Here is a 72,089-nt window from a genome sequence, read left to right on the forward strand (position 1 = left end):
AAAATGAGCAGGTGAGTTCCAGTCTGACCTGGTGGACAAAGGTTCCGGGGATGTTCCAGGGACACTCGGACTGGGCCTCTGCAGTTCCAAAGTTCTTTCTACACCCACTGGTCGTCTGGATGGGGATGACAACTTTAGGCATCATTATCCAGGTGAGGTTGCGTGTTAAAATTACGTAAAACAAATTAACCTGGTCCAGAGATTGGTGCCTCATAAACAATCTCATGAACCGATATTTTCAAATTAAGGGATATACAGGGTTACGGGTATAGGTTTAATAGTACCGGTGATGGAGTTGATTGTATAAAGGCGCTCTTTTAGAAGGCACCTGGCACTGCTCCATTGAGTAACAAACAAATGAGTTTCACTTTTCTGTGGTCATGCAAGTTTGTGAGTGATACGTAAGTGACGCAAATGCTGAGCATGTGGTATAGAGGGACTTAGAAGTAGGGCCTCCCCAGAGAGCCTGGTTACAGGAAGACCAAGAGGTCTTGCTCTCTCTCTTCCAGGGGTAACCGCCTAGAGCAGAGAAGTTGTGTGAGCACGAACATCGAAAAGTGAAACATATAGGAAAGAAACCCGGTACGGTTAGGTTCAGAAGTTGGGATCTGCGGATCAAGCCTTTTTAGGGGGGATTGTTATAATTTAAGTAGTCCTCAGTTATGTGGACTGAGTTAGTCAAAAAGGCTTGGAGTGCAGATCGGCCCTTTAAGGGGATTTTCTCTGAGAGAGAAAATCTGCAGTTCTGTCAGCAGAACTAGAACATACCAAGAAGCTGTTCTAGTACAAGGCTGCAGGTCTCCCTGACCTGGGCATGTACCGCCACTAGAACAATAAACATCAGCCATGTTTTGTAAATATCCACATTCCTGCATATAGATCAAATGCCTCATTGATTATTAATCAAGTAGGTGTGTATGATGACACCACGAGTGGGTCCACCAATAGTCTGATCTAGGGGGTGGCGAAGATGATGTCATATTTAACTCTTTCCTAGTCGGTATTAAATCCTGAGTGAGCTATGGGAGCGCATTCTGCTTCTTACTTTCGCACTAGCTAGCAAGGCTGACTGGGACCTCTAAGTATGTTCTTCCTTTCTGTAATCTATATATATAAAATCGGATGTATGTATGTGTGTATGTGCCGCGATCACGCGAAAACGGCTTGACCGATTTGAACGAAACTTGGTACACAGATCCCTTACTACCTGGGATGATATGTTCTGGGGGTCTCGCGGCCCCCCTGCACACCTGGGCGGAGCTACAAACAGCCAATCAGATTTCACCCATTCAAGTCAATGGAAAAATGTAAAAGGCTGTTATTCTCACAGTAAACAAGCCAGAGTCCCCACACTTGGCACAGTTGGTCACTTGGTGACCGAGGTTACAAATCCAGGAAAAGTGGGCGGAGCAAAAAACAGCCAATCAAATTTCAGCCATTCATTTTAAATGGGAAAATGTAAACTGCAACCATTCTTAGACTGTTAATCGCAGGGTTCTCAAACTTGCCACAGTTGGTCACTGGGTGAATGCGATTAAGATTCAAGAAAGTGGGTGGAGCCTACAACAGCCAATCAAAAGTCACCTATTGATTTTCAAGGGGAATATTTAAACTGCTGCCATTCTTACACTGTTAATGGCAGAGGCTTCAAACTTGCTACAGTCAGTCTTTGGGTGACTGGGGTCAAAATTCACAAAAGGGGCGGGGCCACATACAGCCAATCAGATTTCTTCGGTGGATAAACTGCTTCCATTTGCACATTTTTGATGCCAGGAACCTGAAAGCTCACAAACTTGGTCACTGGGTGACTGTGTGTCAAGGTTACAAAAAGTGAGCGGAGCTAAAAACACATTTTACTAGGAAAATATAAACTGTAGCCATTCTTACACCGTTAATGGCAGTGTTCTCAAACTTTGCACAGTTGGTCACTGGGTGAATAATATTAAGAATTTGGAAGGTAGGTGGAGCCTACAACAGCCAATAAAAATTCACCTTTCGGTTTTCAAAGGGAATATTTAAACTGCTACCATTCTTATACTGTTAATAGCAGATGCCTCAAACCTGGTACAGTTGGTCACTGGGTGATTATGGTTCAAATGGTGGAGAGGGGCAGAGCCACAAACAGCCAATCTGATTTGTTTAATTTCTATGGGAATATACAAATTATTGATGCCAAAGCTCACAAACTTGGTCATTGAGTGTTTGTGCGTTAGGGTTAGAAGAAGTGGGCAACACAAGTCAAATACATAATCGGGCAATGCCGGGCAATCAGTGGGTGGAGACAAATACGAATTACACTGGGAAAATGTAAACTGCAGCCATTCTTACACTGTTAATGGGAGGGTTCATAAACTTTGCACAGTTGGTCACTCAGTGAATGGGATTAATATTCAGAAAAGTGGGTGGAGCCTACAAAAGTGTATTAAGCTTCACCTATTGCTTTTCAAGGGAATATTTAATTGATAACAACAACAACAAATAACATTTGTAAAGTGCTTTTCTCCCATGGGACTCAGAGCGCATAAGCATGGCTCTGACCATCGTGGTACAGAGGAAGTCTGGAAATGCCAGGCTAAACAGGTGGCTTTTCAGTCTGGATTTGAATAGCTCCAGGGATGGTGCTGTCTTTACTGCGTGTGGCAGGGAGTTCCAAAGAGTAGGGGCAGCATGACAGAAGGCTCTATCTCCAGATTTTTTGAGGTGCACTCTGGGAGTGACCAAGTTTATAGAACTTGCTGATCTGAGGTTGTGAGAGGTGTGGTGCAGCTTCAGCAGGTCCTTCATGTATCCAGGGCCCAGATTGTGCAGGGATTTGAATGTCAGCAGTCCAATCTTGAAGAGTATTCTCCATTCTACGGGTAGCCAGTGCAGTGAGCGAAGCATCGGTGTAATGTGACAGTGGCGAGGCTGGTTTGTTAGCAATCTGGCAGCAGCATTCTGCACTAATTGCAGGCGACGCAGGTCCTTTTTAGGGAGGCCAGCATAAAGGGCATTGCAGTAGTCCAGCCGTGATGTGATGAAGGCGTGGACTAGGGTTGGAAGATCCTCTGGGGGAATCAGATGCTTAATCTTTGCAATGTTCTTCAGATGAAAAAAGGAAGATTTAACTACAGATAAAATTTGGTTTCTGAAACTCAATTCCCCATCGATTAGTACTCCAAGGCTGCGCACAAGGTTGGAGCTGTTTATGTCTGAATTCCCAATCCTGATTGGTGTTGCTTTAGGATAGAGCTGTTTTGATGGCGAGTGCTGGCTTTGGACAAACAGGACCTCAGTTTTGTCAGCATTCAGTTTCAACCAGTTATCATTCATCCATGCCTGTAGCTCAGCTAAGCAAGAGTTTATTTTTGGGGTAGGGTCTGTTCCACCAGGTTTGAAGGACAGGTATAGCTGTGTGTCATCGGCGTAGCAGTGGTACGTCAGGCCATGACATTGGATAAGTGTACTGAGTGGCAACATATAGATTGCAAACAGCAGAGGGGATAGGATTGATTGTGGCACTCCAAATTGGAGAGGTGCAGGTTTGGACATTATAGGACCTAGGGATACTCTCTGTGTTCTGTCAGTCAGGAATGATCTGAACCACTGGAGGACTGATCCACTGATGCCACAGTACTCCTGCAGTCTGTTAAGCAGGATTTCGTGGTCAATTGTATCAAAAGCCGCTGAGAGATCTAACAGGATTAGGATGGAGCATTCCCCTCTGTCCCTTGCCATGAGCAGGTCGTTGCAGACTTGGATGAGAGCTGTTTCACAGCTGTGGTGTTTCTTAAAGCCAGATTGTAGAGGGTCCAGGATGTTGTTTACTGACAGCCTGGTTTCAAGTAGCAGATAGACAGCCTTTTCAATAACTTTACCTAAGAAGGGGAGGTTGAAGACAGGTCTGTAGCTGCTCATAGCATCTGGATCCATGGAAGGTTTTTTAAGAAGGGGCTTGATGATTCCTTCTTTTAGAGAGGTAGGAAACCTCCCTGCTTGCAGAGAGCAATTTACTATTTTGTGAAATGCTGGACCAAGCATGTCAGGACATTTCAGCATATGTTTAGTTGGTCCAGGTCGCAGGTTATTTGGCGGAGGCGACAGAGGATGTCTGAGATCTCTTCCTCACTAATACTTTTGAAGTCAGTCCAGGGTGTTAGGTTGTTTTTGCCACTATTTCCAGGAGTTGAATAAGTCTTAGGTGCTGTGGACTGAATGAGACACCGAATAGAGGATACTTTGTCAGCAAAGTAGCAAGCAAATTTTTCGCATAGCTCCTTTGAGGGAGTTATAGTAGGTTTTAGACAGGATGGGTTACATCCATTCTTGCACTGTTAATGGCACAGGCCTCAAACCTGGTACAGTTGGTCATTGGGTGACTGGGGTTCAAATTCAGAAAAGGGGGTGGAGCCACAAACAACCCATCAGATTTTTTCATTTCAATGCAAATTATTGATGCCAAAGACTACAAAGCTCACAAACTTGGTCAGTGAGTAATTGTGTGTTAGGGTTAGAAAAAGTGGGTGGAGCCGACACCAGCCAAATACATACCCGGGCAACACCGGGCAATCAGCTAGTCTGATATAATGTATGCTGTACATAGGTAGTCTAGATGTAACATAGAGTAGACCTGGGTATCTTCAGCAGGAAGGTACTCACGCAGCTGTAACGCAACATGGAAGTCTGCTTTGCCAGGAGATGATAAACTGTATCTATCTGTATTTCTGTTACTTGAATAAATAACGTAAACATTGAAGAAGCCTGAGGAAGTCTATCTCCTACTTGCTGTGTTGAGAGTCAAGTGATCTCACAGTCTGTGAGACGTAACTGTAAGAAGTTACTGGTGTCGAAGCAAGGTGATATAGAACAGGTTCCAACAATATTTAACTCTTTCAGGCAGAGAAAGAAAAAAAGGAACACAGCATAGTTATTTGTGTGCTAGGCACTATACATACACATGTCTATGTCATGTCACTTCGGGTATTCTTTAAGGTGGCCATACATCAGGTGACTTGGCGGCCGATTGACCACCCAATTCGATTATTATAATCGAATTAGATGAAAATCGGTGCCGGCAAATGCATGCCTGACCGACAATATGAGCAATTTCGAGGCGAAAATCGGTTGCATTCTCGATCGCGCATGCTACAAGATGTTTGGCCGACTTGCTCAATCGAATGCCTGGCGAGAACGGCGTGCGATTTCACGACAAGCAAACAAATGTGGCGAAACCCCGGCGCTGTCCCATCTAATGAGAAAAATGTCCGCCCACCCCGTAAAGTATACATTACCTGTCTGTGGCCTGCGCTTGTCCCTCCGCATTCCGCTCTGCATATATACGCTCTACTAACAGGGGTCTCAAACTCGCGGCCCACGGGCCATTTGCGGTCCTCGATACAATATTTTGTGGCCCTCGCCAGCAAAAGCTTCCTTATAGTTCGCTTCAGTGCTCCCAAGTAATCCGCCGCATCCCCGCCGCTAAACAAGGGCTGCAGAGCCCCCAAATCGCCCGGGGGGCAATCTACCGGCATTACCTGGGAGGGGCAGAGCTTTCAGCTTCAGCTCTGCCCCTCCTGACGTCAATCGCCGCCTCTCCCCGCCCCTCTCTGTGATGGAAGAGTGAGAGGGGTGGGCAGAGGCGGCGATGCACCGCCATTGTGAAATTCCTTATGCGGCCCAGCCTCATCCTGACTTTTCCTCCTGCAGCCCCCAGGTAAATTGAGTTTGAGACCCCTTGGTTTCCTAGTAAGGGCAGGAATATGACGTCACACGCGTACGCCCTTACTAGGAGACCATGTGGGCGCACATGTATGCAGAGAAGGAATCCCGGAAGCAGCATGCGGACAGGTAATGTATACTTTACACTGGGCACCGGGGGGACATTTTTCATTAGAGGACACTGTCGGGGCAGCGAGGCGGACAGATGCGACGTTACAAGGCCGATTTCAGATCGATTTCAGCATGAAATTGATTGGGAATCAGCCTGTGGTGTATGGGTAGCTGAAAGATCTCTCTTATCCGATTCGATTAGAGAGAGATTTGTCCCTTGGTCGAATCTGCCCATCGTCGCTAGATGTATGACCAACTTTACGCTGTCATCGGGTAAACAAGGCATGTGGTGGCAATTATCTGGGTCAGTGTACACCAGGGTTTTCAGTCAGAGAACACTAATTTGGGCACCAGCAATTACCTGAGCTGAAAATAGAAAAAAAAACACAAGGTATTTGGCTGCTGGCAATTGCCGAAGCGCAAATTACATGTCCCCCCAAACTGTATTTAAAAAAAGCCCTGAGTTTCAGCAGGAGCTGGGTGAGCCATGTTTCAGCTTAGGGCCAGTTCACACTTGGCACTCGGTTTGCGTTTGGCTTGCGATCGCGATTTTAACAAAAAGTCCCGCGATTCTTGCACGCTTTGCGCTTGTGATTTCCATTCAATAGAACGAGAATCACAGGAAAATCGCTCCCAAAACGCTGCATGCAGTGCATTTGCGATTAATCGAAATCGCAACCGCTGCAGTGTGAATGTATCCATAAGGATCCATTGTAGCAGCACTTTGTTGATCGCCGACAATCAGCAAAGCGCTGAACAATCGCCCCAATGTGAACCAGCCCATAGACCTGTACCCAAATTTGCCTGAGGCCTTTTTAAAGGATACCCGAGGTGACATGTGACATGATGAGACATGTGTATATACAGTGCCAAGCACACAGATAACTATGCTGTGTTCCTTTATTTCTTTCTCTGCCTGACAGAGTTAAATATCAGGTATGTAACTGGCTGACTCAGTCCTGACTCCGACAGGAAGTGACCCTCACTGATACGAAATTCCAACTATAAAACACTTTCCTAGCAGAAAATGGCTTCTAAGAGCAAGAAAGAGGTAAAAAGGGGAATTTCTTATCAGTGAGGGTCACACTGTAGTCACTTCCTGTCTGAGTCAGGACTGAGTCAGCCACTTACATACCTGATATTTAACTCTTTCAGGCAGAGAAAGAAAAAAAGGAACACAGCATAGTTATTTGTGTGCTAGGCACTGTACATACCCATGTCTATCTCATCATGTCACATGTCACTTCGGGTATCCTTTAAATGTACGAGGCGTACATTTAAAGAGGCACTCTTAGCTTGCTGGTACATACATTGTGGTCCTGAAGGCTTGAATTGGACCTGGACTCTTGCATAGGACACCGGGAAAACTGAGAGAAATGCACCCTGTGTGTTTTTAGAGAGAAGAGCCTGTCTAATTCCCCCTCTTCTGCAAGTAATCATAAGTGTAATTTCATTTCTCAGCTGTGTCAGCACAGACAATTCGGCAGTCTGTGGCAGATACAACTAATATGTAAACACAGGATGTTAACCATATGTTTTCTTCCATGAAGAAGACACACTGCAGATTTATGCAGGATATGTATCAGCTGTAACAAAGAAATGTTTTCCTTTAAAGGTTATTATGCTGTTGCTTATCTTTTAGAGCACAGAGGAAGTTCTGAATTCAGGTTTGCTCTGAAAACTCTGTGTGCAGAGTGGGGTAGAGAGGGACGTTTGGGCACACAGGTGGGTTAAAGGGAACCAGAGACGATGCACCCTTGTGTATTTTACCACATATATCAGTAAGAACATTAGAGAAAACACTTACCATGCTCTCTGTTTCATCCTCACTGCTAAGTGTCTGTTATCAGCTGTGATAAAAATCCCGGACTGAGCATTCAGTCTGGCTTTGCAGGGAATAATTATAGCTGAGTCATTATAGCAGAGCCACAAGGGGGCAGGCTTGGGCTTGAAAAGACACCAGAGAAGACAGACTCAGCTATAATCATTCCGTAGCAAAGCTAGACTGAGTGCTCAGTCGGGGATTCTTATCAGAGGTGATAACAGTCAGATTAAACAGGGAACAATGAAACAAAGAGCAGATTAGGTGTTTACTGTCATGTTCCCACTGATTTATAAGGTAAAATACAAGAGGGTGCTTCATCTCTGGTTCTCTTTAAGGTGGAACTGGATGCATGAAGTGGGTTTATCTTTTGCCCATACACGCCCAAACTTATCGGCAACTTATGGTCACCAGCTTCACGATAAACCAATTGTATTTACAAGATACAAAGTTGTGTTTTGTTTTCCCACAAAGACACTATTTATCACATGAAAAAATTTATTTTTTATATTCACACATGAAAAGCATTTTGTATTTGTGCACACAGAGACAGGAAATGCATTTACCCAGTCAGTGGACAAGATACAATCATAAGATCGCTTACACAAAAATCCCTGCTTTCACTGGCGGCCGTGTTCAGTGCAAGTGTGCTGAAATAAAGGATTGCATTGATCAACTTGTTGCATTGTAGTTACATAGACCACTGGAGAATTCGCTATCTAGCAGATCTGGCCTGATGTTATTAAAATGGCCACGGAAGCCTCTAGGCATAGGCAGTACAGGCCATTGCCTGGTGTGCCATTGGTCCTGGGGGGCGCCATGTTGCAGGATTAAGCCCCGCCCCAAATTAAGCCTTACCCCCAGACTAAGCCCCACCCCATGGGTGTTCTATTACTTGCTTCTGCTGCATCTACTTAGCGTAAGTTGCAGGCAGCTGCCACCTCTGTGCCCTGTGCATCCTTCTTTCCCCCTTTGTGCCTCCTTCTGACCTTCTTGCAGAGGCGCCTGGCACCAGGCCAACCAGGAGGTCACGAATGCTGTGCGGGGGGGAGGCATGGGGGACAGCGGCCTCCCCCCAGCCAGATGTTGTGTCCCCAGGTAGTGAACAGGCCTAGATGCCGCACTAGTTCACTGGCCACAGCCCATAAGCTCACTTCTGCAGCCTGCGGAGTCTGTGGGTTCTGGGAGGCAGAGCTGGGCTACGGTAAAATGGCGTCCGAAGCCCTGCACTGGAGACTATTTGTGTTTCCATTTCAGATCTTGGGGTGCAATTTTCCTGTAGCCCTGCTCTGCCTGTCAGCGTGGGAGTTTTGCAGCCAGAGTTGGAGCAGGAAGATCATCTGGGGAGCTGCTGTGCGCTGGAGGGAGGTCGGGAGAGGAGTCATCTGCAGGTGAGTAAATGTTTTTTTTTTCTTATAGGTGCAGGCAGGTATCAGGGCTATTAGGGGAAATAATGGGAAAGAGGGGGGGGAGGAGCCCTGCCTATGTGTATTTTCTGGTGAAACGCTGCCCACATTGCATATTTTCTAGTGAAACGCTGACGCATTTGCATGTATTTTCTGGTGAAACGCTGCTGCAATAAGTGTAATTTTTGGTCGGGAATCGCGGGAGTGTACAGAGATTTTACAGCGCTAATCGCAGTAAAATCACTTGCGCAAAACTTTGTAGTGAGAACGGGCCCTCAAGCGGAGGCTGGCGACACAAAATTGTCAAGTGATAGATTCATGAATTGTTTCAGATAACAAAAATGTAGGATGCGTGTGCAGTTCAGCGATAAGTAAGGAGCCCGGGAATATTTCATTTTGTTGAGTTCTGTGGTCTCCACCTATGTTGGTGTGTTCAAAGTGTCTAACAAGCAGTTAGCGCCCCAACTGGCATAGTTATGCAGAATACCACAGAGATTTGAAGTCTGTAAGCAGGAGGCTGCCATAGCTTCTTGTGGACTTGTTGGCTATAGAAGAGAAGCAGCAGTCTTCACCAGCAGGGGGCGAGCAGCCTCCATAATGTCAATCTCTGGATCCAGTGACCGTCCAAGTCCTTCCAAGACTAAAATGGCAAACACTATAGAGGCAAAATTACTCTCCAGCTTCACCTGAAAATACAGAATCCTAGTCAGTGATATACATGGTAAATACTGATAAATCTGTTATCACAATGATGTCACAGTAACAATAATGGCATGCGTTATGCAACAATCATTTAAAGAGGAACTCCAGTGAAAATAATGTAATAAAAAAAGAGCTTCATTTTTACAATAATTATGTATAAATAATTTAGTCAGTGTTTTCCCATTGTAAAATCTTTCCTCTCCCTGATTTACATGGTGACATTTTTACTGCTGGCAGGTGATGTTAGTGGAAGGAGATGCTGTTTGCTTTTTTAGCAGTTGGACCTAGCTGTAAACAGCTGTTATTTCCCACAATGCAACAAGGCTCCCACAGTGTGATGTCAGCACTGTGTTCCTGACATCATACTGTGGGAGGGGTTCACCACAATATCAGCCATACAGAGCCCACTGATGATCAGTTTGTGAAAAGGAAAAGATTTCTCATGGGAAAGGGGGTATCAGCTACTGATTGGAATGAAGTTCTTGGTCACGGTTTCTCTTTAAAGGACAACCTGACCTGAATGCTACTTGTGGAAATAAACTCATATCTTTCTTCTCCTTTCTTTCGTCAGTGGTCCTGTTCCACCCCGGCATCCATTCGAAAACCGGTATGTCCTCTCCAAAATGGTGAAGACCCCGGAGGAACTTTCTGATCAGCAATCCCTCTTAGACATGTCTGCGCGTCTCAACTAATGCTTGTGATCTGACTAGAGGTGCTCAGGCTCATTTTTCATTACTTGTAAGGCACTTTTATTGGCCTGAGGAAGCGGGCCAGCCAATGCGAAACGTGTTGTGTGCTTGAACAACTAAACATTTATCCAATAAATGTGGTTGGTTCTTCCGAAGAGGTAAGGCACATTACCTCTTAGCTACAAGGTATAGCAATTGCATAGTATATGTCTGGGGCGCCTCCATTGGTGTTTTTGAGATGCTTGTGATCTGAGCTGAGAGGCACAGGGAGACTCTTGCAAGCTCAGCAGCGCACATGGTAGGCGTGGAAGAGGCCGGCAATGGGAGAGAGGTTAACCACTGAAGACTGCCTCTTCCTGTTCCTAAGTATGACTTTCAGGGAATGTCAAAGTTTTAAACAGGGTATTATGGAAACCAGGCGGAGCGGAGTGGAGATATGCAAGCACACTGAGGTATGTACCTTTCTTACCAACATTCCTCTGTGCTAATTTTATAACATTATATCCGGGTCAGGTATCCTTTAACTTCTTCAGCACCATAGGCTTACACCCCCTTAGTGACCAGGATATTTTTTTACAATTTAGGCCACTGCAGCTTTAAGGCCTCGCTGCAGGGCCGTACATCTCAGCACACCAGTGATTACCCCCCCTTTTCTGCCCACCAACAGAGCTTTCTGTTGGTGGGCTCTGATCCCTGCCACCCAGTTTGTTTATTTTTTTATTTGTCCTTTTCTTTAAAATAAACTTGACCATTTTTTTTTAATTCTTTTTATTTCAGCTCCTCCCTCCCCCCGTCAGCCAATCACAGCGATCGGCTGTCATAGGCATCAGCCTAGGACAGGCGATCGCTTCTGTGCCTCCCAGGGGGACAGCCATGTCACACAGCTGTCCCCCATACAGCGCTACCGTAGATCGCAGCGCTGTACCATGTAAATAGATGGCGCTTTCGCCATCTAACAGTCTCCTAGTAGCAATCGCCGCTGGGAGACTGATGACGGAGCGGAGTTCCGTCATTCAAGCGGAGATGCGTGCGCATCGGCCCATGTGATCTCCTGCAAAACCCCGCCCCAGGACTTGACGCCAATTGGCGGCCGCCGCGTTCACAGCAATTGGCGTGACGCGGTCGTTAGGAAGTTAAGAAGGTTGGCACAGGTCACATGATCACTATTCAGGAGGGAAGAAATATTTAGAAACTGTTTATTCACTGAAAAGGGAAAATTGAGTCTAGGTTTATGTGACAAGGATCAGGAAAGACACAGAAGACAATGAAATGGATGGGAGCACCTTACCCTGTACGTCATCAACAACCGGAACACCTGAGATAACAGAATGGCGACCTGCAACTGAGAAACATCACAAGAAGATGTGAGTTTCATAATACAATAATTCACATACTAATATATAATGAGACATGGACATAGCAGTACTCATCATTGTTGCCACTACCTTAACCTCCTGAGCGTTACGCCGCTCAGGAGGTTTCCCAGCCTCAGAGTCCCCCAGTATAAATGTAACAGATCACACGCTTGTAAAAGCTTTAGCTAGCAGCATGCAAGCAGCTGTGCAATGACCGGGGATTCTTCCTGTGTGGCAATCGCTGTGTCTCATATCTATGACGCCATCTAGTGGTATCCTGAGACACAGCTCTATCATCCTTGAGGCACATCTGGCTATGGGGAGGAGGGCTGACTTGTACTGGGGGCACATCATGCTACTGGGGAGAGGGCTTATATGCGAGTCAATCACTTTTTCCTGGTTTCTGAGGGAAAAGTGGGTAACTCGGCTTTCATGCGGGTTGGCTTATATGCGACTATAATCCATATGCACATGCCATAATAAGCAGTATGAAATGAACAAATGGACCTAAAAACCCAGAGCCTAGGACCTGCATGTAAGTTGACACGCCTATGATAGTGGAGCAATCCCTAAAGTGGCATCCAGGCTACTGAACAAAGTGCAGAGTACAGATGATTACTAAAGACCAGAACACTGCTGCGTCGTCCCCACGTGCTCCTTCACGCGTTACGCCGCCACCCCGCTTCTCCAGAAGTTAAAGAAAACATTCACAAAGAATTTTGTGAGACATTATATGCATGCGTGAGTATGGTCTGCACCTCTGCAGTCAGGGCCGGTTCTCTGATGAAGCAAGGTGAAACATTTGCATCAGGCGCAGAGATCGCAGGGGCAGAATGTGCTGTATTTACACTAACAGCATGCAGTCAGAGTAGGAGGAGAAGTGAGAGGAGAGCGAGGTGAAGAGGTCATCATTGGGGAAAAGCAGCTTGTTGTGCTGTGTGAGGAGGGCAGGCACCCTAACTCTGGAATATGTCCCAGGTACACTGGGATGTCTGGTCCTTGTAAATATAGGTACCTGTGGCTGCAGTAGCGGAACAACAATGACCTAGACCTGTCAGCTAGAATGTGATTGGTTGCTACAGGTAACGCCTCCTCCCTCGTGCCAGCTATGTAGAATCTTGCGAGTTCTCACCTTCCCCAGAGACACTGTATTCCTCCGGGCTTCATTCACTAGCATCGCCATCTGAGACTTAAAGGCTTCCACGTCTGAACACTGATTGGCTCTGGCGTGATGAAGGATCAGCTCAGCCACTGTCTCCCCCTATAAAAAACACAGACCAAAAAAGGACATTTAAAAAAAAACCAAGTAGATCTATAAACACCTTTAACCACTTGCATACCTGCTGTCTCTGGCCTCTTAAGGACCAGAGACTGCTGGTACCAAAAGATGGCTCCTATCGACAAATCGCCACACGGACCCGCCGCCCTGGCCGTTCACTCCTAACCCTGTGATCAATGTGAGCCAATGAGATTACTGTGAGCCTGTCTCATTTGCTCACATTGATCACATGGTTAGGAGCCAATGAAATAGTCTCCTGACCGGTTCACAGTAGAGATGCGAAGTTCGGATCTTTTCAATGATCCGGATGATTCGAATCGGATCATTGAAAAGATCCGGATCTTTGATCCGAATCTCTGATCATTTTACAAGGGAAGCATTCGGGGGGTGAAATGACTAGCAGGACAGGAGAAGTGGAGGGGGTGGACACACAGAGAGGGGAAGAAGATGGACAGAGGGCAGGGAGTGGACAGAGAAGGGAGGAGCAGAGAGCAGAAATGTTTGCACACAATACCCACATGCTGCAATCATATACTTTACATATATTTCACCTGTATGCTCATCTGTACACCTTGAATGGAAACGTCGCAGTGAAAGAAAGCATTCCCCAAAGTATTCCCAGAAGTGAAGTGCAGCTGTTTAGAGCCGAGTGCAGGAGGATCATATTGCCTTTCAAGCACAGTGCCTGCAAAGTTACTGAGCTGTGCTGAGCTGAGCCAAAAGCTTCCAATGTGTTCACTGTGCACAACTACGGAACAGACAGCCTGTAATGGGCAGCACATTGCAGCCAGTACGTGTGCTCTACACATATCTGGCAGTGGCACCCATGTCCCCTCTCTCTCATCTACCTGTCCCTGTGCAAGCCTGGCTCCCATCCAACAGAGCGATCCATCTCTGCTCTGCTTCCAGGACCCCGCTGCCCGCTGAGAGGGGGCGTGTTGCTCCTGACCACGCCCCTTTTGCGATCCGAATCACTCATTTTGATGATTCGGATGATTCGACTCACAAAAGAGATTCGGATCACAGATCCGAATCGTTCATGATCCGGACAACACTAGTTCACAGAGCTCTGCCATCATAGCACGGCAGAGAAAGAGGCCTGTGGCAATATGTGAGCAGCGGTACTAGTGGGTCTGTGCGTGGTAATTAAAATCTACGTCCTGCCAGGAATAAGCAGCCACAAACAGGGAGTAGATTTCAATAACCGCGGTCCGTAAGCGGTTAATCTAAGTACTTATTTCTTAAAAATGAATATGTATATTTACTGTACAATAAATAAGAGCAGGTGCACATTACAAATATAGATAGAAAATGTGTGATTGTACTATGACAGAAGAAATAAACTCTGCCTAATCCAGCACAATTTAAAGTGTAGCAGAGATCAAAAGAACTAAAGAATCGATACTTACCCGGGGCTTCCTCCAACCCCATTAGCTCGTCTGAGTCCCTCATCATTATCCCGCCGTCTGCTGTTCAGCTGCGATTAACCCCGGCAACAGGCTCAGTCGGTCCAGTCTGGGTCTTCTGCGCAGGCGTGGACCTCCCACACCTGCACAGTAGACCCAGACTGACGCGACTGAGCCAGTTACCGGGGCTGATCGCGGCTGAATGGCAGATCGTGGGAGGACAAAGTGGGACTCAGACAAGCTTATGGGGCCGGAGGAAGCCCCAAGTAAGTATTGATTCTTTAGCTCTTTTGATCTCTGGTTTACTTTAAGTTTCCCTTAATTCCCTGTACACCAATCAGATTTAGTCTTATTGCAGAGTACTGTCCGTCTAACATGTCTGCAGGCACTGGAAACTCACTTACAAGAAAGGAGAGCAGAATGATGATCTCAGCATTGTTAATGCTAGTTTAATATTCAGCAGGCTGCAGGTGATGCAGTAACCAAGCTGTTTCCCTTAAAGTGAACCAGAGACGAAGCACCCTCATGTATTTTACCATATAGATCAGTGGGAACATTAGAGAAAACACCTACCATGCTTTCTGTTTCATTCTGCACTGCACAGCTTGTTTCTTATCAGACCTGATAAAATCCCCGACTGAGCATTCAGTCTGGCTTTGCTATAATGACTCAGCTATAATGATTCCTGAGCAGAGCCAGCAGGGGGTAGGCTTGGACTTGAAAAGACATGAGAGAACACAGACTGAGCTATAAATATTCCTGAGCAAAGCCAGACTGAATGCTCAGTCTGGGATTTTATCAGGGCTGATTAGAAGCAAGCTGTGCAGTGCAGAATGAAACAGAAAGCAAGGTAGGCGTTTTCTCTAATGTTCCCACTGATATATATGGTAAAATACATGAGGATGCTTCGTCTCTGGTTCCCTTTAAAGAACCCCAAAGTTACTAAAACAAACATACATAATTGTCCACATGATGTGATGAAACTTATGTGGTTTGGCTTCACCTGCATGCCCCCCCCCCCCCCCCAGGTACTTGCTCCTAATCCAATTGAAAGCCAGTCGTCCAAAAGTTGAAGGTGTCCTCCTCCTTCAGCATATGCTCTGTCCTCCATGCTTCTCCACACTCTGACATTTGATGTTTGTTTTAGTATCTGTGGGGTCTTTCATAAACAGACAAAATTTATAGCACTGGCTGTGAAGCTGCATATAGCTCACCTTTGGTTGCAACCAAATTTTAGATATATACAAATTCTAGACAGAATTAACTACATTGCAATGCGAACAGATAAACGCTAAAGTATCCAAAAAGTACGATCATTTCGTGAGAGTATGGCAACCTTGGATGGTCAAGGCATGCTCTAGGGGGGTAGCAAAATCATAAGAGAGGATAACTAAGGGTACAACTTTCTCTGTAGCCCACACGTAACTCTATATTACCACCTTTATCACCTTTTTAATGTCTTTAAAGGCAATGACCACAGGCACCCGACAAACAGCCGTCTAATATAGACGGAATCCACCCTTGTACCGTTAATGAACCCTAAGGCACTCACATTCCCCTTATTGGGGAAGAGTGCACCTCACTATAGCTCCTTGGTCTATGACTATGTAGGAGCTATTCCCAATTACGCGACAATATGCATAATGTTTTATAGTCCACTATGTTAATGTTTTTTCTCTCTCCAACAAGTTCTAAATTGTTAAAACGTTTTAATCTTATGACAGCAAACTACACTTTTGTATGTCAACAACGCAATAAGAACTATTTATTGTCAATGCAATTTTTGTGAACCCTGTTGAAGCTACAGTCAATAAAAGTTTATTGAAACTAGTATCTGTGGGGTCACTTCAGGCGACCTTAAAGTAAACCTGTACTAGATACTTACCTAGGTAGAAGGAAGCCTCTAGATAGTCCAGAGGCTTACCATGTCCCCCTTGACCACACCGCCACTGGCCAAAGCCCTATGACAGTTCAGAGAGTGTAAGCATGGGAACAGCGGGGACGAATAAGGGCGATGCAGAGGTTCCCTCTACTTCTATTTTTTTTTTGTCCCCAGGCCACTTCAGGTACACTTTAAAGTGTAGCAGAATACAGCAATTCCCTCACCCTTGGCACTGCAGTGTATCATTTTTGCGACTCTTCAGGTGATTAATGTACACACTCCTATCACTTGACATATTCAGCTGCAAGCATGTGCAGGAGGGGGCGGGCTCTGGGTGCCCAAGCATCACTCCCCTTTTTAAATATACATAAAAAGGCCCCTTTTGCTATGAAAAGGAAGCCCCCTGTCATGATAAGCTCCACCCACTGCACCTGTAGTAAGCTCCTCCCCATCTGGGACACTGGTACCTGCAATAAAACACCCGCATGACACTCGATACCCACCCATAGCCAGAACCCACATGACACCCTGTACCAGCACCAAGAACCCACATGGCACCCAGCATCTGCATTCAGCACCCACATGACAACCAATACCCCCTAGCCTGAAACGAGAAGGAGGGAACGTGTGGCCACTGGGGAAAGTGCAACTGACTCCACACCATTAAATGCAGCCAGTGTTTTTGTGGCTGAATGTGTGTGTCAAGCGGAGGGGCTCGGGGGATGGTTTGGGACAGCTGGAGGTGGGGGGGGGGGGGCTTGAAGGTCACATGTCACTGCAGGGCAAGGGGGTTGGGGGGGAGGGGAAGGTTCCCCACCACTTGTAGGTACCACTGAGCATTTAAGGGGGGGGGGGGGGCGAGGCCCCTTTTTTTAAATTTAGGCACCCGCCACTTAAAGTGGATCCGAGATGAAAAACTAACTATAAAGGCTGCCATACACTGGTCGATTGCCACCAGATCGACCAGCAGATAGATCCCTCTGTGATCGAATCTGATCAAAGAGGGATCTATTGGCTGCCTACACTGCTGTTAAGCTTGGAGGTGTATTCCCCTCAGTCAGCATACAACGCATGAGCTGACGTGGAGGAGGTACACACACCAGCACAAGGAATCAGGATATCCCCAGTGTAGTGGAGGGGAGGACTGACTCCAATAGGAGATTGTGGCGCACAGAGCCGGTGCAGATCCGACAGCCACAAACAATACTTTCACGATAACGTCTCAGCGCAAGGTAGCGCTGAGCGCATAAACCAGAACTGAGGAGATCAGGACAGGTAGACAGAATGAACGCTTGCTAGCTAGCCGCTACTTAGTGACAGCAAGCGTCCACAACAAGACAGACTGGAATGAGGCAGCCAATGCGTTGCAGCGATGGCGTGCCTCACAAAGACAGGACAGGATAGTCAGGAAATAGCAGGATCAAGATAGATGAACGTAACAAAGACAAATATACAATAAGTATGTTTTCCTAGCGTATTACAATTACAGCTATCAATGAAACTATTTGTAACGTCTGACTAACATATGTATATATCGGCAATGAACCGATATATGACATAAGCAGGAACACTGACTAGGACTGGAGTAATACAGGGAACAGGACTCAGAAGGATTCGCTATCTCTTCGCAGAGATGAACGCAATCCACAAACGGTAACAGAACAGGATTCAGAAGGATTCGTTATCTCTTCGCAGAGATGAACGCAATCCACAAACAGAACCAGGAGCAGGATACTAACTCAGCACGGGTGATCACGATACGCGCAACCTACCAAAACGTGCTGGAAGGCTGACTAACTGAACACAGGATATAAACAGTTCGTGTACGTATATATCAGCGTACGTATATATCAGCGACACTGATGTATCAACGTAACACGAATACAAGAAAAATAACAAAATGTGCAAGTATGCGTATATATTGGCGATGAACCAATATATGACACAAGACAAGCAGAGTAAACAACTTCTAGAACAAGAGCAGAACTAGGAGGACTCGCTGACCCCTTCGCAGGAGTCAGCGCAGTCCACACGGACTAGGAACGAGGTGGGGCACGAGCAGAGTAACAGACAGAATCTGAGACTATGGTAGCCCATGAAGCATTGCAGGAAGCAGTTCTTTATACTGAGGTCATCCAATGGGAGCAGACCTGCAGATTCCCACACAAGTGAATGGTAATTAATCACAGGCTGACAGCAGGAAAAGGCAGACAATGATATGCAGCCTGCAGGAAAGGGATTGCCACCCCATTGCAGCAGACAATGTTTGTTTACACAAAAGCATATTAAACTGTCATTAACTTCAGAGCGACTGCAGATAGAGTCAGCAACTAGTTTGAGTGCAAACCAAACTATGCAAGCAAATGCATGTAATGACATCAAAAACGGCTTGTCTTCAGTCAAACTGCAGCCAACAATACATGCTGCAGACATGATCATAACAACTGCAAACAGATTTTGAATCGATTTCACTATGAAACCGATTCACAATCTGGGAAGCTGCCGCCGCCATCCCTTGCATACATTACCTGATCTGCTCTGGGCTCCAGCTTCACTTTACTTCCTGTCTGGGAAAGTTTAAACAGTAGAGGGCGCTCTACTGTTTAAACTTCCCCCGATAGGAAGTAAGTGAAGCCAGCCGGAGCCCAGCGCGGAGAAGGGACAGCGGGGACATGCGCCAGCGGAACAGGTAATGTATTGCCGCTAGCGTCGGTCGTCGGACATTCGAACGCCGCTATCGATGCACTCCCAACCCGCCGTCGATTGAAATTTTCCACGCGGACAGATCGACGGGATCGATTGTTTTCGGGCGGAAATTGGACGAACGGTCAGCGTTTGCGCATCGATTTCGCAGCAGATTTGATCACAGTGATTGAATCTGCTGTCTATCTGCGGTAAATCGGGCAAGTGCATGGGCACCTTTAGAAGAAAATTGTCTATATAGGTTATCTAAAGTTTATACAGCATATCTATCTGCAAACAGCTTTAACAGTGTATGAATATTTATTCCTGTGATACAATGAGGGCAGCCATGTTCTGTTTGTCACATTGTTACAGGCTGAGGGCTGGATATGCTATCAGCTTGCCTGTGTGTAAATTCAGTCCCTCTCCTCCTCCCCTCTGCCTCTGAAATCTCTGGCTAGTAACCTCCTCCTCCTCCTGCCCAGACTGAGCTCCCATAAGCCCCTGCTACAGTGCCAAGGCACTGTGAAAAGCTGTGGGTGTGGCTTGTTTAGTTTATAGGGAATTAGAGAATTAAAACAAAACAAGAGTATTTGGCTTGAGGAATGCCCTATAAACAATATGAAAGGAACACAATTATGCAATGAGTAAAAGTTTATCTCGGATCCACTTTAAGGACCCTCTGCACGGCCCTGTTCTGCTGTATACACAGTGGAAAGGTCTCTCTACAGATCTACAGAACACAAGTTGGTTAGAAACTACATTCAAATTTGTCAGTGGAGTTCTACTTTAAAGTAAATTCATCAAAAGTAAAATAAGGAGGCTTCTAATGCTGATGGTCTTCTAGAGATGCTAATACTCTGATTATAATGCTGATCCGCTGGCTACAATACTTTCTAATACACACACCTGGCACAAGCATGTGGATTAGGTTTTACGACACCCTTAATCTGTATAATTGAGCCAGATGAGTGACCCAGAAACTATTACAGCCAGAGGATCAGCATGATAGCAGGTAAAAGGCATCTTCAAAAGAATGTGGCAGAAATGGAGGGCTCCATGTTAGGGCGGGTTTCCACTAGTATAAAACAAGCAATATCAAAATCAATATTTCGGAGCCACGTATGGCTGCAATTGCTGCTGGATGCACATCACGCTTGTGAGTGCAAAGAGGAACTCCGACTCCCTACTGGGCATTTCCTATTAACCCTGAAGCGACAGATTGTTGCCTTGAGCAACATGTGCCTTGATAAAGGGGCCATATGTGGATACGAAATGGTGGCTTTTATATTGCAATAAAGAACGTTTATGGAAGTGCTAGCTTGTTTATACTTTGATGTTCAACGAGGGGTGTCAGCCCCTTTTTTCAGCCACAGCACTCCCTACACCAACTTAAAGAGACACTGAAGCGAAAAAAAATATATGATATAATGAATTGGTTGTGTACTATGAATAATTACTAGAAGATTAGCAGCAAAGAAAATATTCTCATACTTTTATTTTTAGGTATATAGTGTTTTTCCTAACATTGCATCATTCTATAATATGTGCAGATTACACAACACTCAGCATTCAAAATGATTCTTTCAGAGCAGTCTGTGAACTAATGACCTCTCCTCTGGCAGAGAAAAAGTAAACAGTTCAATTACAGTTGAGATAATAAAAGTCAGATAACAGCCCTCTCCACGACTAAGTTAGTCGGAGAGCTTAATAGATTTTTTGCATAGAGATAACAACTGGAGTTTCTCAACTCTTCCTGTACTGGAAACAATTAGACTGATGTATCTGATCTTAATGTTTTTTTTCTTAGCTGTACTACACATACAAATCATAATATCATCATTTTTTTTCGCTTCAGTATCTCTATAAGTTGAATCCTTTAGTGATTGCAAGACAAAAACTTTTCTTATGCTGGGTACACACAGTGTGTTCCCGCACTCGATGCCCCACTTGATTCCCGGCCACTCGATTATTTCCGAGCATTTCCGATCGCGTTTCAATAATTGTTTCGATGATTCTCATGCAAAGTATGCCAAATCGACTTAACGATCCAGCGAAACGCGAATCGGACATGTCGGAAATAATCGAGGGGCCCGGGAATCAATGGGAATTGAGCGGGGAATCAAGTGTGGGAACGCACCATGTGTACCCAGCATTATATTGTTTCCACTAGTGCCGGTAGTCCATTTCCAATACCGACGGCGGCACTTGTGCATGCCGATTACGCATCTGAATCTCTGTAGCCGTGCCACGTACAACTATGGGGATTCAGATGTGTTGTCCAGAATTCTTAAGTAGGGCTTCAGAATTTTTTCATGGGCAAGAATTCGGAAGCAGCCTATTGACTTCAATAGTCAGATTCTGGATCCACATCCGTGAACGTGAAATCAGGCACAAACAGCCTCAGTGGAAATGAGCCCTAACTCCTATGAAGTGCTTGATGCAAAAGATTTTTACAAGCTTTGATCCATACCATGAGAAGAGGAATCACCTCCTGGTCCTTCCCTTACCTGGCCCAATACCACTGCTGTAAACACAGATCGGAAGTTCTCAAGATCCTTCTCCTGCAGTTCAGCCACGATGCCGGCATCCAGCAGTACCAGGCGGAGTGGGCAGCGGCCTGGGCGCACATTCAGAATCAGCATGTCACACATGTCCACTAGTGTGGTCTGGTTTACCTGCCTTGAAGTGAACTGCTCGGCCCCCTGCACCAGGATGTTACCGGGGTGAAGATCGGCATGGACAAAATTATCCACAAACACCTGCAAAGTAATTACTCAGGATTACCAGTCTCTTCAAAGTAAAGTCCACTTCATTAAAAGGAAACCTAGTCACTGATCCAATATTTGTGTGAAGGACACACCAACAAGCATAAATTCCTTAGGGGAGGAGGGAAGAACGTGCTTTTAGGAGAGAAAGCACAGTGGTGCAGAGGTTAGCTCTCGCCTTGGAGTGCTGGGACCCTGGTTGGAATCCCAGCCGGGACACTATCTACATGGAGGTTGTATGTTCTCCCCGTGTCTGTGTGGGTTTCCTCTGGGCACTCTGGTTTCCTCCCACATACCAAAAACATACATATAAGTTATGGACAGCAGAGAATAAAGCCAGCGCTTACCACCTGGGCTGCATTTGAATGACTTATCACCTCATGTGCACAACTTATACAGCTCAAATACACACTCCGCAATTAAACAGATGCAAGACATATGCATAATTAAATACTTACCATGCAAACAGGAAAGCACAATGGGAGCTACTAGCCTGCGGAGGATGTTGGCGCCATATAAAAATACTAAATAATAACATAGCTCTTTCAGAGGGACAGACCCTTTTTGGGAGCCCTGTCCCTCTGTCCCTCTTTCCTCCTCATTTGTCCCTCTTTCAGGACTTTGTCCCTCTTTCTATTTAAATATATATATTTCTATACTAAAAATGTGTTTGTTTGACTCTAAACTTTATTCCCATCCTTTAAATTGATATATTACTAATTTTTAAATGTTACTATGAAGGAAAATGAACCAAGATAGAAAGGACCAGTGTGGTTTGAATTATAAAACAACATATTTTTCTCATGAAATCTTTATGGTATGCATGACTAGGGGGCATGACCAGGGGTGTGGCATGGGCGTGGCTTAAGTGTCCCTTTTTCGCATCCCAAAAAGTTAGGCGGTATGTAATAATAATGTCTCTGTAGACACACGGCCTCTGTAGTTGCTCTCTTAACAGAAGAGTTCCCCTGTCCTATCTTCTACAGAGGTCCTTTACAAATAGGTGGAGTGCAAACTCTAAGGGAACCTCTGTAGAGCAGAGTTCCCCAACCCTGTCCTCAAGGCCCACCAACAGTGCATGTTATTCAGAAAACCACAAACATACGCAGGTGGGGTAATTAGCGTTTCAGCAGTCTGATTATAACTACCTCTGTGGATTTCCACGAAACATGCACTGTTGGTGGGCCATGAGGGCAGGGTTGGGGATCACTGTTTACAGAGATTCAGATATTTGGTACTCTAGAGCAGAGTACCAAATTTTAGGGAATCTCTAAGGAGCACCAACTACAGGGAAAATCTGTAGTGTACCAAATCTCAGTGAATCTAAAGTAAACTGCTGCACATGAATGAGAGACAGATTGTAGTAGTTTATGAGTTATTACTTCTGCCCTAATCTCTGCAACCTTAATACAACTGCATACTCCATGTTATTCCAAGGAACACTTGTATAAGTAAGGGGAAAAAATGGCAGACAGTGTTTAAATAAGAGTTAATTAAAATGTGTAAGGTGAGAACCATGATGCTTGCCAGGGTTTTGTGCCAACATTAATTTAGAATCATAAGACACTATAAAGTCTGAGCATAAAAATCCTAAAAAAGTTCTATCTTTTATTCTGCGGTGTTCAATAATGGTAATTGGTTGCATTTTTAAGAATTCAGACAAAGTATTGTGCAGTTGTTTACAGACAATTTAGAATTTATTTTGAATACATTAACCTATTGAAAATTTTTGATTGTGTATTTGAAAGATCGTAAAAGTGCCTGTCAAGCGGTCTTGTCAAATCTGCCCAATTCGAATCATTTTAAATAAAACTCATACATGTTAAAAATGGCCAAATCTGCTGCTATTCATAAAAGTCGAATTGGTGTTAGTTCTCCAATTGTAATTATCATGTTCTAGCTCAGCCTTTCTCAACCTTCTTACCTTGGATGAACCCTGTAAATAACTTTTGGATCTCAAGGAACCCCTGCAAACAATTTTTTGGTCTTGAGGAACCCCTACATTTATTTTTCAGGAGGCGTGGTCTTTAAGTAGGTTAGGCTGCCAATTTCACTATCTCCTATTGCACTGCCACTCATTATACCGTCTCCTGACCCCCCAATTTAGTGCTTCTTGTTACAGTACCACCTATTATAGTGTGCTCTATTATACTTCTCCCACGATGTGGGAAAAATGCCAAGGAACCCCTGCAGAGTCCTCAAGGAACCCTGGTTGAGAAAGCCTGTTCTAGCTAGTGAAGGCATGTCTGAAGAATGATTGCGAGACCAGTGTGCCCTCTAGAGGCCATGTGCTGCAGTTCAGCTTTGTTTTAGATAATCTCTATGAACAGAAAGCATAATCAGTTTGTATAGGAAACGAAAGCTTAAAGGGAAGGTTCAGGGAGGGTGGGTAAAAAATAAAAATCAATTTCCACTTACCTGGGGCTTCCTCCAGCCCGTGGCAGGCAGGAGGTGCCCTCGCCGCCGCTCCGCAGGCTCCCGGTGGTCTCCAGTGGCCGACCCGACCTGGCCAGGCCGGCTGCCAGGTCGGGCTCTTCTGCGCTCCAAGGCCCGGAACTTCTGCGGCCCACGCCGGCGCGCTGACGTCATCGGACGTCCGCCGGGCTGTGCTGCGCAGGCGCAGAACTACTGCTCCTGCGCAGTACAGCCCGGAGGACGTCCGATGACGTTAGCGCGCCGGCGTGGGCCGCAGAAGTTCCGGGCCTTGGAGCGCAGAAGAGCCCGACCTGGCAGCCGGCCTGGCCAGGTCGGGTCGGCCACCGGAGACCACCGGGAGCCTGCGGAGCGGCGGCGAGGGCACCTCCTGCCTGCCACGGGCTGGAGGAAGCCCCAGGTAAGTGGAAATTGATTTTTATTTTTTACCCATCCTCCCTGAACCTTCCCTTTAAAGAGAACCTCCGGACTAAAAATCTACTAAGCAGAACTGAAAAGGCTTGGTGTTTCTTTAACAGTTTCACAGCATCAGAACTTTGTTTTTCTTACCAAAGCATCATTTTTAGCTGTATTTTTACCTAAGCTCCACCCATCAAAGAAAAAAGCCCGGGCTTTTTTTCCTTTATGCTGTGCAGAGCATGATGGGATTTCCTATGTTGTTCACGTTGCCTAGCAACTGGGAGAGGTGCTCAGGGCACAGGACAGTTGGAACTGTGTATCATGCTACCTGTCACCTCCTTTCAACCAAAAAGATGGCTGCCATCATGAAATCAAACATTTGCCTGTTCTTTTAAAACAGGGTGGTTAAGAGATTATATTACCTATCTATTTTAATTAACATAACTAATGTAACTTAATGACAGTATGTTTGTTTAGGCTGGAGTTCCTCTTTAAGTTAGTTCCATGTGTGCTGTACAATTCCAGTAATATTTACAATAAATGTTTACATAATGTTTGTTTCCCAAATCCTTCAAAAAGTTCAAGTTTTATGAATCAGATAGTAGAAAAAGACAAATCAGAGCTGGCGAACTAACACTAATTTGACTTTTATATATAGCAGCTTAGCTGCCCTCCACAAACACTTGTGAGCAGCTGTTTTGAATTCTAGTTTATCCAACAATTAAAGAAAATAATTCTTAATGCATTTACAAATTATTCTAATAAGGAAAATTTGAATATACTTTTTTATAAACAGGAAGTAATTTAATGCAGTACGCTACACTTACCATCTTCAGTAACATGTTCACTCCCATGGCTGCAATCCTCTTCTTCATCTCAGAGGACTCTGCCTCTTGCAGGTAAGCAGACAAAGGCTCCCCTTCCTATAGCAAATAGTAAATGAAAGACAATATGCAGTTTTTCAGTGGCCATTCTCTAACTGTTAAGGGCCCGTTTCCACTAGCGCGAATCCGCATGCAGACAACGCATGCGGATTCGCATAAGCAATACAAGTGGATGGGACTGTTTCCACTTGTCAGTTTTCATTTGCGTTTTTATGTGCAGGATTTTTCTGCACGGTAGACCCTGCAGAATTCGCCTGCGTGTGGAATGCAGGCGAATCGCAGGCAATGTATTTAATAGGGAAATCGCACACGTTTTTTGCATGCGTTTTTCCCGCGATTTCGCATTGAAAGTAATGTAAATTGACACAGGCAGTGACATGGTTAAAATCGCATATACCCTGCCTATCGCATGCGAAATCGCGGCAAAAAACGCATGCGGAATCGCATCCGCATGCGATTTTGCCAGCGGTGATATGCGGCGATTCCGCACCGCACTAGTGGAAATGGGCCCTTAGAGTTTAAAGAGGAACTCCAGTGAAAATAATGTAGTAAAAAAAGTGCTTCATTTTTACCATAATTATGTATAAATGATTTAGTCAGTGTTTGCTCATTGTAAAATCTTTCCTCTCCCTAATTTACATTCTGACATTTATTACATGGTGACATTTTTACTGTGGGCAGGTTATGTAGCTGCTCCTAGCTGTTTTGGCTGTTAGAGACAGCTGTAAACAGCTAATTCCTGTCTGTGAACATTGTGGCAGTTTGCCCAGAGTACCGCGGTACTCAGAGCTTCTTGTGGGAGGGGTTTCAGCACAAAATCAGTCATACAGCGCCCCCTGATGGTCTGTTTGTGAAAAGCATTATATTTCTCATGTAAAAGGGCGTATCAGCTACTGATTGGGATAAAGTTCAATTCTAGGTTGGAGTTTCTCTTTAAGAGGAATTTTCCCGAAAAAAATAAATCAATACATTAAATTTGCCTCAATTCTGGTAGGGTTTTCAAACAAATACCCTCATGTATGGTAATTTACCTCATGAGGTAATGAAATTTAGCAATTCTGGTAGTCTTTAGTCATGTTTTACCTCGTGGTAAATTATGAGGTAATTCGTGAGGTAATTTGCATTAATTTTTACAGAAAATAGCTATTCTTATGGAAATTAGGGGGCATGTTAGCACATAATTTACCGATCAGTTTAAGACCTGCCTGTACCTGGAGGTACTGCATATTGCAGTTTTTCGTGACGTTCCTATTACTGTTTTAGTGGAGTTCCTTTTCAGGCTGTGTAATAGAAAAGAATAGTAGAAATAAAACTCCAAATATTTACTTGATTTTTATGTTTTTATAGGGGATGTCTATAAATATACTTTTCATAGGTTGCTACATAATCAAATAAACTCCTAGCCTATGGAAGACCAGAATTGACGCCCTTGCAAGTTAAAAACAGGAGATAGATTATGAAATGATTGATACTCGCTGTGTAACTCATACATGTTGTTTGATTTGTTTGATTGTTTGATCCACAATGAACCTGCAGGTCATCTTTACTACTGGCAGACATTTAAAAAACAGCACCAACTGCCAATATCTATAACCACACCCACTAACAATATGTTAGGCTAAAAGTTTTGAATATATATATATATATATAGCTGGCCAGAAGTTTTGAGACTGTCAAAAATATTAGTTTTCACAACGTTTGCTGCTAAACTGCTTTTGGATCTTTGTTTCAGTTGTTTATGTGATGTACTGAAATATAATTATAAGCACTTCATACGTTTTTAAAGGCTTTTATTGACAATTACATGAGATTTATGCAAAGGGTGTTGGCCCTTCTTTTTCAGGACCTCTGCAATTCGACTAGGCATGTGCTTAATCAACTTCCGGGCCAAATCCTGACTGATAGCAACCCATTCTTTCATAATCACTTCTTTGAGTTTCTCAGAATTAGTTGGTTTTTGTTTGTCCACCCGCCTCTTGAGGAATGACCACAAATTCTCAATGGGTTTAAGATCTGAGGAGTTTTCAGGCCACGGACCCAAAATGTCAACGTTTTGGTCCCCGAGCCACTTAGTTATCACTTTTGCCTTATGACACGGTGCTCCATCGTGCTGGAAAATGCATTGTTCTTCACCAAACTGTTGTTGGATTGTTGGAAGAAGTTGCTGTCGGAGGGTGTTTTGGTACCTTTCTTTATTCATGGCTGTGTTTTTTTGCAAAATTGTGAGTGAGCCCACTCCCTTGGATGAGAAGCAACCCCAAACATGAATGGTGTCAGGATGCTTTACTGTTGGCATGACACAGGACTGATGGTAGTGCTTACCTTTTTCTTCTCCTGACAAGCCTTTTTCCAGATGCCCCAAACAATCGGAAAGGGGTTTCATCGTAGAATATGAGACCAGCAGGGCAGCAGCGGCATGCGGAGCGGAGCAGAGCTAGCATCATCTGAAGCTCGGTAGCTATTCTCCGCTCGCTGCTGGCTGCACTTCTGGAGGAGGGGGGTGCGCGGAAGGGGGGGCCCCTAGGTGAGGGAGGGGGGAGGCTTCCCCCCTCCCCGCTGCTCTGTGCCCAATTTCCCCCCTTCCAAGCTGTGCCCCCCTCCCTCTTAGCTCTGGGGCCCCCAGGAGGCGGGGCAGTCGGGGCCCACCGATGGTCCCATCGGTGGTTCAGTGGCTCAGTCCGAGCCTTTTCTGGAGTATATGCAAATTGCTATTATAAAAACTTAAGCACCAACTTTTCTAATTTCCAATATTTTTGACAGTCTCAACACTTTTGGCCAGGACTGTACACAGAGGGCAGTTGGAAACAGACGTTATTTCCCCCATGCATCAAAGAACACAGGCATGACACTGTCAGGACCATGGTCCTGACATCACACTGTGGGAGGGGTTTCACCACAATATCAGCTACACAGACATCCCTGAAAGGAAAGTTAAAGATTTCTCATGGGAAAAGGGGTATTGGCAACTGATTGGGATGAAATTCAATCCTGGGTTAAAGTTCCTCTGTAAAGCAAGCCTGTGGCCTGTAACTATAAAATGACTTGCCTTCAACTTTTTGCTTTGTTCTGGGTCCGGTAGGCTAATGATTGGTGTAGAGGAGTAGCATTTCTTGTGTGTACCAGAACACTTGAGAAAACATCTCACCACTCTGATTAGTTAGTTTGATCAGTGTTTTTAATCTTGATGTTTCTGACCTCTTAAAATGGATCTGAGATTAAATTTTACTCATTGCATAATTGTGTTCCTTTCCTATTGTTTATAGGGCATTCCTCAAGCCAAATACTTTTTTGTTTTTGTTTTAATACTCTAATTCCCTATAAACTAAACAAGCCACGCCCACAGGTTTTCAGAGAGCCAAGGCACTTTCAGACAGTAGCAAGGGCTCATGGGAGCTCAGTCTGGGCAGGAGGATGGGGAGGTAATAGTAGCCAGAGATTTCAGAGGCAGAGGGGAGAAGGGAGGAGGAGGGGGGATTAGGTTTTTTTGCTCAAGATGCAGATAAGCCTGCCTCTGTGTAATGTTTACAAACAACATGGCTGCTGCTGTCATTGTATCACAGGAAGAAACAATCATATTCTATTAAAGCTAAACTTTAGATAAGATATATAGACAAGTTACTTGTTATAGTTAGTTTTTCATCTCGGATCCGCTTTAACAACAGATTTTCGACCTCGTCATTTTCATAAACACTTATTAAATAATTAATAGCTTAGGGGCAGGGCAAGGGGTGGAGTTTAGGTTTGGATAGTTTAGGGGCAGGTCAGAAATCTCACTGATAAAGCTAGGTTTACACTAGCTTTGGGGAAAGCCAAACCGAACGCCACTTCAATGAATGGCGTCTAGGGATGGTCGGATATGCCCATTCTCACAGAAATTCTGATTTCCGCCAATTTTTCTGCTTTACGTTTTTCCGATGAGTATCAGAGAATGACAAAAATAACAAAAATGTTTTTTAAAAAAAATGGAAAATGGGGGTGTTGTGATTGGTCTAAAAATACCACAGTAATCCGATTTTTGCAGAAAAATTCTTCATTCTCTGATTGGTCCAATGCTTCCGAATTCTGTGATTAGCCACGGAATTCTGATTTCTGAATTCTGATCGGAAATGCAGATTTCCGTTTGAAAATGCGGAAATATCAATTCCGTGGAATCTAAATGAGCGGGGCATGGAGGAGGCGGGGCAGCGAGGCATGGAGGAGGCGGAGCAGCGAGGCAACGGAGGCAGGGGAACGAGGCATGGAGGAGGCGGGGCAGCGAGGCATGGAGGAGGCGGGGCAGCGAGGCATGGAGGAGGCGGGGCAGCGAGGCATGGAGGAGGCGGGGCAACGAGGCATGGAGGAGGCGGGGCAACGAGGCATGGAGGAGGCGGGGCAACGAGGCATGGAGGAGGCGCGAGGCATGGAAAAGGCGGGGCAGCGAGCTGATGAAGGCGGGGGAGAGAGACATGGAGGAGGCGGGGCAGCGAGGCATGGAGGAGGCGGGGCAGCGAGGTGACGGAGGCGGGGGAACGAGGCATGGAGGAGGTGGGGCAGCGAGGTGACAGAGGTGGGGGAACGAGGCATGGAGGAGGCGGGGCAGCGAGGCATGGAGAAGGCGGGGCAGCGAGGTGACAGAGGCGGGGGAACGAGGCATGGAGGAGGCGGGTCAGTGAGGTGACGAAGGCGGGGGAGCGAGGCATGGAGGAGGCGGGACAATGAGCTGACAGAGGCGGGGAGAGAGACATGGAGGAGGCGGGGGAGCGAGTTGATTTATGCTGGAAGGGGGAAAGGAGGCTAGTGACAATCAGATTGTGGGAAGCTTTCAGGGGGTCTGCAGAACCCAGGGGGGACTGGCAGCGGCACCAAAAGGACACAAAGGCAGGTCATTGGGCAGAGAACATGGCTCTATGTCCTATAATCCATATAATTATCCAGCTCGGGTACTCTTTAAAGAGGACCTGAACTCTGAACTTCCTCTCTGCTCTAAAGGATAAGCAACAGCATAATAACCTTTAACCTTTCGGGGACCGCGGCAAGTTAATCCTACACCGCACTTATGACTGCCTTACTCTGATGCGGCTTAGGATTTACGTCACCTGCAGTTTCCGCTCGACGCAATTATGCGCACCCGAGAGGGGAGCTTAAAGGGGCACTATGGCGAAAAATTGTAAAATTTAAAATATGTGCAAGCATATACAAATAAGTAGTACATTTCCCCTAGAGTAAAATGAGCCATAAATTACTTTTCTCCTATGTTGCTGTCACTTACAGTATGCAGTAGAAATCTGACAGAAGCGACAGGTTTTGGACTAGCCCATCTCTTCATTGGGGATTCTCAGGGATATATTTTCAAAAGCACTTAGTGAATGGCAGTTGCTCTGTCCAACTGTGAAAAAACTGTGTAGCGAGCAGGGAGGCTGGCCAGCATCATTGTTTAAATCATTTTTAGAGAATACCTTTATAAAGAATAATAGCCTTGCTGAGAATCCCCTATGAAGAGATGGACTAGTCCAAAACCTGTCACTTCTGTCAGATTTCTACCTACTGTGACAGCAACATAGGAGAAAAGTCATTTATGGCTCATTTTACTCTGGAAAATATGTACTTATTTGTCTGTGTTTGCATATATTTTACATTTTACAAAATTTTTTTTTGCCATAGTGCCCCTTTAAGCTGTCATATGACAGCTGACATCTCCCCTCAGTGATCAGGAGCCAATGCGATTGGCTCCTGATCACTGGCCAATCATAGTGCTCACTATTGGCAGCAGTGGTCTGAGGGAAGAACAGGATCCACTCACCTTCCTGACGTTCCCTCGGCGATCGTCGCTCCCCTCCACTCTGGCCGTCATCCCCGCTCGCTCTGCCTGAGACGGGTTCCGCTTGATGACCTCATCAAGTCGCGACCCGGAACTTAACGGCAGTGCAAGTGGGGATGTCGGCCTCTTTCACAGTTGCGTTTGAAGCGACGTTAAGGTCGCATAACGTGCCTCTATGCAACACATTGAAAGACTATAACTTGGACGTTATAGTACATTCTTAAGCCCTGCGTTTGGTGCGCCGTTTTCCTTGCACACTGATGGAACGAAAACGGTGCATACGTTACATTAAAAAAAAAACATTAATGAGCATGTGCAACACACATAACGCAGCAAATGTACGGCTAAACGCACAGCATGCAGCACTTACTAAATATTGCTACACATTATACACAATGCAACGCGTGCACTGTGAATATCGCACAGCCTTTGTATTGCTGTGCGTTAGTCTGCATTGGAACATTTTGTAACGTGCGACTTTAATGTCCCACTGTGAAAGAGGCCTTAAGGAAACCCAGTATTCTGGCACTAAACTCATCAGTACGTGATCAGCAGTTGCATTGCAGGTCACGTTATAAACACAACATCTGACATATAAGTTACACTCTGTAAGAAGCCCCACCTCAAAGGTCTCCACTAGGATATTCCTTGTAATGAATGGTCTCAGAGGGGTGGGAAACCTTATAAAGTCCACCTTCTCGAACTTCTGATGAAACCGTTCCAAATTTCTGGCTTCAAAGCGGAGATCTATCTGCAGACAAATAAGGAGATCTAGTTTCAGAACTTCATCACCATACCAAGTCCTAATCCTAAGTAGCAGGAGAGTATTGCACCATGTAAGCCATCAGTAAAAGCAAGACGTTTTGAATCATGATGATTAAAGAGACTCTGTAACAAATTTTTCAGCCTTAGTTCTTCTATCCTATAAGTTCCTATGCCTGTTCTAATGTGCTCTGGCTTACTGCAGCTTTTCCTAATTGCACTGTCTCTGTAATTAATCTTATCTGCTTTCCTCTGTCCTGCCTGTCGGGCTAATGCTTGAATGTGTGGAATGTGCAGGGCTGCTTGTGATTGGTTAGAAGGGATACACACCCTCTGCAGGCCCCCTGCAGGCTCTGTATGACTCACACACTCTGCTTATATGAGCCTATTACAAGCTGGTTAGTTTGTAAACACTGCCTAAAACTGTTAATTACAAGCCAGGATTGCAGCAGAGAGTGGCAGAAACAGCACAGAGGGGCACAGAAGAAAATAAGGAATAGAATGGTATGCTTTTTAGTGTAAGAATATTAGAGTACAGATTCTCTTTAAATGGTATCATTCTGATTCAAAACTTCTTGCTCAAAGAGGAACTCCAGTGAAAATAATGTAATTAAAAAAGTGCCTCATTTTTACAATAATTATGTATAAATCATTTAGTCAGTGTTTGTCCATTGTAAAACCTTTCCTCTCCCTGATTTACATTCTGACATTTATCACATGTGACATTTTTTACTGCAGGCAGGTGATGTCATTGGAAGTAGCTGCTGCTTGCTTTTTTGGCAGTTGAAAACAGCTATTTCCCACAATGCAACGAGGTTCACAGACAGGAAACTGCCAGGACCATTGTCCTCACAGTTTCCTGTGGGAGGGGTTTCACCACAATATCAGCCATACAGCGCCCCCTGATGATCTGTTTGAGAAAAGCAATAGATTTCTCATGTAAAAGGGGGTATCAGCTACTGATTGGGATTAAGTTAAATTCTTGGTTACGGTTTCTCTTTAATCTAAAGAAGGAAATCCAGTTTCAGAACTTTGTCACCATACCAAGACCTGATCAAAAAAATAGTTTGCATCGCTAGATCTTTGCCGAAATGATACCAGGGAGTCTTTTTTAAACCCGTGTAGGTATCCTGCATGCCTCCTGCGTACATTCCTCTGTACGTTTAGACAGGTTCTCAGGATTTTTTGAATAGTAAAGGAAACGCAATATTTCAACTGGAAATCAGGGTAAACCCAGCCACAAACCTCAAATGTAATGTCTGGGGAAGATCATGGCCGACAAGCTCCCACAATGCACTGCTAGGATAATAATTATCCTGAAATACACAGCCAGAAATGTAATGCTCTGAAAGGAGTTCCAGGAACGTCATCAGAAAATGACTATTGTGCCCTAAATGAGAAATCTACATGTAATACTGCCCACACCATCTAGAAAGTGTTACTGTAATTTCAGCTCTGGATGGGTGGGGTCAAGGATGATGGGGAAAGCCGCAGGACTATCCAGAGGGCTTCCCTCTACTAAAGTAAGTACAGTATCTACCTTTTTATTCCTCGCTTTAGGTTCACGTTAAATTAAAGGGGAATTATGGCAAAAATTTTTAAAATATATGCAAACATAAACAAATAAGAAGTATTTTTTTTTCCAGAGTAAAATGAGCCATAAATTACTTTTCTCCTATGTTGCTGTCACTTACAGTAGGTAGTATAAATCTGACAGAAGTGACAGGTTTGGACTAATCCATCTCTTCATGGGGGGGATTCTCAGGGATTTATTTATTTTCAAAAGCTTAGGGCTTGTTCACACTAGAGGCGTTTTTTTATTTTTTTAAGCGCAGGCGATTTGTACCAATTGCCCTAAAAGCGCTTACACTATGCTTTCCAATGAATAGTTCTCATTGGGGCGTTCCGTTTCCTTGCCGCTGACAAAAGCGTTGCATGTACCATTTTCAGGGCGATTTGCCCTGAATAGAAGGTATAGGGAAATCTCAAAGCACTCGAAAAAGCGCTTTGTACAGCGATTTCCACAGTGTTTTAATGAATAAATACATTGGGCTTGATTCACTAAGACAAATAACATGCCTTATCAGAGTAGCATAGGGAGCGCTAAGGCTGCATTTCCACTTGTGCGGTGCGAATCGCCGCGGTAAAAATTCGCATGCGGATGCGAATTTCGCATGCGGGTGTATGCGAATTTTCATGCGAAGTCGCATGCGAATTCGCATGGATGACGATGTATGCGAATTTAACCATGGCAGTGCTGGTGTGCTTTTTCCATTGTTTCTATGGGAATTCGCATGAAAATTCGCATACCTAAACCGCATGCGAATTTCCTATTAAATGCATTGTATGCGATTCGCATAGCGGTATGCGAATTCTGATGGCTCTGCCATCCGAATTTTTTCTGCACAGAAAAACGCACAGGAATCCTGACAAGTGGAAACAGTCCCATTCACTTGTATTGCTATGCGAATTTGCATGCGAAAAACGCATGCGAATTCGCGATAGTGGAAATGAGCCCTAAGAACTTATGCCTGCTAACTGGCAATGACGAAAAGCTCCACTCCTCTTGCCCTGAGCGCCTGCGGGTCCTATCACTTTAAAGGACATTATCCTCGTACTTTGATTGGCCCAATAGGCTGCCTGTCACTTGACAGGAAACTTGACAAGCAGCCTATTGGGCCAATCAAAGTGCGGGGATAATGTCCTTTAAAGTGATTGGATCCGCAGGGGCTCAGGGGAGGACAAGTGTAGCTCTCATCATTGCCAATTAGCAGGCATAAGTTTGTAGTGCTCGCTATGGTACTCTGATAAGGCATGTTAACTCTGATAAGCCGTGTTAAGTCTGATAAGGCATGCATATTCTTAGTGAATCAAGCCCACTGTGTTTATTCCTTTCGGGGGCAAAATAATCAATTCCTCACTGACGTCAGGAAGTAATTTAAATAATTGCTCTGCTAAAAAAAAAACAAACAAACAAACAAAAAAAAAACGGTGATAGTGCGAACGCACCACAATGTGAACAAGGACTTATGCTGGGCATACAAGAGTCGACCCGGTGGCTCGATTAGCCGCCGGATCGATTTCCGCCGCGTCCCCGCGGGCGGCCGGATCGATTCCCGGTCATCCCCACGGGCACTCCTTATCTTCCGCTCGATTCCCCGCTATTATCCGCCCGCGGGGATCGAGCGGGGAATCGATCCGGCGGGTCATCGGACCTGTCGGAAATTATCAATCGAGCCATCAGCGGCTCGATTGATAAGGGGGAAACGAGCCGTGTATGCCCAGCATAAGTGAATGGGAGTTGCTCTCTCCAACTGACAAAAAAAACTGTCTAGCGAGCAGGGAAGCTGGCCAGCATCATTGTTTAAATCCTTTTTAGGGAACATCTTTATAAAGAATAAAAGCCTTGCTGAGAGTCCACTATGGAGAGATGGACTAGCCCAAAACCTGTCAGTAATGTCAGATTTCTACTACCTACTACATTGATACAATGGATAATGGACCAAAACGCACCAGATCTAAAAAGAAAAAAAAGAAAAAAAGATGGACCCCCAAAGAAGGAAAAAACCCGGCCCTGGATAAATACATAAACAAATTCAGACGCAGAATCTCTGACAGGATCCTGAGTAAAAGAAAGACACTGGCCCAGAACGTAACACCACAGGAGCGACAGGCCATCAGATCCCTTAAGGAGAATAAGGACATTATTATTAAACCAGCGGATAAAGGTGGTGCCATAGTCATAATGAACACCAGTGACTACATCCAGGAGGCACAAAGACAATTATCCAACACCGCTCACTATGCCAAATTACAGGGGGACCCCACAAAAGGCTACAGGATGGCACTTAATAGGATGGTTAACAGATTGCCTGCAAACATCAGACTACATGTAAGGACCCTTATCCCTGAAGAGCCCAGAACAGCCTGCTTTTACATGCTTCCCAAGATCCACAAAGAGGGAAACCCTGGCAGGCCCATAATCTCAGGGAGCGGAACTCTTACAGAGAACATCTCAGGGTGGCTGGAAAACATTTTGAAACCTCTTGTCTGTAAAAGACCCAGCTACTTACAGGATACCACCCACCTCCTGAACAAACTGTCAGCCATCGGCCCAGTACCTGAGGGAACCATACTGGCCACGATGGACGTGGAGTCCCTGTACACGAACATTCCCCATGATGATGGTATTGCGGCCTGCCGTAAATATCTTCAGGGTCAGGGCATACCTGTAAAGCCTATTACTGGACTGATCAAATTCATTCTCACTCATAATTATTTCACTTTTGGACAGGACCTCTCTTTACAGCAGATGGGCGTGGCAATGGGTTCGCGATTCGCTCCACAGTATGCAAATCTATTCATGGCCAAAATCGAAGAGGAATACCTCAATGCATGTGGCATAAAACCCTTGGCCTACTTCCGCTTCATTGATGATATTTTAATCATCTGGTCCGCAAGTGAGGATGATCTTCTCCAGTTCCACAGGAACTTCAATGCCTTCCATCCTACAATCAAATTGAAACTTACCTACTCTCACACAGAGATTAACTTTCTGGACACCACCATATACATCAGGGGTAACAACATACAAACCTCTGTGTATCGCAAACCTACAGACCGTCCCACATACCTAAGATATGACAGTTTTCATCCCAAGCACATTAAGAACTCTATAATTTACAGCCAAGCTATAAGGTACAACCGGATTTGTTCTGACAGGATGGACAGAGACAAGCACCTGGATCACCTTAAGAACACTTTCATTAAACAAGGTTACAGTCCTCCCATGGCTGAGGCCCAAATCAGGAAAGCCAGCAACATCCCCAGGACTGAACTCCTGAAATATAAGCAAAACCAGAAAGAGGAACGTGTCCCTTTGGTTGTCACCTACAACCCACACCTGGAAATCTTAAGGAGGATTGCTAAGGAACTTCATCCCATTTTACACAAGGATCACAGACTGAGAACGATATTCCCTAAACCTCCACTCTTGTCATATCGGCAACCACACAATCTAAAACAGATGATTGTCAGGAGCTCTTTGAATAGGCCTCAACAAAACGGAACATCACCCTGCCGACAAAAAATATGTGGGACCTGCAGACACATTTACTCCACTGACAGGGTAACGATACCAGGTTCACAACAGGAGTACAGAATACAAGGTAAATTTTCTTGTGGGTCCACCAATCTGGTATATCTGATCATGTGTGCTAAATGCCCCAATGTTATGTACGTGGGAGAAACTGGACAAACTCTGCGCAAACGTATGAATGGACACAGGCACACTATTAATGATACCAAATCTGGACTCCCAGTTGCTACACACTTTCGGTCCAACGGACACAGCATGGATGATCTTCGTGTCACTGCCCTGAAGGGCGGCTTCAAAACGTCAAATGACCGATTAATAGCAGAAACAAAATTTATAAATTGTTTCAAAGCTGTGCAGAAGGGTCTGAATAAGGACAACAACTTTCTATATTGGTATGAGATGGATGATATATGAACTGTCTCAGCCACCCTAGCTGAACTTGTGAACTAAGAATTTACGATACCTCTGGGTCAATCCTAATACCAGGTCTGGGAGCAATAAAGTAAACAAGGATCCTTATCTTACCCCATTTAGATGGTCTGTTTGTATTAAGGCATCTTAATGATGTATTTATGCTTGAAAAAAATATCTGTTTTTCCTTTTGATGTTGCATGTATATAAGCTGTCTGTACCACCAGCTTGCAAACTAACAGGATATAAACCTGACGAAGGCTGCAAGGCCGAAAGCTTGTTTATTCTTATTCATTTGTAGTTAGCCAATAAATGGTATCATCCTGATTTAAAACTTCTTGCTTTTACTGATGGCTAACACGGTACAATACCCTACTGCTACTACTACCTACTGTAAGTGACAGCAACATAGGAGAAAAGTAATTTATGGCTCATTTTACTCTGGAAAAAATCTACTTCTTATTTGTCTATGTTTGCAAATATTTTACATTTTATAATTTTTTTCGCCATAGTGCCCCTTTAAGTAAGTAATGGTGGCAGCATAAAAAACGTTATCCTTTTCCTCTCTACTAGGATGCCATGTCAACTTGGACTGACTTTTGCATAGTCAAGAGGTTAGTATTTACTAAACTGAAAGACCTATTGAAGTACTTTGCTGGAGAGCAAACGTAGAGGACGCATTTCTCTTGCGCAGACTGGCCGCAACTGACAGAACTAACGGGACCCGATACCGGAGCTGCAGGCAGCGGAGGACGGCGGTGTGGGAGCGATCTGTGCACATGGGGCTGGAGGATCTTTGGTTTCCATGAAATTCTAGTAGGCTCTGCTCACCTGCTGGGTCATGAGTTTCTCAAACTCCTCCACAATCTCCGTCAGGCTCAGCCAGCTGAATCCAGGTATGAGGCTAACAATCTGGCTCCAGGTCTTCATAAGAAGAAGGTCCATCTTAACTTGCTGGTGAAGTTTGGGGTGCAGAACCTGAATGAGACAACAAGGGAGAAAGCTGTTTATGCTAAAACTTATGGGGGGATGGGGGAAAAAACCTTCTTGAGGCAGGAGATCTGATTGAGCACCTGAACAGAAAAAGGTAACGTATGTGCAAAGAGAGCTTTGAGATGTGCCATCCACCAAACAGTGTGCTGGTGCCCTGGGTGCAAAGAGACATGTTTTGGATCATCTGTTATGCCAGGAAAACTCACTACTGGTTGCAAACAGAATAGATTTTTTTTTCCAGTGAAGGTGAAGTTCTTCTTAAAAGGGAACCTGAACTGAGAAGGATATGAAAGCTGCCATATTTATTTACTTTTAAACAATTCAAATTGCCTGTCTGTCCTCTGACTCTAATACGTTTATCCATAGACTCTGAACAAGCATGCAGATCAGGTGCTCTGACTGGGACTGTATCAGCTGCATGCTTGTTTCAGGTGTGTGATTTAGACACTACTGCAGCCAAAGATATCAGCAGGACTGCCAGGCAACTGGTATTGTTTAAAAAATAAATAAATAAATAGGGCAGCCTCCATATACCTTTCTCTTCAGGTTCCCTTTAAAGAGCATACTGCTCCAGAAATAGGTTGAAGGACACCTGAAGTGAGAGAGATATGGAGGCCGACATTTATTTCCTTTTAATGCAGATTGCCTGGCTGTCCTGCTGATCCAGCGCCTCTAATACTTTTAGCCATAGACAAGCATATGCTGATCACATGTCTATGACAAATCTGACAGGATTAGCTGCATGCTTGTTTCAGGTGTAGGATTTAAAGACAGTCTGAAGCCTTCTAAAATTCCTCTTTTTATTTAACATTTATCTTCTGCAATATCAGCACAGCTAAAATGCTGCATCCTCACTGCAGAACGATGTAATTAAACCCCCCAAATCCTTGGGGCAAAATACAGGGTTCACTTCCAGGTAGAGGCAGAGCTTAGGGCTGTAGTTCTGCCTCTACTCGCGTCAATCCCCGCCTCTCCCCGCCCCTCTGTCTTCTTTCACTGAGAGGGGCGGAGGAGAGGCGGAGATCAGCGTGGAGATTGACGCTAATGGAGGCAGAGCTACAGCGCTAAGCTCTGCCTCCCCCAGGCAGCAAAATCCACAATCTGGAAAGTCGTGGATTTTTGCCCCGGGATTTTGGGGGGGGGGGGGGGGGGGGGGGGGTTTAATGACGTTTTAGCTGTGCTGATATTGCTGAAGATAAATGGTAAATAAAAAGACGAATTTTAGAAGGCTTCAGACTCTCTTTAAACACTACTGCAGCCAATTAGATCCAGGCAAATTGTTTAAAAGGAAACAAGTATGGCAGCCTCCATATGCCTCTCACTTCAGGTTCCCTTTAACCTTCCTGGCGGTAAGCCCGAGCTGAGTTCGGGCTATGCCGCCGGAAGGCACCGCTCAGGCCCCGCTGGGCCGATTTGCATAATTTTTTTTTTGCTGCATGCAGCTAGCACTTTGCTAGCTGCGTGCAGTGCCCAATCGCCGCCGCTACCCGCCGATCCGCCGCGCCGCAGCCGCCCCCCCCCCAGACCCCGTGCGCTGCCTGGCCAATCAGTGCCAGGCAGCTCTATGGGGTGGATAGGAATCCCCTTTGACGTCACGACGTCGATGACGTCATCCCGCCCCGTCGCCATGGAGACGGGGGAAGCCCTCCAGGAGATCCCGTTCTTTGAACGGGATCTCCTGATCGCCGGCGGCGATTGGAGGGGCTGGGGGGATGCCGCTGAGCAGCGGCTATCATGTAGCGAGACTTTGTCTCGCTACATGAAAAAAAAAAAAAAATTTTTTAAAAAGATTTGCTGCCCCCTGGCGATTTTTTAGCAAACCGCCAGGAGGGTTAAAGGACAACTGAAGTGAGAAATATATGGAGGCTGCCATATTTATTTCCTTTTATACAATACTGGTTGCCTGGCAGTCCTGCTGGTGGTCTATTAGGATGCAATAGTGTCTGAATAACACCAGAAACAAGCATGAAGCTAATCTTGTCAGATCTGACAATAATGTCAGAATCACCTGATCAGCATATGCTTCTTCAGGGGCTATGGCTAAAAGTATTAGAGGCAGAGGATCAGCAGGACAGCCAGGCAACTGGTATTTTATAACAATATGGCAGCCTCCACATCCATCCTGCTTCAGTTGCCCTTTAAAGAGGATACTACTGTAGAAATTAGTTAAAGTGGACCTGTAGTCTCGAGGGACAAGAAGTTAGATACTTTCCTAGGTAGAGTGAAGCCTCTGGATAGTCTAGTGGCTTCCAATGTCCTACTTGACCCCGCCCTTGTGACGCTTAGACACTCGGAACAGATCCCATGTTCTCACAGCCTCAGTACCTTTCAAATGACGGCAGATTAAAAGGGAAGGTCCAAGCAAAATTAAAAAATGAGTTTCACTTACCTGGGGCTTCTACCAGCCCCCTGCAGTCATCCTGTGCCCTCGTAGTCACTCACTGCTGCTCCAGTCCCCCGCCTCCAGCTAGTTCTGCTTCTACCAGCCCCATGCAGCCATCCTGTGCCCTCGTAGTCACTCACTGCTGCTCCAGTCCCCCGCTGGCAGCCAGGGGTGCAGCTAAGGTTTTTGTGGCCCCAAGCGGACTGTAGCAAGAGGCCCTATCCTGCGGCGGCAAAAAATGGGTGTGGTTATCCCGCATAAATGGGCGTGGCCATGACATGTGGGTGGAGCAGGAGGGCGGATTGGGGCGGGGCTGTTTGCGGGGAAAAAAATGGATGTTGGGGTGATTGAGGCGCGCGTAGCGCGCCGAAAGATGGGCGCGGCCATGACATTGTATGGGTGAAGCTTAACCGTAGCACAGCAAATATAGCCAACTATGACCATTAAATAATAAATGCAGCAACAGTTACCCCGATTGGGGCGGGGCTGTTTGCGGGGAAAAAATGGATGTTGGGGTGATTGAGGCGCGCGTAGCGCGCCGAAAGATGGGCGCGGCCATGACATTGTATGGGTGAAGCTTAACCGTAGCACAGCAAATATAGCCAACTATGACCATTAAATAATAAATGCAGCAACAGTTACCCCAGACACCAGAAAATAAAAACGCAATTTGGGCCACATTTCAGCAGAAATCAAACGCAATTAGGGCACATTTTCAGCAGAAATCAAACGCAATTAGGGCACATTTTCAGCCGAAATCAAAAGCAATTAGGGCACAGTTCAGCAGAAATCAAACGCAATTAGGGTAACATTTTCAGCAGATATCAAACGCAATTAGGGCACAGTTCAGCAGAAATCAATCGCAATTAGGGCACAGTTCAGCAGAAATCAAACGCAATTAGGGCCACATTTTCAGCAGATATCAAACGCAATTAGGGCACAGTTCAGCAGAAATCAATCGCAATTAGGGCCACATTTTCAGCAGATATCAAACGCAATTAGGGCACAGTTCAGCAGATATCAATCGCAATTAGGGCCACATTTTCAGCAAATATCAAACGCAATTAGGGCACAGTTCAGCAGAAATCAATTGCAATTAGGGCCACATTTTCAGCAGATATCAAACGCAATTAGGGCACAGTTCAGCAGATATCAATCGCAATTAGGGCACATTTTCAGCAGATATCAAACGCATTTAGGGCACAGTTCAGCAGAAATCAATCGCAATTAGGGCCACATTTTCAGCAGATATCAAACGCAATTAGGGCACAGTTCAGCAGATATCAATCGCAATTAGGACCACATTTTCAGCAGATATCAAACGCATTTAGGGCACAGTTCAGCAGAAATCAATCACAATTAGGGCCACATTTTCAGCAGATATCAAACGCAATTAGGGCACAGTTCAGCAGATATCAATCGCAATTAGGACCACATTTTCAGCAGATATCAAACGCATTTAGGGCACAGTTCAGCAGAAATCAATCACAATTAGGGCCACATTTTCAGCAGATATCAAACGCAATTAGGGCACAGTTCAGCAGAAATCAATCGCAATTAGGGCTGCAAAAAGAAAAGAATTTACTCACCTGGCAGGCTGGCACTGGCAGAAGTCTTCTCTCCCCGTCTCCTCTCCCGGCCGGCTCCTCAGGCGCACAGTTCCCACGGAGCTCCCTCCCTGGCTTCCTCCTCCAATCTCCCGCGCTCGCGCGCTGATTCATGCAGGGCTACGGGAAGATGGCCACCCGAAGCCCTGTACTGGAGAGTACAGGGCGCCATCTTCCTGTAGCCCTGCTCTGCCAGTGCCAGCCCCGCGGGGCTGCGGGGAAAAAGTGACGTCACGCCGACGTCACGGAGCCGCCGAGGCCCCTAAGATCGTGAGGCCCCAAGCGACCGCTTGGTTCGCTTTATGCCTCGCGGCGCCCCTGCTGGCAGCTTGCCGACCTCGGAGGTCGGCGGGCCGCATTGTGTACATTTTCACGCATTCCCGCTAGTGCAGAAACATTAACACATACATTTTTACGCGTTAGTGGTTTAATGCGTAAATTTGTAATGTGTGTTAATGTTTCTGCACTAGCGGGAATGCGTAAAAATTTGCACAATGCGTCCCGCCGACCTCCCAGGTCGGCATGCTGCCAGTGGGGGACTGGAGCAGCAGCGAGTGACTACGAGGGCACAGGATGGCTGCATGGGGCTGGTAGAAGCCCCAGGTAAGTGAAACTCATTTTTTTATTTTGCTTGGACCTTCCTTTTAACACCATAAGCTTCGGTATGCAAAGTCATTATATGTAAGGGAAGGGAGAAGGCAATATGAGGCTTGTTAAATAAGGCATGTTATGGAGAGGATACAAATCATTTATTCCAGCATGCTAGCTTTTTGTGTCTTGATGAATTCCCCCAATATCAAGAAGCTCTACAAGATGCCCCTGCACCATGGATGGACGCACCAGGTTTAGTACATTTCCCCCCCTGATTTATACCCTCTAAATAAAAGTGCATTTTATGGCCAGGAGCATCTTTTAGTCCGAAAAATGCAGTAAATTAATTTAAACCTCCCTGGCGGTATGATTATATCCAGATTCTTTTTCCAAAAGTGGTGCAACTTTTTCACAAGCTTTCAGACCCTAAAAATCATACCGCCAGAGGCATAGCAATAGGGGGTGCAGAGGTAGAGCCAGAGGGGCCCCGAAGGGCCCTCCCTCAACTACAGTATTAGCTCTCTATTGGTCCAGTGCTCATCATAATCACGTCTATAGATGCTTTGAATAGTGGTAATCATTAACAAACTGTTTCCCATCCCCTTCTTGCACCTCTGACACTGTAGTTGACATTGGTAGGTTTTGGTGCACCGTATCAATTGTTATGTATAGAGTGCTTGGGGGGCCCCATTGTAAAACTTGCATCGGGGCCCACAGCTCCTTCGCTACGCCACTGCATACCGCTTGATAAATCTGCAGCAGCCCTGCACATCCCACACCTCTGATTGATCCAACTCAGGATTACTGCCCTAAGCTGTGGATTTCCGTCCCGAGCCTAAGGAGGTGGAAAATGTAAGCCAAAAATAAAAATGATTTTTAACTTATCCGGGGCTTCTTCCAGCCCCCCTGGACTCGTCCTGTGGCCACGACGTCCTCTTGGTCCCCTCCGGTCAGCATCACGACCCCCACAAAGCTGGGTGAGAGTCGGCAGCTACTGCGCATGTGCCACCTCAAGCTGCGAAATCCCTGAACGCGCTCCCATGTACAGGAGCATTCTGCGCATGTGCAGTATGCGAAAATCACTGCTACGCCTGCGCAGAATGCCCCCAATAATGAGAGCGCAATCAGGGTGCGCGCGGCTCGGGGCTGCGCCAGCTTTGCAGGGGTTGCCGCTGCTGGCCGGAGGGGACCAGGAGGATGCAGTGGGCACAGGACGATTCCAGGGGAGTGGAAGATGCCCCAGGTAAATTAAAATCATTTTTATTTTTGTATCTCCATCTCCCCATGGGGTATTCTCAGTATTTCCTTTATTCTTTACAAAAGCACTTCCTGCAAAGAATCTATACAAACATGTTGGCCAGCCTCCTTACTCATGTGCTCACTATGTTGGACTGTGCAATCGCCATTCAGTAAGGGCCCGTTTTCCACTAGCACGGAAACCGGGCCGAATCCACAGTTTCCCCGCAGGCAAACTCTGCCATAGGAAACAATGGCGCCGCCGGTGAATCACTTACCTTAGCGATTCGGCCCTCATTGCCATCAGTTTCCGTGCGGGAGGCTGCGAATCCCATAGCCGTGCATAGCATGGCTTATGGGATTCGTCAGCGTTCCTGCAGACGAGGATGTGCCGCCGCGCATCTCCCAGCCGCGCTGCACCAGTGGAAACGGGCCATAAGTGCTTTTACAAATAAAGAAAACCCTTAGAATCCCCTGCGAATAGATGGACTAGTCCAAACTCTACCTGTCAGATTTGTACTACTTACTGTAAGTGACAGCGACATAGGAAAAAGTCATTTATAGTACATTTTACTGTGGGACAAATGTACATCTTATATTTATGTGTTTAAAATGTTATGATTTTTTGCAATAGTGTTCTTTTAAATAGGCAAATCTGCGGATGCATCTTGACACAATGCAGATAAACAATGACCATAAAATGTAAATATTGATACCTAGAAATCCCATCATGGAAGATGAACATAATTGGTAATTGTGGTCACTCAGGGCCTTACTTTTACAGCCACAGGAATCAAGTGACGTGACTCCTCCTCAAAACCCTTTATAAGTGACAGTGATTGGCTGTCCCCATGGTGATACTCAGAGGCTTCTCCAATACTAGCTTTATCTTTCAGAGCAACATGACCCGTTTGCCTCCATTTCCGGAAACGGGCCAAAATACCACGAAGCCCGGCCACTTCCCACGCCTCGAATCCCGAGTCCCGCTCAGAGCCTCCTATCAGGGATTCATATTCCTTATTGTCGATGACAGACCGGTCCATATAGGCCTTGTAGACCTGAGCGACACATCCCGACCCAATGGGTTCCTGGCTGGGAAATCGGAATATTTGTCCGTAATTATTTCCAAACGACCTTTTCAAACAGAAGTCTGTGTAACCCCACGGGTGGGGGGCCACCTTAACGTGAAGCCTGGAAAACTTGGCACAAAACTCTTCTGAAAAGAGGTCCCTGCGAGTGCTAGCCCACTGGCCGAGTTTAATGCATGCCGGTCCTGAAGACTCTGTGGCCATCAGCAGAAGATTTAGCCAGAGGGCGTTGAGTCTAGTCGAAAAGAACGTCAAAGGGTAAGCTAACAACAACGGCCCAAATTTCAAGAAGAGAACGCAAGCGCGGACCCCTAAGCGAACAACAAAAGTGATCTTTTTGAGAAGGCTGTCCTGAGGTTTCTGGAGATCCAAAGAAGGTCTGGAGTCCAGCACCACCTGGGCTTGGACCTGCCTTGGGTGCAATCCCTGGCACGCCACTGTAGGTGGCACATATCTGATGCCCAGGCACATCAGTGAGATCCCTGCCATGCTCTTCATTCTGCTGTGCTTGAATAGGTGTCCCTGGAGGTGAACTGCAATGTTCTTCCACCTAGATACATTCCTGCAGTCCCTACAAAAATACACCCTGTTCCTGAAGAACAGAAGGCTACTTCTCAAATGCAAAGCCTGCTGTGACATTGTGGAGGGAGTGCAGACAGCTGTGCCTGCAGCAGGCTAGGCGGCGATCATTGAGGAATCAGGAAGGATCCCTCTGCACCTGTATCCATTGTCTCTGGTTATAGTCCTCCTGTGGAGGTGTCACGTGACCTGCAGTCCAGGAAGCATTCCGCGTTCTTGTCGGATAGAACGTTCGGAAGTGGGACGTTCTAAACGAAGTTACAATGTATCAGAATGGCAGCGTGTTAGTCACGCCCTCTTCCTGACGTCACTGGCTGTGTTAACCCTCACAGGGCTGCACTATTCACGTTATGCACGTTCACGTTAGGAATGCTGCCTCTGTCAGAGGAGTCGTATGCAAAACTGCTGCAATTACTCATTTTTATATAATGTACAAAAAAAACTGTCCGGGTTATAGTATTGTTTATAATGATAAATTATGATTCTGGAGGTGTGTTTACTGTAGCTATCAAGAGATGATTTGCATACTAAGCAGTGATGCATTGTGGGAAACCTCAGAGCTCACGCCAGCCTGAATAATCGCAAATACCTTCTGCTTTAAAGGGTTACGTAACCTTTTGGGCACGGCGTGTAGTAAATCCTACGCTGCACTTGTGGCTGTCTAAGGCTGATGCAGCATAGGATTTTTGCCACCTGCCATTTTCGCAAAGGACGCGATCGTGCTGTCATATGACCGCTTACATCTCCCCTCAGTGATTAGGAGCAATTGTGATTGGCTCCTGATCACGTGATCACTACGATTGCCGGTAGATTGTAGTGATCACTAACAGAGCAGCGGCGGTCTGAGGGGAAAAGAAGAAGAGGATCCACTCACCTTCCTGACGTTCCCCTGGCGATTGTCACTCCCCTCCGGTCTGGTCGGCAACCCTGCTCGCTGTGACGTAAGTGTTATGTCCCGGCTTGATGACGTCATCAAGCCGCGACCCGGAACTTAAAGCGGAACTGTAAATAGTTTTTAAACACAGTGTTTCACTTACCTGGGGCTTCTGCAAGCCCCCAGCAGCCGCCCTGTCCCGCGCCGCTTCTCGACGAGCCTCTATTCTCCCGCCGCCATTCGATTCTGTTCCTAGACTTCTGAGTCGATGCCAGCGCAGCTCTGGCCAAGCGTATCTTTTCTTTGCGTTCCCCTCTGCAATAGCAGGGGACGCGAAGAAAGGATACGCGTGCCCAGAGCCGCGCAGGCGCAGTGGCCCGGCGGCAAAACCGAAAGCAGCTAGCGGCCGGAGAACGCCGGCTCGGTGAGGACCGGCGTGGGACAGGATGGCTGCTGGGGGCTTGCAGAAGCCCCGGGTAAGTGAAACACTGTGTTTAAAAACTATTTACAGTTCCGCTTTAACGGCAGTGCGAGCAGGGATGCTGGCCAGAGTGGAGGGGGATACAGCTGCTCATCACTGGAGCCTCGGAGGTGAGTAAAGGCTGCTGGCAATACGGGGGACACCTGGCTACACAGGGGACATCTTGATAACTTATTTAATGACCTAACTTAGGACATTAAATAAGTTATCAAGGTAACCAGAGGCGATGTGCCTGGATTTATGTGTTTTTTTTTTCTTGTTAGGGACCCTTGTGGCCAGGGTTTTAATCTAGTGCACTCCTTCCTTCCCCGTCTGTTTTTTGTCAGCACGCACACAGCTTATGCTGGTGTATGTGCATGGTGCACATGGATACATAACGTTAGCTCCCTTGTGCGATTGGTAAGATGCACTGTCTGTCCCAGGAGAGGACATCGGGATGTGTGCTCCTAATCCCTAGATAGGTTTGATGCAATGAATGTTTGCATGTTTGCAATATGCATGTTACAGGGCTAGCGTTAGGACACCTACGTTTACTTGGGTACTTCTGCGCAGTGTAGGTGACTAAGCAAGAGACTGCATTCTTCTGTGAACTAAGACCCCGGCTTTTAACTTAGCTGTAGGGATAACAGTGGTGCCTGGATGAGTGAATCTGTGAATGCATTTGTTTGAACATTTGCATGCGAGTGTGCAAAGGGTTACTGATTTTTGCTAAGTGACTAAAGAGCCATACTTGCTTCGATACGCGTGAGCTGTCATGTGCTGTAGTCTGTACAATAAAGATTGGCCCTTTAAATGAGTCATCATGGCAAATCTATTAAAATGAGTGGTACTTACCGGGGGGCTTCCTCCAGCCCCAAGCTCCCAGGACCTCCCTCGCCGCAGCTCTGCCCGCAGCCGTTCCCCGGAGCTCCGACCCGGCCCCAGGCGAAGACGTCAGAGCGACCTGGAGGTTCTGTACTGCGCATGCGCGTTCGGCGCTGTCAATCACCACCACGTAGCCCGGAGCGGACTGTGCAGGCGCAGCTTCTGGAGGAAGCCACCGGTAAGTACACTCATTTTAATAGATTTGCCCTGATGACTCCTTTAAACTACTGAGTGTGGTGAAGCGGAGTTTTCCCTCTACTTAGGCCCCATTCACACTTAGAAGCGCAAAACGCCAACGATTTTTGCCAGCGTTTTGCGGGAGTGATTTTTCCTCAGTTTCACGCAGAAAAAAAATCGCTGGACAGTGCAGCGATCTCTCCGCAATTGCATTTAGCGCTTCTATAGCACTGAAAGGCGATTGCCGGGAAATCGTCTGAAAATGGTGCAGGCTAGGCGTTTGCGTTTCACGATTTTGTGCGATTTGTGGCGATTAGCGCAAATCGCCCAAGTAAGAACGGGCCCACATGGTTTTATTACACTATCGCTTGCAAAAGCGCTAGCGTTTGAGTGTTTTGCCGAACTCGCCGGCAAAATGCTCAAGTGTGGATGGGGCCTTACCCATTTGGAGCACAACAGGTAATAAATCACGCACCTGAAACAAGCATGCAGCTAATCTTGTCAGATTTGTCCTAGACATCTGATCTGCTGCATGCTTGTTCAGGGTCTATGGCTAAATGTATTAGAGGCACAGGATTAGCAGGACTGCCAGGCAATGTGCATTATTTGAAAGGAAACAAAAATACCAGCCTCCACATCCCTCTCACCTCAGGTTCCCTTTAACCACCTTAGCGGTATGTACGAGCTCAGCTCGTCCATTACCGCCGGAGGCTGCCGCTCAGGCCCTGCTGGGCCGATTTTGATAAAATAAAAAGCAGCACACGCAGCCGGCACTTTGCCAGCGTGTGCTACCTGATCGCCGGCGAAAGAGGGTCCCCCCAGCCGCCCGAGCCCTGCGCAGCCGCAGCTGGATCGGAGGCGGCTGACGTCAGGACGTCGGCTGACGTCCATGACGTCACTCCGCTCGTCGTCATGGCGACGAGGAAAGCCAAACAAGGAAGGCTGCTCATTGCAGCCTTCCTTGTTAATTCTGATCGCCGGAGGCGATCGGAATTACGCTTCAGGAGCGCCCTCTAGTGGGCTTTCATGCAGCCAACTTTCAGTTGGCTGCATGAAATAGTTTTTTTTTAATTTAAAAAAAACCCTCCCGCAGCCGCCCTGGCGATCTCAATAGAACGCCAGGGTAGTTAATGCCTTTCAGAACTATCACAATTTATGCATTGGTCCAAAACGATATTAAACATTCTACTTTACTGCTCCCAACAACAACTGAGAATGAGGCTTTAATTCACTAAGGGCAGTTCAGTAAAATAATTTTCCGCTTGCGGTAGAAGTTTGGTAATTTACTGAAAAAACATGCTTCAATTCACTAAGCCCTGCTCAGTACGTCTCAGCAGTTGAGGAGCAAGAATCAGACCTGGCTGGAAGCCACTACAAAACGCTGTCGCTAATCGCAATCGCTAGTGTTCTGTATGATCGGTTTGTATGCGATTTCATAAGCGATTTTGGTAGAGATTTTAAAAAGTGTAATCAATTTGAAAGCGATTGTGTAGCGATTAGCAATTTAACCACTTCCGGATTCTCGGAGCGTATATACACGCCCCTAAATCCTGAAGTGTATTCCATGGAAACGGCCGCTCGTATGAGCGGCCGTTCCATGTCAGTTCCCGGAGGGTGTCTCCGTGAACACCCTGCGAGCCGATCGGCGGCTCGCAGGGTAAATGTAAACACACGGGGAAGACCTTCCCCGGTGTTTACATGTATACGGCGCTGCTGCGCAGCAGCGCCGTAGAGGAGATCGGTGATCCCCGGCCTCTGATTGGCCGGGGATCACCGGCATCTGATAGGCTAAAGCCTATCCCATCAGGCGCAGGACGGAAATCCGTCCTGCGCCGCTCACAGGGGGAGGGAGAGGGAGGGAAGGGGAAGGAGGCCAGGAAGCGCTGCGGAGGGGGGCTTTGAAGAGCCCCCCCCCCCCGCAAGCGCAAGCAGCCGGCGGCGATCAGACCCCCCCAGCAGGACATCCCCCTAGTGGGGAAAAAAGGGGGGAAGTCTGATCGGCCTGGCTGCTAGCTGATCGGTGCTGCGGGCTGGAGAGCCCACGCAGCACCGATCAGCACAAAATAGCGTGGTAGGGAAGTGGTTAAATTCTGATTGAACCTTTCAATTAATTTTAATTTTTTTACAGTGTGCAGTAACTTCAAAACGCTAGCAACATCGCTCTGTGTCGGTTTTGACGAGGGATTATGCCAGCGTTTATAAACTTTACATTGCAGAAACGCCAATCGCTAAACGTTAAAATTGCTGCATGTCCTCCGTTTGCGATTTTGGTAATCGCAATCGTGGAATTTGGCCCATCCATTAACATTAGCTGAGCGTTTAGGGAAATCGCTAGCGGTTTGAATCGCTCCCTAAACACTCAGAAAATCGCTCTAGTGGGTTTGAGCCCTCAGTGAGTCTTTCCACAAGTGGTGAGCAGGAGTCTGAATTTTTTTGTCCAGTGCATCCCTGGCATCCCTTTAGATGTGTTGCAGCCACTAGAGGGAGCTCTTCTGTCTACCAGTATACAGATATGCACCTAAAGGGATAGAGAAAAGCATTTAAAAAGTCTTTTTCTTCTTCTCTGCAATTCTGAAGTCCCGCCCTCCAGTGTATCAGACTCAAATGGGGTGAGAAGCATGGCTGTGTGGTTCTCCCTATTGGCTGCCTGGCTCTCCCTATTGGCTGCCTGCTACATATGTCAGTGTTACCGCATGGAGAGTGTGAGTGACCGGCTGGTCAGAGCTGGAGGTAAATGCCAAACATTTTTGCTTCATTTACCGAATGCTTTAATCTTTATGAATTGCAATTTCTTGACATTTCTTGAGGTATTTACCACAAAAGTCGGTAATTTACCTCCACTAGTCGGTAATTTTACTTTTCAGTGCGGCCAGGGCCGGGCCGAGGCATAGGCTGGAGAGGCTCCAGCCTCAGGGCGCAGTGTAGGAGGGGGCGCACAATTCATTCAGCTGTCATTCCTAATTGTGTTTGAAGCAGAAAGAAATAAGAAAAGGGGTACATAGCAGTGACTGCAAGCCAGATAACTAGATATTAAGGTGTTGGGGAGGTTGTGGGCCCTGTGTCACCTCTTAGTCTAATAGCAATCAGTGTGTGACGGCTGGGGTGGCAGGGGTGGAGGGGCACACTTTGGTGTCTCAGCCTTGAGTGCTGGAGGACCTTGTCCCGCCTCTGAGTGCGGCAAATAGGTTTAGTGAATTAGGCCCGTTCACACTTGCGGTTTGCCATGCAAACGGACCGGATCCTGATCGGATCCTGATCGGATCGGAATCGTACGGTTTCGATCCGGATCCGATCCGGATCCGGTCCGTTTGTATCAGGCATGCATCAGGCTGCCATCCAGATCCGTGGGCAAAAAATAGCGAAATTTAAATAAAAAAATGTTGGGGTCAGCAGAAGGTGCACCTGGTGCACCTGTAGAATCAGGTCCTCCGCTGTAGGCCTCACCTCCACCTCCGACATTCTGCCAAACAGCTCCAGCACGTCTGTCACTGCTGCTCCACTCCAGACATGCTTGGCCCATGTGTCCCCATCCGAAATGGCCGCTTGGATACGCATAGGAAGTGGGGTAGAACGTCAGGTGTTTGTAGGCAGTGTGTTCTGTGCCTTCCGTTTCCCATTGGTTTCTGTGTTCCGGATGGTGCTGTCAGGCTCAGGTCCGGCTCCGGTCCAGGTGCGTGGGCCGGAGATCCGGACCCAAAAAATAGCGCATGTTGGAAAAATGTCCGGAGTCCGGATCCGGTCCGGCTCCGTACTGTACGGAACGGACACGTGTGAATGTCCGCATAGCCTTTGCATTGCTATGCGGAACGTACGTTCCGTTTGTACAGTATACGGTCCGGACCGGCCCGGCGAATCCGGACAGGGAACGCTAATGTGAACCGGGCCTAAGCATTTGGCAAGGTGATCGATAAAAATCATCTGTTTTCTGCATCACTGGATGCGGTAATACTTAGCAAGTTGAGGCTTGTTATGTGTTACATTTTAGAAACACTCCAAAAATGACCTGGAATTCAAATCTTAAATTACAATGCTATATTTTCCTGCCTTCAATTATCTTTTCATTATTATCAGCACAGTTAGCAGAGGAGCTTGTGGCTAATGGATATTTGTTATGTAATCAGTAAGATAGTTGGATGCAATAACTGAAAAAGAAGCAGTCTATTTTTTTGCCACTAGAGGTCAGGAGAGTAATGTGTAATTTCAGCCTCCATATGATGTAATAACACTTGAATTCAACATTGTCAAAATGTCTTTTTAATGTAAATTTGCTAATGTACTGTACTTACACTACCATAGGTTACTGGGAGGAAAACCTAATTGAACTTAGCGTCTTTTAAGATTTAAAGAGGCCCTGTGGGGACATACTGTATAGTAGAATGCAGCAAAGTATTCAGGAATATTAAGTGGGATGCAAAAGTTTGGGCAACCTTGTTAATCATGATTTTCCTGTATAAATTGTTGGTTGTTACGATAAAAAATGTTAGTTCAATCTATCATATAAGAGATACACAGTGATATGTGAGAAGTGAAATGAAGTTTATTGCATTTACAGAAAGTGCACAATAATTTTTTAAACAAAACCTTTAGAACTAATTATTGGAACTCAAATTGGCTCAGTAAGCTCAGTGACCCCTGACCTACATACACAGGTGAATCCAATTATGAGAAAGAATATTTAAGGGGGTCAATTGTAAGTTTCCCTCTTTTAATTTTCTCTGAAGAGTAGCAACAAAATAATTTTCAAATGACCTGAAGACAAAGATTGTTCACCATCATGGTTTAGAGGAAGGATACAGAAAGCTGTCTCAGAGATTTCAGCCGTCTGTTTCCAAAGTTAGGAACATATTGAGGAAATGGAAGATCACAGGCTCAGTTCAGTTGAAGTGGCAGACCAAGAAAAATCTCGGATAGATAAAAGCGATGAATGGTGAGAACAGTCAGAGTCAACCCACAAACCAGCACCAAAGACCTACAACATCATCTTGCTGCAGATTGAGTAACTGTGCATCGTTCAACCATTCACTCACTTTACACAAGGAGATGCTGTATGCGAGAGTGATGCAGAAGAAGCCTTTTCTCCACCCACAGCACAAACAGAGCCGCTTGAGGTATGCTAAAGCACATTTGGACAAGCCAGCTTCATTTTGGAATAAGGTGCTGTGGTCTGATGAAACTAAAATTGAGTTATTTGGGCGTTATGCATGGAGGAAAAAGAACACAGCATTCCAAGAAAAACCCCTGCTACCTACAGTAAAATATGGTGGTGGTTCCATCATGCTTTGGGGCTATGTGGCCAGTGCAGGGACTGGGAATCTTGTCAAAGTTGAGGGATGGATGGATTCCACTCAGTATCTGCAGATTCTGGAGACCATTGTCCAGGAATCAGTGACAAAGCTGAAGCTGCACCTGGGCTGGATCTTTCAACAAGACAATGACCCTAAACACTGCTCGAAAATACTATTCCCCCTCCAGGCTGTCATGGATGGTGGGGAATGAAATCATTCGGGTTCCAGCAATTGTTGGAAGCCGAATTATTGTGTTTTAAAAGTAACTTCAGCTCCGTCTTCTGACGGCGCCGAAGTTACTCCCTGTTGTAATAGATAGCGGAGATACCGCCGCAGAGACAAGCGGCATGGCAGCTATCTCCGCGTATCAGCCGGCGGCCTCTGCCACGCAGTTACATGCTGGTGCTCTGCCTGGTCCTTCTATTGCACATAGATTGAGGGCTACGCGGGCGCCAGGCGACAGGACTTTTATGCGATTAGAAGGGGAGTCAGCTGATCTGCCAGGTCAGCTGACTCTAACAGTACGCTGGATTGGCTGAATGACTGGGGTGGCGCTATGGAGCACTTCTGTATATATAGTACTAGCCTGTCAGTTGCTCCGTGTCTGCTGTTGCAAATGCTACGTGTTAGCACTCAGACCTTAGTCAGATCCCAAAGCGTGCTAGAAGTTAGAACCAGCTGGAGCTGGGGATCCACACTTAGCCAGATTCTGTTGATAGCTTAAAGTACTAATTGCATTGTATTATCTGTTATGACCTTCTGCTTGCCTTGACTATTCTCCTGCATTTCTGATTATGTACCTTCGCCTATCTGATCCAGTTGCCGACTCTGCCTGAACTTAAACTCTGAGTTAGCCTTCTGTCTTTGTACTGTATCTGTCCGTACGTTGCCGATCGTGCCTGTCTGACTATCCTGTACACACCAGTGGGTCAGCCACTGGTGAGGGATTCTAGTATTGAATCACCTGCCCCTCAGGTGATCATTACTTGCAGCATCTTTGTGAACACCTGCTCCTCAGGTGTCCACTGGCTGCTGTACAGTCTTAGCACCTGCTCCTCAGGTGAAAGCCCTGCCTGCAGTACAGTCTTAAACACCTGCTTCTCAGGTGTCCACTGACTGCAGTACAGTCTTAACACCTATCTCCTCAGGTGTAAGCCCTGACTGCAGTACAGTCTTAATCACTTGCTCCTCAGGTGATTCCCGGCTGCAGTACAGTCTGAGTCTCTCGCTCCTCGGGTGATCTTAGCTGTACTGAATCACGTATCCAGCTTGCTGGTTGAATACTCTTGTGTTCTATTAAGATACCTATCACCACCAGCTCCTCTGGGGTATCTCTATCATTACTGTTGCACCAAACATCTGTTCTTACATTGGTTATCCTGGTTCTGGCTATACTAGTATTATTGGTGATTCTGCAGATCACACATAATCAGGTATAGCGTCTGTATTATTGGTGATACTGTAGATCACCAATAATCAGAAAATCTGTTCTCGCTGACACCAATCGTTACACCTGTGTGCTGTTATAGCCGCAATTCCTATTACGGCCTATGGTGGCGCCGGCTGCGCCCAAGTCTTCTGTGCTGGATTCACTGTGTTCGTTCTGGAATGGCCATCTCAGTCCCCAGACCTGAATATAATTGAAAATCTGTGGTGTGAGTTAAAGAGAGCTGTCCATGCTCAGAAGCCATCAAACCTGAATGAACTAGAGATGTTTTGTAAAGAGGAATGGTACAAAATACCTTCAACCAGAATCCAGACCCTCATTGGAACCTACAGGAAGCGTTTAGAGGCTGTCATTTCTGCAAAAGGAGGATCTACTAAATATTGATTTCATTTCTTTTTTTGGTGGTGCCCAAATGTATGCACCTCCCTAATTTTGTTTAAACAATTATTGCACACTTTCTGTAAATCCAATAAACTTCATTTCACTAGTCAAATATCACTGTATGTGTCTCCTATATAATATATTTAACTGACATTTTTTATCGTAACAACCAATGATTTATACAGGAAAATCATGACAATTAACAAGATTGCCCAAACTTTCACATCCCACGGTATATATCGCTGTACAGGTATATTAAATGTAGTCCTAGTGTTATTTAGCCTAGGCTGATTAGTTCTGCAGGATTCTCCAACCGTTCCTCAGTGATGCACCTTCCAGCAGTAAAGATGTCACCACCAGTGATAAATGTCAGAATGTAAATCAGGGTGAGGAAAGATCTTCCAACGGGCAAACACTGAATTTAGAGATGAATGTTGAAAAAAAAAAAATCTGCAATTTTATTAATTACATTATTTTTACTATAGTTCCCCTTTAACCTTGTTTTTACAATGCAAACTTGGAATCCACAACATTTGGAATTCGTTCAAAACAGTGGCCTCAATTCACTAAGATCATGCTAGAGATAATTAGAGTTGGGCCGAACCTCCGATTTTAGGTTCGCGAACCGGGTTCGCGAACTTTCGCGGAACGTTCGGTTCGCGTTAAAGTTCGCGAACCGCAATAGACTTCAATGGGGATGCGAACTTTGAAAAAAAAAAATAATTATGCTGGCCACAAAAGTGATGGAAAAGATGTTTCAAGGGGTCTAACACCTGGAGGGGGGCATGGCGGAGTGGGATACACGCCAAAAGTCCCCGGGAAAAATCTGGATTTGACGCAAAGCAGCGTTTTAAGGGCAGAAATCACATTGAATGCTAAATGACAGGCCTAAAGTGCTTTAAAACATCTTGCATGTGTATACATCAATCAGGTAGTGTAATTAAGGTACTGCTTCACACTGACACACCAAACTCACCGTGTAACGCACCGCAAACAGCTGTTTGTACTAGTGACGGCCGTGCTGGACTGGTGCGCACCATGGCGAGAGTGCAGGTTTTTGTGGCTTTACAGCCCATATGGTCGGCCTGGCTGATGTAGCTGAATGACAGAACAGTGACTGTCCAGCTGATCAAATTTGGTCTGACCACAATGAAGCAACGACCTTATTATCTTTTGTGTGCCCCCCGAGACACTCATCTAGGCGCCGGTCATTGCTTCATTGTGATACGCAAGCCCCTTCACCACGGCAAGGTAATGATCACGAAGGGGAATGGGCGCATGTACATGCCTTTTCTTTTGTTGTTGCAGCTGCCCTCAGTGCAGCCAGAAAAATTAGGCAGTCATGTACACGCACCATAAAAATTATTACAGCGGCCGCTGCTAGCAGCGGCCTAAAAAATTCAGCAATCCGCCTGGAGTCCCGGACCCTGTTGGTGGTGGCGGAGAAGGTAGTGAAGCGGCCTGCAGGCAGACATGCTGTGTGGAGGGACTGGGAGCGACTTAGTCTTTTTGGGGCAGGCCAGGCAGCCAGTCACACGGCGTGCAGGCAGAGATGCTGTGTGTGCGGGGACTGACTTAGTCTTGGGGCGGGCAGCAGCCCTCCGGGATCCATGCCTCATTCATTTTGATAAAGGTGAGGTACTTAACACTTTTGTGACTTAGGCGACTTCTCTTCTCTGTGACAATGCCTCCAGCTGCGCTGAAGGTCCTCTCTGACAGGACGCTTGCGGCAGGGCAGGAGAGAAGTTGGATGGCAAATTGGGACAGCTCTGGCCACAGGTCAAGCCTGCGCACCCAGTAGTTCAAGGGTTCCTCATCGCTGTTCACAGCAGTGTCTACATCCACACTTAAGGCCAGGTAGTCGGCTACCTGCCGGTCGAGGCGTTGGTGGAGGGTGGATCCGGAAGGGCTACGGCGAGGCGTTGGACTAAAGAACGTCCGCATGTCCGACATCACCATGAGATCGCTGGAGCGTCCTGTCTTTGACTGCGTGGACACGGGAGGAGGATTAGTGGCAGTGGTACCTTGCTGGCGTTGTGCCGTCACATCACCCTTAAAGGCATTGTAAAGCATAGTTGACAGCTGGTTCTGCATATGCTGCATCCTTTCCACCTTCCGGTGAGTTGGTAACAGGTCCGCCACTTTGTGCCTGTACCGAGGGTCTAGTAGTGTGGCCACCCAGTACAGCTCATTCCCCTTGAGGTTTTTTATACGGGGGTCCCTCAACAGGCAGGACAGCATAAAAGACGACATCTGCACAAAGTCGGATCCAGTACCCTCCATCTCCTCTTGCTCTTCCTCAGTGACGTCAGGTAAGTCAACCTCCTCCCCCCAGCCGCGAACAATACCACGGGAAGGTTGAGCAGCACAAGCCCCCTGCGACGCCTGCTGCGGTTGTTGTCCTGCCGCTGTCCCCTCCTCCTCCTCCTCCTCCTCCCCCAAAGAAACACCTTGCTCATCATCCTCTGAGTCTGACTCGTCTTCTGCACACGACCTCTCTTCTTCCTCCTCCTCCCCCCTCTGTGCTGCCGCAGGTGTTGAGGAAACAGCTGGGTCTGATGAAAATTGGTCCCATGCCTGTTCCTGCCGTAACGGTTCCTGGTCACGCTCATTCGCAGCTTCATCCGCCACTCTACGCACAGCACGCTCCAAGAAGTACGCGTAGGGAATTAAGTCGCTGATGGTGCCCTCACTGCGGCTCACCAGGTTGGTCACCTCCTCAAACGGCCGCATGAGCCTGCATGCATTTTTCATCAGTGTCCAGTTGTCGGGCCAGAACATCCCCATCTTCCCAGACTGTTTCGTTCTACTCCAGTTGTAGAGGTACTGGGTGACGGCTTTCTTCTGTTCTAGCAGGCGGGAGAACATGAGCAGGGTCGAGTTCCATCGAGTGGGGCTATCGCAAATGAGGCGTCTCACCGGCATGTTGTTTTTACGCTGAATTTCTGCAAATCGTGCCATGGCTGTGTAAGAGCGCCTCAAATGCCCACAGAACTTCCTGGCCTGCTTCAGGACATCCGCTAAGCCAGGGTACTTTGCCACAAATCTTTGAACCACTAGATTCATGACATGTGCCATGCAGGGTATGTGTGTCAGCTTCCCCATATGCAAAGCGGCAAGCAGATTGCTGCCGTTGTCGCACACCACGTTGCCTATCTCCAGGTGGTGCGGGGTCAGCCACTCATCCACCTGTTTCTTAAGAGCAGCCAGGAGAGCTGCTCCAGTGTGACTCTCCGCTTTGAGACAAGCCATGTCTAAGATGGCGTGACACCGTCGTACCTGGCATGCAGCATAGGCCCTGCGGAGCTGGGGCTGTGTAGCTGGAGAGGAGAACTGCCACTCAGCCAAGGAGGAGGAGGAGGACAGCGAAGAGCATGTAGCAGGAGGAGAGGAGGTGGCAGGAGGCCTGCCTGCAAGCCGTGGAGGTGTCAGAATTTGGTCCGCCGCTTTCTGCTTGCCATCGTTCACCACCAGGTTCACCCAATGGGCTGTGTAGGTAATGTAGCGGCCCTGCCCGTGCATGGCAGACCAGCCATCCGTGGTCAGGTGTACCCTTGACCCAACGCTCTTCGCAAGAGATGACACCACTTGCCTCTCAACTTCACGGTGCAGTTGGGGTATGGCCTTTCTCGAAAAATAAGTGCGGCCTGGCATCTTCCACTGCGGTGTTCCGATGGCCACAAATTTACGGAAGGCCTCAGAGTCCACCAGCCGGTATGGTAACAGCTGGCGAGCTAACAGTTCCGCCACGCCAGCTGTCAGACGCCGGGCAAGGGGGTGACTGGCCAAAAGTGGCTTCTTCCGCTCAAACATTTCCTTCACGGACACCTGACTGCTGCTGTGGGCAGAGGAGCAGGAACCGCTCAAGGGCAGAGGCGGAGTGGAGGAGGGTGCCTGTGAAGGTGCAAAGGAGAAAGCGGCAGAAGCAGATGATGCACCTGAAGGAGGAAGAGGAGAAGGAGGGTGACTTTTCTTTTGTGTGCTGCTGCTGCTTTTGCTCAGGTGGCCATCCCATTGCTGTTTGTGCCTTTTCTCCAGGTGCCTTCGTAAGGCACTTGTCCCTACGTGAGTGTTGGCCTTTCCACGGCTCAATTTTTGTTGGCAGAGCGAACAGATGGCTTTGGTCCGATCTGAGGCACACACATTAAAAAATTTCCACACCGCTGAGCCACCCTGGGATGTGGGCACTATGGGGACCTCAGCAGCTGATGCTGAAGGGCAAGTTGGCTGGCTGTACATAGGTGGCGATACATGGTGCCGGACTCTGCCACCAGCTGTTTCTGACGAAGAGCTGCCCCAGCTTCTTTCAGCAACTTCTCTCCTCCTACTACTCTCTGACTCCCCCTCTGAACTGTCCCCCTCTTCATCTCCTCTATTGGGAACATACAGAGGATCCCTATTACCGTCATCATCGTAGTCATCCTGCCCAGCTTCGCTTGCCTCAGACAAATCCAAACTTGCACCATCAGTAGGTCCTTCATCCTCCTGACACGTTACATCCATAGTGTTGCCGCGTAACTCAGACATATTAGCTGGTGAAAATTCATCTGGCTGTAACAACAATGGCTGTGCATCAGTGATTTCAACACTAAATAATTCTTGCGAAGTGTCAAATGCAGCGGAAGTGGTGCTAGTAGTAGCGCTGGTGGCTGAGCAAGATGAGGTGTTCTGTGTCGCTAAATACTCAACCACGTCCTGACAATCTTGGGAGGTGATGGGACGTGCCTTCTTCCGAGCACTGTACTGTGGGCCAGATCCACACGAAATTACATTTACACGACCTCGCGCAGACCTGCCGGGTGGCCTTCCTCTGCCTCTGCCACTACCTCTTCCTCTTCCTCTACCTGTTTTGTCCATATTGGGTATGCACGGAGTGGTATATCACACTGCGTGCACTCACGTAGGTAGGTGGGTTCACTTAACTGCACAGGTATGCGCACTGATGCGGTGGGTTCACTGAACAGAACAGGTATACAGTGGCGGGTTCACAGAACAGGTATACAGTGGCGGGTCCACTGAACAGAACAGGTATACAGTGGCGGGTTCACAGAACAGGTATGCAGTGGCAGGATCACTGAACACAATAGGTATGCAGTGGCGTGTTCACTAAACAGGTATACAGTGGCGGGTCCACTGAACAGAACAGGTATACAGTGGCGGGTCCACTGAACAGAACAGGTATACAGTGGCGGGTCCACTGAACAGAACAGGTATACAGTGGCGGGTTCACAGAACAGGTATGCAGTGGCAGGATCACTGAACACAATAGGTATGCAGTGGCGTGTTCACTAAACAGGTATACAGTGGCGGGTCCACTGAACAGAACAGGTATACAGTGGCGGGTCCACTGAACAGAACAGGTATACAGTGGCGGGTCCACTGAACAGAACAGGTATACAGTGGCGGGTTCACAGAACAGGTATACAGTGGCGGGTCCACTGAACAGAACAGGTATACAGTGGCGGGTTCACAGAACAGGTATGCAGTGGCAGGATCACTGAACACAATAGGTATGCAGTGGCGTGTTCACTAAACAGGTATACAGTGGCGGGTCCACTGAACAGAACAGGTATACAGTGGCGGGTCCACTGAACAGAACAGGTATACAGTGGCGGGTTCACAGAACAGGTATACAGTGGCGGGTCCACTGAACAGAACAGGTATACAGTGGCGGGTTCACAGAACAGGTATGCAGTGGCAGGATCACTGAACACAATAGGTATGCAGTGGCGTGTTCACTAAACAGGTATACAGTGGCGGGTCCACTGAACAGAACAGGTATACAGTGGCGGGTCCACTGAACAGAACAGGTATACAGTGGCGGGTCCACTGAACAGAACAGGTATACAGTGGCGGGTTCACAGAACAGGTATACAGTGGCGGGTCCACTGAACAGAACAGGTATACAGTGGCGGGTTCACAGAACAGGTATGCAGTGGCAGGATCACTGAACACAATAGGTATGCAATGGCGTGTTCACTAAACAGGTATACAGTGGCGGGTCCACTGAACAGAACAGGTATACAGTGGCGGGTCCACTGAACAGAACAGGTATACAGTGGCGGGTCCACTGAACAGAACAGGTATACAGTGGCGGGTTCACAGAACAGGTATACAGTGGCGGGTCCACTGAACAGAACAGGTATACAGTGGCGGGTTCACAGAACAGGTATGCAGTGGCAGGATCACTGAACACAATAGGTATGCAGTGGCGTGTTCACTAAACAGGTATACAGTGGCGGGTCCACTGAACAGAACAGGTATACAGTGGCGGGTTCACTGAACAGGTATACAGTGGCGGGTCCACTGAACAGAACAGGTATACAGTGGCGGGTTCACTAAACAGGTATGCAGTGGCAGGTTCACTGAACACAACAGGTATGCAGTGGCAGGTTCACTGAACACAACAGGTATGCAGTGGCGGGTTCACTGAACAGGTATACAGTGGCGGGTCCACTGAACAGAACAGGTATACAGTGGCGGGTCCACTGAACAGAACAGGTATACAGTGGCGGGTCCACTGAACAGAACAGGTATACAGTGGCGGGTTCACAGAACAGGTATACAGTGGCGGGTCCACTGAACAGAACAGGTATACAGTGGCGGGTCCACAGAACAGGTATGCAGTGGCAGGATCACTGAACAGGTATGCAGTGGCAGGATCACTGAACAGGTATGGAGTGGCAGGATCACAGTACAGGTATGCAGTGGGCTGAGGGCTCACTGAACAGAACAGGTATGCAGTGGCAGGATCACTGAACAGGTATGGAGTGGCAGGATCACAGTACAGGTATGCAGTGGGCTGAGGGCTCACTGAACAGAACAGGTATGCAGTGGCAGGATCACTGAACAGGTATGCAGTGGCAGGATCACTGAACAGGTATGCAGTGGCAGGATCACAGTACAGGTATGCAGTGGGCTGAGGGCTCACTGAACAGAACAGGTATGCAGTGGCAGGATCACTGAACAGGTATGGAGTGGCAGGATCACAGTACAGGTATGCAGTGGGCTGAGGGCTCACTGAACAGAATAGGTATGCAGTGGCAGGATCACTGAACAGGTATGCAGTGGCAGGATCACTGAACAGGTATGCAGTGGCAGGATCACAGTACAGGTATGCAGTGGCAGGATCACAGTACAGGTATGCAGTGGGCTGAGGGCTCACTGAACAGAACAGGTATGCAGCCAGGAAGAAGTTAAGCCTAACTAATCTTTCCCTATATGAGAGACTGCAGCAGCTCGCCCTACTCTCACTAATGCAGGCACACGAGTGGCCGTAATGGCCGCCGCTGCCTGCCTTATATAAGGGGGGGTGGGGCTCCAGGGGCTAGTGTAGCCTAATTGGCTACACTGGGCCTGCTGACTGTGATGTAGAGGGTCAAAGTTGACCCTCAGTGCATTATGGGGCGAACCGAACTTCTTCCGCAAAAGGTTCGCGTGCGGTACCCGCACGCGAACCACCTACGTTCGCGCGAACCACGTTCGCCGGCGAACCGTTCGGCCCAACTCTAGAGATAATAAGGCAAGAGAAAACTTGCCACGGCACAGTGAGAGAGTTATCTCATCTCTTCATTCCTTAAGTTACCTCCTCTGTAGTTAAGTTACCTCCTCTGTAGTTATTTTCACAGCCTGTCTTAAAGGGCCCCCGAGCTCAAAATAAAATTGGTACTCACCTGGGGCTTTCTGCAGCCCAGTGTAGGTCGAGAGGCCCACCACAGCGTCCTGGCTCTTCTCCTAGGCCTTCCCTCAGAAATGGCTGCCCGGCGGCTCCGTGCGACACTGGGACCGAGTGTGGGATCTCCTTCTTACGTATACCTCATGTCTGACGTCACGGCCGGCGTGAAGAGTTAACTTAGACAGAAGAGGTAACTTTAGGTTTGCCTGAGGTAAAATGTTTCCTGAATACTACATGCCTCGTCACCATGGTGATGACTCTAGAAGAGTTATTAAAGACAGGAGATAAGCTTAGTGAATTGAAGCCTTTGTCCGAAATTTCAGAATTTCAGCGGCATCGGAATTCAGTAATTCTGACCATCCCTAATGTGTAGTGGAAAACGGGCTTCATGCACTGCAAGACACAAGACTGGGGGCACATGGCAGCCATCTGCTAGCTGAGAAGCTTACATCGCTGCCAACCACAAAGGTTAGACAGATCCCCAACATGGTGGATATGCTTTACAGGTTTGCGATACTATTGTTGCTATGTTATTAGGTGAATTATTGAGCTCCTGTAACTTTTTATTTGAGTTTGTGGGCACCGTGGCGCAGAATTTGGATCTGCCACAATCACTCCCTCCAATGATGGAGCCATGGGCCATAGAAGAGGGAGCAGAGGCAGAGCGGTGATTGGTGGTTCTCGGGCAGCGCCTCCGCCTTATTCGTGGATCCCTTCAGAAAGCCTTTTCTAGCCACCCATGTTTCCGCACCAGCCGCGTGCACCCGGCTGTAAGTATTGTACTCCACGGGCAGAGAATGGTCACCGGGGGACACAGAAGGACATGCCGGGGGCGAGGAAGGATGCACGGGGCAGAGGACACTTCATCCACACCAGTAGCTGATACCCCCTTTCCCATGAGAAATATTTTCCTATTCTCAAATAGAGCATTAAGGGGGTCTGTATGGCTGATAATGTGGTGAAACCCCTTCCATAGTGTGAGGTCCTGACCATGGTCCTGACAGTTTGCTGCCTGTAAACCTCATTGCATTGTGGGAAATAATGGCTTTTTTCAACTGCCAAGCAAGCAATATCTCCCTCTGTGCACAGAGCTCTCAGTAACGAACATTCCGTACAGATCACCTGGCAGAACTAAAGATGTCACCATTACAGAATGCAAATCAGGGAGAGGAAAGATTTTATAATGGGCAAACACTGACTAAATAATTTATAAATGAATATTGTAAAAAAAAAAAAAAGCAATTTTATTTATTTCGTTATTTTCACCACAGGTCCTCTTTAACTTGTACTTTTAAAAATGTTTTTCCCATGTATGTATTTTAATGTGTGTATATTTTTGTAACTGTGTCTCAGCAATACTGATGAGCTTTTTTTGTCCTACAGATGCTTAATTTGACTTGAGGAAGGATGTTGTATTTCATGAAACACATTGTTTTTGAATCTAATAAATATTTCAGACCATTGTCATGGGCTCTTTTTGTCCTCCAGACACTCAGCTTGAGCTGAGGAAGCGGGTTGTTTACTACACTGTTGTAGAGCCTATTAAAGTTCAGACCATTTTTGTGGTCCTTTTCTTCAAGTGGGAACAGATTGCCCAGCAAGCTCATGGTGAACCAGAGCCCCTGGAACAGAAGCAGAAGCTTTGCCTTATTAAAACAGAAGGTATTTGTGATAATTCATCTGTTCCTGGGCATGATTCACTATAACAAATAGTGTGCCTTATCAGAGTTAACATGCCTTATCAGAATTATTATCATAGTTAGCGTGCCTTATCAGAGTTGATGTGCCTTATCAGAGTTAGTGTGCCTTATCAGAGTAGCATAACAAGCGCTACTAACTTATACCTGCTAATTGGCAATGATGAGAGTCCCAGTCAACCTGCCCTGAGCCTGTGCGGGTCCAATCACTTTAAAGGACGTTATCCCCGCACTTTGATTGGCCCAATAGGCTGCCTGTCACTTGACAGGAAACTAGACAGGCAGCCAATCAAAGCAAAGTGCGAGGATTGTCCTTTAAAGTGATTGGACTCGCAGGGGCTCAGGGCAGGACTAGAGTTGGGCCGAACGGTTCGCCTGCGAACGGTTCCATGCGAACTTCAGTGGTTCGCGTTCGCGTCCCGCAGGCGAAGTTTTGCGGAAGTTCGGTTCGCCCCATAATGCACCATGAGGGTCAACTTTGACCCTCTACATCACAGTCAGCAGGCCCAGTGTAGCCAATTAGGCTACACTAGCCCCTGGAGCCACTCCCCCCCCTAATAAAAGGCAGGCAGCGGCGGCCATTACGCTCACTCGTGTGCCTGCGTTAGAGAGAGTAGGGCGAGCTGCTGCAGACTGTCTCTCATAGGGAAAGATTAGTTAGGCTTAGCTTGTTCCTGGCTGCATACCTGTTCTGTTCTGTGAACCTGCCACTGCATACCTGTTCAGTGAACCCACCACTGCATACCTGTTCTGTGAACCCACCACTGCATACCTGTACTGTGAACCCACCACTGCATACCTGTTCAGTGAACCCACCACTGCATACCTGTTCTGTGAACCCACCACTGTATACCTGTACTGTGAACCCACCACTGCATACCTGTTCAGTGAACCCACCACTGCATACCTGTTCAGTGAACCCACCACTGCATACCTGTTCTGTGAACCCACCACTGCATACCTGTACTGTGAACCCACCACTGCATACCTGTTCAGTGAACCCGCCACTGTATACCTGTTCAGTGAACCTGCCACTGCATACCTGTTCTGTTCAGTGAACCCACCACTGTATACCTGTTCTGTTCAGTGAACCTGCCACTGTATACCTGTTCTGTTCAGTGAACCCGCCACTGTATACCTGTTCAGTTAACCCGCCACTGCATACCTGTTCTGTTCAGTGAACCCACCACTGCATACCTGTTCTGTTCAGTGAACCTGCCACTGCATACCTGTACTGTTCAGTGAACCCGCCACTGCATACCTGTACTGTTCAGTGAACCCGCCACTGCATACCTGTACTGTTCAGTGAACCCGCCACTGTATTCCTGTTCAGTGAACCCGCCACTGCACTCTCGCCATGGTGCGCACCAGTCCAGCACGGCCGTCACTACACAAACAGCTGTTTGCGGTGCGTTACACGGTGAGTTTGGTGTGTCAGTGTGAAGCAGTACCTTAATTACACTACCTGATTGATGTATACACATGCAAGTTGTTTTAAAGCACTTTAGGCCTGTCATTTAGCATTCAATGTGATTTCTGCCCTTAAAACGCTGCTTTGCGTCAAATCCAGATTTTTCCCGGGGACCTTTGGCATGTATCCCACTCCTCCACCTGGGGGTCCAGGTGTTAGGCCCGGTTCACATTAGCGGTGGCCGTCCGGAATCGCCGTGCCGGAGCCGGACCGCTTGCAGAACGGACGGAACGGATGCACGGCAATAGCAATGAAAGCCTATGCGTCCGTTCACATGCGTCCGTTCTGCCGGACCGGAGCCGGACCGGATCCGACGTCCGTTCCAACATGCGCTATTTTTTGGTCCGGCTCCTCCGGCAGCCGTATCCGGGGCGGAGCCGGACTGCACCATCCGGCCAATACAAAGTAATGAGAACCGGAGAGCGCACAACACACTGGCTACAAAAACCGGACGTTCTACCCCACTTCCTATGCATTTTGGATGGGGACCACATGGAGTTCACAGAGTGGGGCAGCAGCAATTTCATGCTGGAGCTCTAGGCAGCAACATGTCTGATATAAGTCTGATAACGAGGAGGCGAACAACAGAGAATTCCCAGGTATACGAAAAATGCCTGGATCCATGGTCCCAACTGCAGTCTCTGTATCCACGGATGGTCTCCACACGTCCACCTGTCTCCAACAATGACCCCAGACCCTTCTGCTGACCTCCCAGACCCCAGGTATTTACAGGTTGTTATCTCCTTAAGAAACCGGATCCGGACCGCAACCGTGTTCACACCGCACGGAAACCGGATGCAAACGGACCGGATCCGGACCGGATCCGGATAGGAACCGTACGGATCAGGTCCGGTCCGGATACGGTGCGGTCCGGACATCCGGTGCGGTTTTGACAAAACCGCAAGTGTGAACGGGGCCTAAGACCCCTTGAAACATCTTTTCCATCACTTTTGTGGCCAGCATAATTTTTTTTTTTGCAAAGTTCGCATCCCCATTGAAGTCTATTTCGGTTCGCAAACTTTTACGCGAACCGAACCTTCCGCGGAAGTTCGCGAACCCGGTTCGCGAACCGAAAATCGGAGGTTCGGCCCCACGAGTGGAGCTCTCATTGACAATTAGCAGGCATAAGTTTGTAGCGCTTGGTATGCTAATGGAGAATTCTGTTTAAGATTGGCTTACTGACATTCAAATCCTTGCACAATCTGGGCCCTGGATACCTGAAGGACTTGTTGCAACTGCATCACACCCCCCACAATCTTAGATCAAAAGGACGCAACACCATGGTCACCCCCAGAGTCCACCTCAAAACCTTTGGAGACAGAGCCTTTTGTCATGCTGCCCCTACACTTTGGAACTCCCTGCCACACCCAATCAGGACAGCTCCATCCCTGGAAGCATTTAAGTCTAAACTGAAAACCTACCTCTTCAGTCTGGCATTCATGAACATCTGACTATCTCCTCTGTAACACAACCCAGCCTGCAATCCTGTATTAATCTGAGACACAACTATGCGCTTTAAGTCCTATGGGAGAAAAGCGCTTTACAAATGTTATTGTATTGTTATCGTATTGTACTCTGATAAGATACGCTAACTCTGATAAGGCACATTGGGCTCGATTCAGTAAACGGTGCTAACCCAGTTAGCACGCCTAAAGGCTTTGGGTGTGCTAACTAGAGTGCTAAGTAGTTAGCACATACAAACTACTTAGCACCATAGTTAGCACATGCAAACTTAGCACCGTAGTTAGCACATGCAAACTACTACTTAGCACCGTGCTAACTAGGGTGCTAAGCTCCATGGTTAGATACCTCTGGTCTTGCTAATTATTATCTTGTAAAAGATAGAATATTTGGAAATTTAAATTCAATCTGAGCTCTATATATTATGTGACGATCATTATATTATTGCTAACAATACCTCTCATCTTCCACAGTGATAATAGATGCTGAAGCTACTGTTGGAAAAGTTAGGAGGTGCACTGCTACACTGCATATTCTGTCATATGTTCCTTTTCTTTGTTGAATAAACACTGATTTTTTTTAAAAAAAACTAGGGTGCTAAGTAGTTTACATGTGCTAACTACGGTGCTAAGTAGTTTACATGTGCTAACTACGGTGCTAAGTAGTTTGCATGTGCTAACTACTTAGCACGTGCAAAGCATGTTAGCACATGCAAAGTGGCTTTTCACTGGCGTGCTAACACTTAGCACCCTTTTCTGAATCAAGCCCATTGACTCTGATAAGACATGTTAACCCTGATAAGGCATGTTAAATCTGATAAGGCACGCTATTTGTTATAGTGAAGCAACTCCCTTGTGTTTTTTTAGACAAGTGAGTCCTTGGCCTTGTTTCCACACTGGTGGATTTCTTCCATAAAGATCACTTCTGATGTTGGTGCCACTGGTAGCGAATGAAAGTCAGCATGGCGTGTCTGTCATCTGGCCGACTATTGCATATTTTGGTTTTCAACATTGCTTGTTTTTTTTTGTTTGTTTTTTTGTTTGTGTGTGATACTGTAGAAGAGCTTGGACAGCACATCGGGAAGCACCTGTCCTTTTAGAATCACTGCCTATGAGATACCTTATGGATGTGGTAAGACCTCCCTGTTTATTTATGCAGTGCCCAGTCTTGCCATTGTGTAAGAATGTTCACATTTAACTGATCATGTAATTGGGAGACTAAGTTTTTATCTTATATTATTCACATCCCAGATTTGATGTCAGCCTGGGCAGTATCTGCATGACATGAGATACATGAGATAGATACATGAGATTATGACTGTGTAAAGGTGCGTACACACGCACTACCAGCAGCAACGACGGGTCCGCCGGACCCTCCCACTGGGCGGTCTTTTAGCCGACAGTAGTTCATGTGTGTGCGCTGTTGGCGGACTGATAAGGCTGTTTCTGAATGATCCGCTGAGCTGATCGTTCAGAAACAGCCTTATCAGTCCGCCTACAGCGCACACACACGTGCTACTGTCGGCTAAAAGACCGCCCAGCGGGAGGGTCCGGCGGACCCGTCGTTGCTGCTGGTAGTGCGTGTGTACGCACCTTCAGGCCTCCATCCCACAGGAGGCTGAACTGTACGCTTGGCACGCAGTTCAGCCTTCAATATGCTGACCACCACGCACCTTTTAGTATACATTTAAAGTGTACCTGAGATGGGTTTAATTAGGGTATTTATACTTACCTGGGGCCCCTTGAGGTGCATAGTGTCCCTCACAATCTTCCTCCTTCTCTTGTAACCCTCCTTTCCCCGGTAATCAGGACAGTCGCAGCCAGTTGTGTACTTCTGCACCTGGCCGCGCACCTTGTCTGAACATGTGCAGAAGAGCAGGCCAGATTCCCAAGGGGGAATAAAAGAGTGCAGAGCACCCAGAGAGGGACCCCACACACCTCATGGGGCTGGAAGAAGCCCCAGGTAAGTATTAATACACAAATTAAGCTTATCTTAGGTTCCTTTAATGCACCGTTTGTAACGCACGCATTTCAGCACTTGACACATGGTAAGGTTATCAAGCTGCAAAGAACCGCCTCTTGTCACATGTAAGCGTGGCCGCAGCCGCACACATATATGACTCCATGCAGCAGATTCCGCTCCGCTGTCTGCGTTTTCAGCTGCTCGTGTAAAAGTGCATAATAATAATAATGTATAATAATAAACTGTCTCCAGCGACCTCAGCCTCTCAGCAGAGCTTGTTCTTCCTTATAAGGTTCCTCTACTCTTACTACAGCTGATTCTGTTTGATTTTATGATTTTATTTGAAATCACGAAAGATGATGGCACTATATAAAATATTAATAATGAGCTAGATGCTGTGTCGATGCTGTACAAAGTGTTTCATGATGTACTGGGTCATATGCCAGGACTCTCCAGGGAAAGGGTGGACATATGTCCCAAGTATTGATACGATTTACATTATTTTCTTAATGCAGCTTGTAGGTTGTTAATTTTTTCACAGGTGCCGTATTTTTCAGCATATAAACAAACAAACAAACACAGAACATTGATAGCGTGCTTTTCTCCTGGCGGACTCAAAGCGCCAGAGCTGCAGCCACTAGGACGCGCTTTATAGGCAGTAGCAGTGTTAGGGAGACTTGCCTAAGGTCTCCTTACTGAATAGGTGCTGGGTTACTGAACAGGCAGAGCTGAGGTTCGAACCCTGGTCTCCTGTGTCAGAGGCAGAGCCCTTATCCAGCCACATACTCCACACCATCATGCACAGTCTGGCTTCAGGAAACACCACAGCACTGAAACTGCCCTCATCCAAATATGTGCCCACCTGCATATAAGAGACACACCCCCTTCCTCTCCCCGCATTGGGGGGAAATGTGTCTGGCAATGTGTGCCCCCCCAAAACGTCTTACCCATCCAGCCACCCGATTCCGCCGCTGTATACATTCGTCCTGTGTGGCGTTCACTGGCGCCCTCTAGCTGCGCACGGCATCAGGTCATGCATGTAGTCAGTGTAGCTGGGCAGTGTAGTCAGTGTAGCTGGGAGTGTAGTCAGCATAGCTGGGAGTGTAGTCAGTGTAGCTGGGTAGTGTAGTCAGCGTAGCTGGGAGTGTAGTCAGCGTAGCTGGGAGTGTAGGGAGTGTAGTCAGCGTAGCTGGGAGTGTAGTCAGCGTAGCTGGCAGTGTAGTCAGTGTAGCTGGGAGTGTAGTCAGTGTAGCTGGGAGTGTAGTGAGTGTAGTCAGTGTAGCTGGGAGTGTAGTCAGCGTAGCTGGGAGTGTAGCTGGGAGTGTAGTCAGTGTAGCTGGGAGTGTAGTCAGTGTAGCTGGGAGTGTAGTCAGCGTAGCTGGGAGTGTAGGGAGTGTAGTCAGCGTAGCTGGGAGTGTAGTCAGCGTAGCTGGCAGTGTAGTCAGTGTAGCTGGGAGTGTAGTCAGTGTAGCTGGGAGTGTAGTGAGTGTAGTCAGTGTAGCTGGGAGTGTAGTGAGTGTAGTCAGTGTAGCTGGGAGTGTAGTCAGCGTAGCTGGGAGTGTAGCTGGGAGTGTAGTTAGTGTAGCTGGGAGTGTAGTCAGTGTAGCTGGGAGTGTAGTCAGCGTAGCTGGGAGTGTAGTCAGCGTAGCTGGGAGTGTAGTCAGCGTAGCTGGGAGTGTAGTCAGCGTAGCTGGCAGTGTAGTCAGTGTAGCTGGGAGTGTAGTCAGTGTAGCTGGGAGTGTAGTCAGTGTAGCTGGGAGTGTAGTCAGCGTAGCTGGGAGTGTAGCTTGGAGTGTAGTCAGTGTAGCTGGGAGTGTAGTCAGTGTAGCTGGGAGTGTAGTCAGTGTAGCTGGGAGTGTAGTCAGTGTAGCTGGGAGTGTAGTCAGCGTAGCTGGGAGTGTAGCTGGGAGTGTAGTCAGCGTAGCTGGGAGTGTAGTCAGCGTAGCTGGGAGTGTAGTCAGTGTAGCTGGGAGTGTAGTCAGTGTAGCTGGGTGTGTAGTCAGTGTAGCTGTGAGTGTAGTCAGTGTAGCTGTGAGTGTAGTCAGTGTAGCTGGGCAGTGTAGTCAGTGTAGCTGGGCAGTGTAGTCAGTGTAGCTGGGCAGTGTAGTCAGTGTAGCTGGGCAGTGTAGTCAGTGTAGCTGGGCAGTGTAGTCAGTGTAGCTGGGAGTGTAGTCACTAGGTACCTCTTATATCTCAAAGCGTCTTATATGCCAAAAAATACAGTAAGTCTGTAAAACCACAAAAAATAAATGTT

The 72,089-nt window shown here is 46.9% G+C and overlaps 1 protein-coding gene across 1 annotated transcript; it reads right to left on the reverse strand.

The window, feature by feature from the left end:
- Positions 1-8,148: 8,148 nt before the first annotated feature.
- Positions 8,149-46,316, reverse strand: ADCK2 (aarF domain containing kinase 2). Its single transcript, XM_068278264.1, has 8 exons — positions 45,170-46,316; positions 38,415-38,561; positions 31,935-32,063; positions 25,459-25,554; positions 21,542-21,793; positions 12,915-13,043; positions 11,716-11,769; positions 8,149-9,722 (listed from the first exon to the last, which is right to left on the reverse strand). Exons 1-8 carry the CDS (start codon positions 46,118-46,120, stop codon positions 9,582-9,584), a joined length of 1,899 nt encoding a protein of 632 aa, XP_068134365.1. The 5' UTR covers positions 46,121-46,316; the 3' UTR covers positions 8,149-9,581.
- Positions 46,317-72,089: the final 25,773 nt, after the last annotated feature.

Source organism: Hyperolius riggenbachi, chromosome 3 (assembly GCF_040937935.1).
Source record: "Hyperolius riggenbachi isolate aHypRig1 chromosome 3, aHypRig1.pri, whole genome shotgun sequence".
NCBI lineage: Eukaryota > Metazoa > Chordata > Amphibia > Anura > Hyperoliidae > Hyperolius > Hyperolius riggenbachi.

What these genes read in the sequence shown, in the direction of transcription:
- ADCK2 (XM_068278264.1), bottom strand. Translation starts at nt 46,120, where the DNA reads ATGTCACAGCAGGCTTTGCATTTGAGAAGTAGCCTTCTGTTCTTCAGG. An exon ending in TGATTCCTGTGGCTGTAAAA is followed by an intron (nt 38,562 to 45,169) that starts GTAAGGCCCTGA and finishes TGTCTCATTCAG; the next exon opens with GTTCTGCACCCCAAACTTCA. An exon ending in GGTTGTTGATGACGTACAGG is followed by an intron (nt 9,723 to 11,715) that starts GTAAGGTGCTCC and finishes CTGTATTTTCAG; the next exon opens with GTGAAGCTGGAGAGTAATTT.